The 67,080-nt window shown below is 40.4% G+C and overlaps 2 protein-coding genes across 2 annotated transcripts; one reads left to right on the forward strand and one right to left on the reverse strand.

The window, feature by feature from the left end:
- Positions 1-10,200: 10,200 nt before the first annotated feature.
- On the reverse strand, positions 10,201-22,784 carry LOC124138358 (surfeit locus protein 4-like). The gene is made up of 4 exons (XM_046504963.2): positions 22,548-22,784; positions 18,417-18,680; positions 17,696-17,739; positions 10,201-16,340 (listed from the first exon to the last, which is right to left on the reverse strand). The coding sequence occupies exons 1-4, from the start codon at positions 22,596-22,598 to the stop codon at positions 15,887-15,889; spliced, it is 813 nt and encodes a 270-aa protein (XP_046360919.1). The 5' UTR covers positions 22,599-22,784; the 3' UTR covers positions 10,201-15,886.
- Positions 22,785-22,920: 136 nt separating this feature from the next.
- LOC124138357 (transcriptional adapter 1-like) lies at positions 22,921-49,756 on the forward strand. The gene is made up of 10 exons (XM_046504961.2): positions 22,921-23,065; positions 40,531-40,567; positions 41,604-41,658; positions 41,981-42,046; positions 42,234-42,334; positions 42,900-42,981; positions 44,125-44,255; positions 45,336-45,484; positions 46,294-46,453; positions 47,571-49,756. The coding sequence occupies exons 1-10, from the start codon at positions 22,995-22,997 to the stop codon at positions 47,736-47,738; spliced, it is 1,020 nt and encodes a 339-aa protein (XP_046360917.2). The 5' UTR covers positions 22,921-22,994; the 3' UTR covers positions 47,739-49,756.
- The last annotated feature ends 17,324 nt before the right edge of the window (positions 49,757-67,080 follow it).

A 67,080-nucleotide genomic window follows, 5' to 3' on the forward strand; every position in this document is an offset into this window, starting at 1 on the left:
ATGAATTGTGGGAGATGGTCTCTCCATCGCAGATTGGTGCATGTGCAGCATCGATCAGGCATCAGAGATCCAAACCCCAGATGTCAAGCATACAAGATTTCATGCTCTCCAAGAACTAGATATAACCATTGCAAGAATCTATCAAAACGCACGTTTAATATACTGTACAAGGCTTTGAGTAACGACACGGACACATCCAGAAAAAGAAGATCGGCAAAAAAGTCGAAAATACCTTCTACGACTAAATACTGGGTGAAGGATAAAGTGACCCTCTGGTTCTAAAATATCTGCTCTGACACTTAGCTGACAATTCCGTATCACAAGGGGACGGGATCTCCCCAAATCTTGCCAACTTGCCCGTATTATTTAAAGAGCAAACATCTTTCTGGTCAGGGAAAATTGTGACAGAAACAGAGCCCCACCTACGTAAGCCCACACGTTCCCTTTAACATAAATGCGTCCTCATCCATGTAACATCTAAGAGATCAACATTTGGGATCTGTAACGAGATTATACATTTCAAAAACTCTGTTTCTCAGTTAAGAGGCTGGATCTAAATGATTATCTGTAAATGGAGCAGATCGCAGAATACCTAGATCAACACAATGACAACCCTGGGCCCAGTCGGGGGTCGTCTGATGCAATTCACCCAAAATTAGAAGTTGATCATGGACGACACTTGGCTGCTTGAAGTTACATACACCCAGTAGGGCGCTATTTTCATCTGACAGGACAAACTAGCCGCATGGTCATTCACAAGCTTCAAGACAAGGAGACATCAGCGCTTTAGAAGGGCCAGACACCATTCAAGGGTTCTCTTCACCAGTTTCACATCGATTTGAACCTACTCCACAAAGATTATCTAGTTTGTGACCAGGAAATTAAGGAACGCCCTCGGACGAGGAGATTGGATGATAAGTTTAGATTTACAGGACATCTATCTTCACATCTCCGTCTGCAAGTCTCTAGCTACTTTTTGTATCCTTGTGCCTCCACGAGGAGAAACATGCAAGAGAAACAGATATGACCTTAAACCCATTCAACCAGCCCATCAGGTCATGCCTAGGTGTGCTAGACCATCCCTCAAGGAACTTACCCACAGAGGCAGGTTGCAGTTACAAAACTTGCAGAGAGCTAGATTTAGACGAACAAACTCAACCTCTACCAGCTCCACAGTAAAGAGTGAGTGAGTGAGTGAGTTGGGTTTAACGCCGCTTTTAACAGTATTCAAGCTATATCGCGGCGTGTCAGCTTAATGTGGGAAGAAAGCCCGAAGTGGTGGTGGTGGTGGAATGGGGTTTAACGTCGCGTCCAAGATTATTGCACTTATATAGCGACATGCATGTACGTGTAAAGCCCGAAGTGATGCAGGTCTCAGACGTTTACCACTTCGGTGAAACCCACGAGCACGGGTATGGTGCTGACAAACCTAGAAACATAATCGGGGCGAACCGGGATTCGAACCCACAATCATAGGTTTCTGGCGTGTCCAAGGGACGCAACTCTGCACAGCTAATCGTGGCGCCTTAGACGACTGGGCAGATTGCCTGTTCAAGGAAACAGATCGTGCCTACTAAGTTGTCCTTCCATCCAGAGATATTCAAGCAGATAACTGCAACCTGGGATACTCCACATGTGGATCTATTCGGCCCCTGCCTCAACAACAAGCTTCCTGTGCACATAGGCAGCATGGCCCAACAGGACATGGTTCCCGAGATAACTGCCTCTCCCAATGGAAGAACCTCTCCAACCACCTGAGCGTTGCAGTGAGTGAGTGAGTTGGGTTTAACGCCGCTTTTAACAGTATTACAGTTATATCGCGGCGTGTCAGCTTAATGTGGGAGGAAAGCCCGAAGTGATGCAGGTTGCAGACGTTTACCACTTCGGTGAAACCCTCGAGCACGGGTATGGTGCTGACAAACCTAGAAACATAATCGGGGCGAACTGGGATTCGAACCCACAATCATAGGTTTCTGGCGTGCCCAAGGGACGCAACTCTGCACAGCGAATCGCGGCGCCTTAGACGACTGGGCCACCCGTGCCCCCCCTGAGCGTTGCAATTTTCTGCGCCAGCCAAGATCCGACATGTTTTACGGCAGCCTCAACAACCTCAATTTTCACGTCTGGAAATTATTTCAACAAAGATGCAAGCCGCTGGGTACTCTAAATCAGTGGCAAGTTCATAAGGACCAGTACCTGCTGCCATCTACACGATAAAAGTTCATGTAGAGGCGAAGGGTAAGAGGCTTACTGTATGTGGATATAACGATACCTATAGTTGCTGGTTGTTTGCTACATCTCAGAAACGACAAGAATTTCAGACATGGCACCACTGAAGGCAACAGATCACTCTTGCCTCTGTACTGCAACAGTATTGCCTCTTTACAAGTACTCACCAAGGACTAAATCGGATCATGAAATCCTTTGCCCTGAAATCAAAAGAACCCACACATTCCCAAATTGGAATTTATCACTGTTGGCAGCATTAATGGAGCCTCCATATGAACCATGACCAATGCTACACTACTAATAGCTTCAAGGAAAACAGCAGCCAGTGTATCAGAGCTACACGCCATTGATATTTCCTCAAAAACGCCGACGTAAGCGCAATATCGTTCTGATCCCTATCGGATCGGGCACAGGCAATACCTGCCTTAGGTAGAAGTGTGGATTCAACGGACAGGACTTGTCATCATCCGTGGCAACCTCCACGGCCAGATATTAAAAGGATGACATTCTTCAACCCGTGGTGTTACCATTCCTTCGCAAACAGCAACGGGAACACTCCTACAGCATGAAATCTTCAGGCCGCTCACTGCAAGGATCGTCCAGACTGTGCACAACGTCTCCCTTCTTCCATGGTCAGCTCACTCACCGGACTCCATTGAACACCTGTAGGATCACGTGGATCGTCAAATCAATAGGCCTCCACCCACCACAGAACCGTCAACAGTTGGAAGCCGCACCGAAGGACGAGTGGCAACGGATTCCCAATGACGCCATCAGATAATACGGCGAATCTGGGCGTTCATAAGTGCTCGTGGTGGTCATATTCGCTATTGCGAGTGTCTGGTATATGTGAACCAACCCAAACTGATCATAACAACGCCTGCTTCACTCTGCTTATTACTGTGTAGACCCATAAAGATCCGGGGTAGAATAGGTCTTCAGCAGCCCATGCTTGCCGTAAAAGGCGACTATGCTTGTCGTAAGAGGCGACTATAACGGGATCGGGTAGTCAGGCTCGCTGTCTTGGTTGATGCATGTCATCGTATCCTTAATTGCGTGGATTTGACGCGCATGTCAATCACTTGTCTGGTTCAGACTCAATTGTTCACAGACCCCTGTCATTTAGCTGGAATATTGCTGAGTGCGGCGTTAAGCAACAAACATACAAACAAACATTACTGTGTACTGTGAAATTGCAATCCCCATGTTCATTAAGGCGTCATGGGTACGTCACCTGTTATGAGATACTGGTTGATATGATGCATGGAATGTCGCCTACGATACCCGTATTAAATAGACAGACAGACAGACAGATAGACATATATTTTGTATATGTGGCCATGAGGCCAATAGTACAATGGCAGATTGTTGTAAGACAATTTGCGATGGAGCACCATTTGTATTTTGAATCGGAATAGATGTACACATTTGAGTTTTATTATCCCCCGCCGCGAAGTGGGAGGGGGGTATAGGAATGGATTCTGTCCGTCCGTCCGTCCTTCCGTTCGTTCATCTATCCGTCACGTTTTGTTTCGTGAGCATAACTCGGAAACCATTTAGGAAACCGACATTTTGCACATTTTGAATGCTGAACTGGTGCCTTTTGGTGTTTTGATCTTTTTAAGAAAATGTTTTTGGAGTTTCCATGGCAACAAACTGGACTTAAACTCAAACACGTTTCCAGAGCAAAACTCGGAAACCGTTTATTATTTAATATGGAGCTTTGCATAACGCTAAACTGATGTCTTTGGATGTTTTAGTATTTAAAAAAAATTAAATTAAATTCCTTGGCAACATACCCGACTTAGACTCAAATACGCGTAGCATTCCTTTCCGGGGCATAACTCGGAAACCGTTTAATATTTTATTATGAAATTTTGCATATGTATCAAACACATGATGAACTGGTGCCATTGCTGTTTCCTTGGCAACAAGTTGGACCTAACACAAATACAGATTACTTTCATAACCAGAGCGTAACTTAAAACCAGATGGGTTGTCCTGTTAATTTCAGGATCATATATCCGTAATTGTTTTCGTACATTATTTTTAAGTGCTTGCAATTAGGCCATTCACAGAAAGACTGATGACGTGATATATTTGTTCAGGAGGTACCCTCCCTTTACCGTGTATATTCACTACTATGTGAACAAACAAAATTCTAAATTGTCCCACTGGCGGATGATACTGATAACGCTGTTTTCTTGTTAGTAGTTTATGCATCATCTTCTTTCAATTGTTATTGACAAAAATGCAAGTCTGAGAAGAATGTGTCTCTTTTTGTTGTTCATTAACTGTAGTAATTGTTTGATACCTATAATAATACTTTGTTAGGTATTTGATTCTTATATCTTCATATACTGGACATATAAATAACAGATGCTGTTCATCATCTTTGTAATAGGGGAGGTCGGGTAGCCTAGTGGTTAAAGCGTTCGCTCGTCACGCCGAAGACCCGGGTTCGATTCCCGACATGGGTACAGTGTGTGAAGCCCATTTCTGGTGTCCCCCGCCGTGATATTGCTGGAATATTGCTAAAAGCGGCGTAAAACCATACTCACTCACTCTTTGTAATATTTGCAGTAAGGACAAACCTATGTTAAACTTTCGTTATCTTTGGAATGTCTGTATAACTGTATATTACGGGAATGTACTCCACATCTAAACGTCGATAAACATCTCCGTATATATATAGACTCTATAGTTGTTAAATACATTTCAGGTATTATGTTCATCTTAAACATGGCATAGACATGTAGCGATTTTCAACATCTGATATCAACTGACCAGTCTTGGCAATACACATCTTTACATCGTTGCTGAAACATTTCCAAAAACATAATCTTACTTCCAGTATCCTGGCATAACTATGCTTATGCAAATCCATGGGAAAAGGCATTCCAACAGGTGAGGTATAGTTTATATTACTAGAGTCATCAAAGGTTTGTTTGAGCATGTATTAGCATCGTCTAGAGTATGTGGTTGTCCATGTTAAGTTTTGAAAACTTATATTGTGAGAAATAAAGATATGAAAATTTTGGTTTGTTTTTCTTTGTCTAATATGAGAAATCCAGATTGTTCCATCAACATAATTTGTACTGATACATATATTTTATCTTGGCTTGATTACCAATTGAAGTTGATTCCTTTTTATCTTTTGTTATTTTATCTGTACTCATATCTGATCAAGGCATTTTCAAACTATTCAGGATAAATGTATTAGTAGCTTCCTTTTGATATACAATTACCTATCATCATACAGGATTAGGTGAGGGTGTTCAAGAAGTTGGTAGTTGTATCAATTCTTATATTTCTTCAATTTCATGCATTATTTATATTTATCAATTTTTAGTTTCCTTTTAACTTATTTTAAACAGTTCACACATTATTACTTTTGTAGTGCACGGTGCAATCTCAATCGGCAATAATCAGTTAAGTAAGTGATGTTTGAAGAACAAGTAAAGTATCATCTGTCATTGTACACACTGAATAGGGTTATCGCCCCTTCTGAATATTTATTTTGACACACGAATTATTTTCATAATTAACATTGTAATATGTTAAAATGAAAATCATAGCAGAAAAAGTGTCTTTTGTCAACTGGACTCATGGCAAAACGATAGTGCGTTGTGCAGCAAACACCACTATGAAACGTGAAATAAACATGATCTCAATCTTGATCTAGAGTTCGCCAAGCCACGCATTGACTGAGCAATTTTGCAAAAGTACACTGACGTGTTTCATGTTATGCGGTTTATTTACGATACAAAACTTCTGTCATTGAATGTACTGTCACATTGTACCTATATGCCGACGAGGTTATGATAAAACAATCTATTTCTGAAATACCTATCTCGAAATGCACCTATCGATTCACTTCCGGGATCCTGACAGCAAAATGCTAATTCCAGTGTATAACAGGCATATTTTAGTTGGACCTCATGATTTAATGTGAAATATCTTCTGTATTATATACAGAGGATACCATTTTTTGTTTGTTTGAAATGTCCATCGGTGAAATGCAAAACATGCTGTCTATTCCCTATGAGCTGATGCGACTCTCACTGCATGGAGCTATGCTCTCCAAGCCTCGTTTTCGATCCAAGATGGCGAAAGTGTGAAAAAGGTCAATAGCATCGTCTAGAGTATCGAGTATGTGGTTGTCTGAGCAAACTTATCCATTATGAGACAACACCGCATTGATAGTTTACTAACATCGGGTAGGCTTAGGCAGTCTGCTAAAATAGCCATGTTCGGTGACTGGGAGCTGACGCCAAGAACACATTTGCAGAATTCGGTATGGATTTTTTCAATAATACTGTGGCGATATAGGGTTCCACAAAGTTTCGAGTCGTCAAATCAAACATCTTAAACAGTGTTTCAACAGGTGGATAGCAAAATGTACTAATTGACTGCTCAGTTGAATACTTAAGAATTGACATTCACTTTGTGTGAGTTCATTGGAGTATGAACCTTCATAGAGTGAGGGCCAAACTGTTTGAACGTCGGTGCTTGCGACGACGTTCATACAATGTTTGGCCCTCCCTCTATGAAGGTTCATACTCCAATGAACTCACAGAAAGTGAAAGTCAATTCTTATAAAAAAAATTATCATAATTTCTTACCTCAAAGGATGTAGGCCAAGATCTAAACACAATTTTATTTAGGCCTAGTACGTGTGACTTCGTGTTTACACTGACAGCCATACAACAACCAGCTATATCGCGGAGTAAAATAGTTCCTCAAAAAGAGAGGTGACATGGGCGTATGGATGCACAACTTGCTCTTCAGAAACATCTAACGCAGCACATGTGTTCAAATCATATCCTCATTAGATGAGAAAGCTCTGTAAAGAACTACCTCATTAAGTCAGTCACAATGACAGCGCGTCGTATAACATTTACATCAAGTACAAGACGTCAAAATGGCCGACACGAAAAACGTGACGGGAGAGATTTCCGAAGTTGTTAATGAACCTGTGGCGGTTACATGTGTTAGTCATCGCTGATCAACTGGCCGATAATTGAAAGGTGAATAAAGATGCGTCAAACAGACACTAAGGTAAATTCATAGATTGCTGGAGACGGTCAACGTCAGCCTAGGCACGGATTGAGTCGATACTACGATAGTTTAGATGTGCATTTCTTCGTTTGTTCATTAGAGTCAGGTCTCCGAATATCGTACAGGCTCCTAAGTTCCGTACACTTTGATGTTTCCTTGATTGCTTTCAATGCTTTCATGCGGCGTCAAACTACTTTCGTTGGTTGAAATGTGGTAATCTCCAACTCAATTTTCAGCTATCACGTGTATTTGTCATGCGTTTTCTCTAACGAGATATGATTGGTATGTTTTCGTGCTAGGGAATTCCCAGGGGTTTCCCCAGGAATGTGGAAGTTGTCCGTCAGTGTTTACGTCATTTCAAGAACACGATCTCGTGAAAAACGTATGAACGTCAAATTGTGTCGTTCATACACTTATGAGCGTCAATTTCGCGGTCATGTGACCGACCTCTCGTCCAATGGAAAAGCCGTATATCGTGTAAACATCAAATTAAAAAATTATGTTAAGATGTCTTTCCACATTTCTTGAAAACACCAACTTTAGTTTTGTTTTTGTTAGTATTCACAGATACTTTTCACTTAGCACAAGGGGCGGTCGGGTAGCCTAGTGGTTAAAGCGTTCGCTCGTCACGCCGAAGACCCGGGTTCGATTCCCATTTCTGGTGTCCCCCGCCGTGATGTTGCTGGAATATTGCTAAAAACGGCGTAAAACCATACTCACTCACTCACTCACTTAGCACAATATCTATATAGAATATTATAGATCTTTTTCTGTTCATTTAGAACAAAAATTGCAACGTCATCCGCAGACAGTATAATCGACTATGCCTGTACAACTTCGTCATCAATGTTCAAGATAAAAAGAAGAGTATGCATCCCTGTCTTACACCTGCACGTGCATTGCATACATCAGGACTCCATATTATTTTCACTTCTTCTTACACATGCTTTTACGTTTTCATATATAGTTCTTAATAGTATACTTATCTTTAATTTTCTTACCATGTCTACCTTTATCGAGCAAGTATAAAGACGTTATTTCGATCAAATGATTTTTTGAAGTCAACAAACATTCAGTAATATTCCCTATGCATCTCTTGGATGTAGTTTTGTGTCAGTGAATATAAATTCTTTGTTTCTTTGTTTGTTGTGTAACGCCGCTCTCAGCAATATTAAAGCTATATGACGGCGGTCAGTAAATAATCGAGTCTGGACCAGATAATCCAGTGATTGACATCATGAGCATCAATCCACACAATTGGGATACGATGACATGCATCAACCAAATCAGCGAGCCTGACGACCCGATCCCGTTAGTCGCCTCTTATGCCAAGCATAGGCGCCCTTTACGGCAAGCATGGGTTGCTGAAGACCTATTCTACCCCGGATCTTCACGGGTCAGTGAATATAAAAGCAAAATTCAATAATTGATATGAATATTTAACTAATTATATTTTGCGATGGCAATCCCTATCTACTTATTTGCATCAGCCTTCGAAACAGATTTATGTAATGGGTTGGTTGGTTTGTTGTTTTACGCCGCACTCAGCAATATTCCAGCTGTTTGACGGCGGTCTGTAATATTCGAGTCTGGACCGGCCAGTTCAGAATATCGTTGACACTATTGGGATCAGATTTGGTGAGTAAAATTTTCACTGAAAACACGTCAAGGAGGTACGGAAAATGTTGACACCGGATCACAAGCTGACCCGACTGAACATATGCATGGACCTTTCGAGTGAATGAATGAGTATGATTTTACGCGGCTTTTAGCAATATTCCAGCAATATCACGGCGGGGGACACCAGAAATGGCCTTCACACATTGTACTCATGTCGGGAATCGAACCCGGGTCTTCGGCGTAACGAGCGAACGCTTTAACCACTAGGCTTCCCGACTGCCCCTGGACCTTTTGACCAATTGTCAGTAGAATCCTGTTTTGATCCGAATTGAAGCTGGGTTAAGGTGTGCTACTGCTTCAGGATATTGTGCCTGTGCACACGTGGAAGTAGCAGTGGCTGTATGTTGTGGTTTTCGGCTTACCTCCCCATGCTCCTAATCTGACAATGAGTGAGTATAGTTTTACGCCGCTTTTAGCAATATTCCAGCAACATCAAGGCGGAGGACACCAGAATATCTCCTGAAAAGCTCCCTCTGACATATCCTTTCCTACAACTTTTTCTCTAAAATTTTCGATTCACACTTGAATGTTTTTTAAACAACTAAATACTGAACGAGCATCTACGGGAAGTGACAGGTAGGAGCAGTCAGGTGGTCAAGACATCAAATCTAACCAGCTGTATTTGACTTTCATAATGAAAGGCATGGTGGTCATATAAGTTTCTCTCAAATACTGATAATTTTAAAATCATGAGAGCAAGTGAATGTCAATTCCTACACTGCTGTGGGATGAGAAACACCCCACATCACTGGTGCATCATGAGAAACGACCCATTTGCTGTTGTATGACAAATGTCAAAAACCACTGTTGGATGATGAGAAATGCCCCACATCACTGTTGAATAATGAGAATTGTCCAAAAGTGCTGTTGGATAATGAAAAACACCATACACCAGTGTTGGATAAGGATAAACACAACACAATGCTTTTGCATAATCTGAAATGTCCAAAAGTACTACTGGATAATGAGAAATGTCCAAAACAGCTGTTAGATAAAGAATAATGCTCCACATCGATAATTGGCAGCATTGTGTTTGTAACACTGCTTTTAACAGTATTCCAGTAATATCACGGCCTGTCAGCTTAATGTGGGAGGAAAGCCTGAAGTGATGCAGGTCTCACACGTTTACCACTTTGGTGAAATCCACGAGCACAGGTGCTGAGAAACAATCGGTGCAAACCCTGAGGGACGCAATTCTTCACCGCACATTTACAAAAGTGGCAACACCGATTCTTGAACCAACACAGTTTATTTACAAACATTCATTCATGTAAACTGACAGTTACACATCATGGTAACAACACTCACCAATGCATGAGGAAAGAAATATAACAACATGCGTCTTAAGGCTCAACAGTACACGTAACAATAGGTAATCAATACTAGGGTTGCAATAAAGAAACTTCAGTTTAAGCATAACGACACCAATCATAACACGTTTAGCCAGACTAAACCTATGTACAATACCTGCACTTAAATATCAAAGAAAAAACTCTGGTTTATCAATCATAAATGCATGTTTTTTAAAAAAATGCTGAATTATGAAACATGCAGTCTTTCTTATAAATTCGCCCTAAGCATTGTGGTGATTTTATTATGTAACTGTAGCATCTGACCTCAAACTAGAGATACTCAACAAAATAGAAAGGTTACAGTGTCATGTTGCCCTAAACATAGCTGTTTGAATTGCACATAACCACAGCAGGCATTGACGCTTGAACAGACTGTATGAATCATGTAAATATACTACTGGGTATGAAAAAGCTTTGGCAAAAGATGGGTTTACATGATTAAAATTAAATATAAAATTGAACCGTCTTAAGTAAACATGGTAAATCATAATAAATATGTGCAATATTTGAACAATTCCATAGAAATTAAAGAGAACAATGACAGCGTATGTTCAGTAAATGCCTGTGAGGAAAGAAAAGAGATACGTTTTCAGTATTATCCGCTATGTACAGTATATTGATAGGGTGTTATATTCTAGAACTATACATCCATCACTGGGTCTGTCTGAAGGCAGACTGGACTGTCACCATGGCAACAGTACACCTTGTCAACAGCAGCTATTATCTTAAAGCAAGGTGACAATACACTGATTATCACACAAGGAAGGTAGCCATACTGAGAGTATAAGGTGACAATATGATAATTGTAGTAATATAACTTGATACTCTGACTGTAATGGTGTGGATCATGTACTTATAGTAAAGTAACAATACAACACTAATTCTGAGCATAAAGTGGCAATACATGACTTATCCTATACAGTAAAGTTCTATCCAGCAGGTGATGTGAACTCATTTCCAACAGAATGTCAACCCATAAATAACGTTTAGCTTCACTTCAATGTAGCTGTCACTGCTTAATAAGTCTGACCTTTAGGGTGTCCTCCACGTATGAAAGCTTGTAAGCAGGTAGGTGTACCAGAAAAGAATAAACTAAATCGGTAGATATATATGATCAATTATCAGCAATATGTCTTTCCTGTTGTACAATAATCTGATGGGAGCTAATTTGATGTCACTGTCATCACTAGGCAGCAGGGCTGGGACGATACACAAACTGAGCGATTCGATACGTATCGCGATACCTTGCTCAAGATATGATACGCATCATGATACTTGCATGTGCTCTTTTTCGTGATCTAAGCCATCTTTTTCATAGAGAGGATGGCCAAATACCTGGCACACAGATGATTTACTACACTTCTCATTTTCACTAGTAAATAGTGTAACATTTATAAAAGAAGTCAATTAAGGTAAGAATCAATACTTTTTACTTAGTATGCGATTATGATCGCTAAGTAAAAAATCGTGATCCATCAATGCATCGGTGTATCGTCCCACTACTGCTAGGCAGTTATAGACGTCAACACGTTCACTGTCGTTTTCCTGCACATTCATAGTCAACCAGAACACACCCAGCCATGTATTGTGTAACTTGGAAATAATTCCCAAAGGTCGTAATTCATCTGTGCAATGTGATCCTGGTATCCAAATCAGGTGTATCACATTCCACTTGGTGAAAAACAAAACGGTAATTTTTCTCTCTAAATCTACTTTTTTCAAATGACAGAATATTCCGAATATGGTCTATATATGGCAATGCTAGTATGTCAAATAGCATCAGTTCACAAACCATCTGACTCACACACACAATCACATAAAATTGCAAAATATTGATTTTGAATGATTCATACTGTTTTGAGTTTCGAACTATGGTGCACCAGTGTCTCATTTTAAGTTTAGTAACAGTTGGGTGTATGTGCTCAAATCTCGGTGATAATACACAAGTAAATGATATACAAGAACTGGGACAGTTACTGGATTACTGACTAGACTAGTCTGCAAAAGGCTGTACAATTTGGCATAGGGATAGTCTGGAAAAAATAAATTCACCAACAATACAAATGATGGTTATGAGTAGCAAGACACATTATCCTCAATTGTCCATGACATTATATTTCCATTTCCATAATAAACAGTGTGAAAATACAGTTTCTCAAGACACGCCACCCATAATATATTATTATCAAGCACTGCCAACTTCATGACACCCATTTGTTACCGTTATTCCGGAAGACGTCTCTATCTTATCGTCAGTATCCATTATTAGCATCACGTCCTTTGAATCCGGCTCATGATTAACATGTCCAAGGTACCGGTAGAATGAAGATATAATACACTGTGTAACAACAGATGGACACACCCAGCTCCACATCACTACATACAGGCAGAAGACAAGACACTGGAAGGGCCTCACACCCCACTTCACTGGAGCCATGGTGTCAAGGGAACCCAGCACTAAGGCTAGCTGTCTCAGGAGAACCCACTGTGCAACCTCATTAAAATCAGATCTTTTACCTTCACAGGATACCTCTCTGCAAGTGAGCAAAGCATTCAGATCAGCATATCTTACTTCTGAAACTTGAAAATGAAGTTAAACGTCCAATTGCAAGTGAACATAAAAGACCACTCAATTATAATGGGGATAATTTTACTCCACGTCATTTACAACCAAAAGAAACTCATAGAAGACATATTTGTGTTTTGTTGTTAAAAGGGAAATTTCAGGTTCTAATTGGTATATCAATGAAGTGAAATTGTTTCAGAAAGCTGGCAGCTGAATCCACAGATCAGTCATTCAGATTGTGAGGTCAAAATTTCCTGATGGGACCTTCAATGGTGGGATTATCAGACCTTCAGGTACCGTCTTGGAGTGATAGATCTGATTCTAATGAGACTGGCAAAACCATGCTCCCTCACGATCATGTGTAGGATATTGTACGTTTGAGGCTGGCTGACTATTGAATAATTATGCTATTTCAGCAGGGTAAGTCTACTGCAACCCATCACCCAGTCACCATGGCAATGCTCACAAATTTACGATCAGCTCAGAAGCTTTTAACAAGACCCCTTAGAGATCACCACACACTCATCGACTTCTAAAATAACAAACACACAAGCAACTTCCAATGATACTCAACATGCTTAATGAAAGAATACATAAATAACGATGACACATAAATAGTTCTTTGATTATCTCCCCTTGGCCACAGTCTGGTATATTGGCACACATGTGCAGGTGGTGTTGCGGTACTGAGTTTGCAACCAGCAGTCAACAATGGCCGACAATGCCCAAAACAACACCAATCATACCCCAGCAATTCTGTTCTTGTCAACTTTGTTAGAATACCAAAACGTTTAACCTGTAAATATTTCAATCAAAAGTGCATCTGGAAATACGTACATGTATGTACTACTGAAAAGAAGTTAAAGTACAGCTGATTTTTTGACCTGACAGATTAACTCTAGTAATGTAGCAGGGCTTGATTTAGGTATACAAAACATGCACCAGTCCAACCTATTCTTGAAAAGTGCAACCTACGGTAATATTCATGTCTACTTGCACTAAGTGCAAGTGAAAAGCTGCAAATTTGTGTCAAACTAACCCTTACTTGTCAACACAACGATCTTTGAACACAATATCTCTAAGCTATATTTACCACACATCACAAATCACCGTGTAATTCATGATAGTCATCACAGACCTGGGATTGTACTTTTTTAAACTAGTTTATGCATCTGTTTCAACTTTGATAAATTTATGGGACGAGGGTGCAACCTGGTTTAGTCTGGTGCAACCTGGTTTGGTCTGGAGCAACTAGATTTCCCGACAACATGCACCAGGTGCAGGTATATAAAGTTCCTTAAATCGAACCCTGTGGTGCTTAACTTCACTTAAGGTGACAATATGAAAGGAAGAGGCCTTAACATCTGTGGTAATACATGGCGTCCCTGGGACAACTACATGTACTAGTTTCCTTACTCTATAACATTCCTGAGCTGGCACATACAACTAAGTATTCTTCAATACACAAAACACATCCTTCTAGACAGCAGTACTAGCATCACTGATTCACCAAAGTTACAATACAGATTGGAGTTTATTCAATATTATTATGAGCCAAATCATATTTATCAAGCAGAGACTGGCAGTGTTCGGATTCATTGGGCTTCCTGCTGTAACATAACAGCTTGTTATCTGGAAGATACACACTACAATACATGGAAACTCAGCACTTGATAGGTCAAGACGCTGAATCATCGATCAGAACGTCTAGTTACCATGGTTACCAAACCAAAATATATTCCGTAAATTGGAATCCATTGGAGGAGAAATAAGTCTGGGAACGATGGAATATACCAAAAATAGTAGCATTATTAAATTAGTAATATCAAAAATCATGTGCTCATCATATATACATGTATCATGCTGTATAGATACACAACCTCACTGCCTGGCACTCATATTGTAGGGAGTCAAGTTAGACAAGTCGTTACGGCGCTAACTTGGTATTCCAAACTAATGCCCCAAACTAATGGAAATATTAACTAATGGCAAGAGCTAGCCCATTGGGCTACTACCATCCAGATTTAACTTCCGACCATTCCACCTGCTGGACCACTACACCATCCCATACCTACATCCAGAGTAACTGTTTCAACATTTACAAAGTTGACAAGGTATATGTGTCAAGATAGCACCTTCCCCTGTCTGTGCCACATTCACACACTACAAATATAATCAGAGAATAAAAATGAACTGGTAGATAGTTTTCAATGACGCACTACATACAACAGCTTCTATTTGTTTAATACACATGTTGGTAGCCATGAATGAGATACTATGGAAGTCTAGACCAATTATTTCCTTGTTTTGACAAATGACTTTATTCTCAATTATACACATAATAAGATCGTGAGTTTGCTTTAAAGTAAGCTTATTTCGATCTGCTTTTAGCAAGTGTTTTAACTTTAAGATCTTATAACAAATAATCAACTAACTTTAAAGTAAGCTTATTTCGATCTGCTTTTAGCAAGTGTTTTAACTTTAAGATCTTATATAACAAATAATCAACTAACTTTATAACATGTATAATGGACATCATGTCACTAACTTTACATTGACTTTCCTTCTCATATTAATATCTAGAAAACTAGTAAAAAAAGAAAGAATTGGTCTGGCTAAATTGACAAAATATGAAGACTAGAAAATGCAGCCATGTCTGAGGGCTTTAAGCACTGTAAATGTCAAGTGTGCAACATCTATGACAATCCTTCTGATAAGGTTACAAAATACTACATGCAGTACTCCGTGCTGGTATAACAGCAGGTTTAAATGGAATCATTCATATCATCCCTTTCATACAGATGCATACGGCACACAATACCAGGAATCAACATCGGACATCTTTCGTTTGGTTACATTATAGTAATGTGACAAGAGTGAGTAATCATGATAATGAGTTTATGACAACTGGCAAATGTCGCATGCATTTTGGACAGTTTCAGTTACATCATACTGTGTACACTCCACTTAACACATGCCTAGACTTGATTTGTTTTATCTACCATTTCTTTTTATGTTCATCCATGCTAACCCCTCCAGGTCCGTAGGCAACAACTAGCAACAAACCCCCTATGACTGATAATGTCTGGAAGAAATCGTACTTGAGAAAGTCACGCATAGGTTTATAATCGGGAATGTTCCACCAGGCATTGAAATACATATTAAGACCTGTCAGCCAAACAACTAGGACAAGGGCAGATAACTTTGTCTTGAATCCGATGGCTATGAGAACGATGAGTGCAGTGCCCACAAGGTTCTGGACGAGCAACAGGAAGTCGACCTCGAAACGGAGCAGTGTGAGGAACATGAGGACGAGGAGGATACGGCCGCTGAGCTGCATGTACTGTTTTGGGTTGTTCTCGCCAAGGGATGGGAGGCCGGCAAACAGGCTCCTGCCCTCTGTACGATCCTCAGCCAGCAGCAGCAAGACGCCCCCAGCAAGGGCAAGGTTCCTGCAAATAGTCATTCGTTTCAATAACTGCAGTGGTATCTGGACATAAAAATGACAATAACATATGCTTTGCATGTAGGTGAGTTGAAATGGGGTTTAACATCGCGTTCAAGATTATTGCACTAATATAGTGACATGCATCCGTGTGTGTTTGGCTGCTTGTCCTAGTCCTGACTAATGCCAAGTTTATAGATACATAAATATTCCACCTAGACACAGTATACTGACTCCAAGCCAACCAGTCCTTGTTTTAGCCCCTTAATGCTGAACAGCAGGCAGGGTAACAACAAGTACCATCGTATAACATCTTTTGGAATGATGCAGCCAGGGATCGAAACCCTGACCGTCTCCTCTCAGGGCAGATGCTCTACCACTAGACCATGTAGGCAGGCCCATGCATGTGGGACTCAGTGAGTATGATTGGTTCACTGCCGCTTTCAACAGTATTTCAGTTACATCACAGCATGTCAGCTTGATGTGGGAACAAAACCAGGACTGATGGGGAGACCCACAAGCACAGACATGGTTCTGATGAAACAAGAAACAACATCAGGCCAAATCGGGAATCATCCCCACAAACATAGCGTCAGGCATACAAAAGGGAAGCAACCCTGTACAGTGAATTGTGGCACATGAGATGACTGGGCCACTCGTGTCACTGTAGGACCCAGGTCTACAGAGAGTCTCTATGACACACAGTCATTGTCTAATCACACCAGTACAATGCCATCATCATGTGCCATCTGCTGCAGCCTCAGAAATTATGTGTAAAGATAATTACACTGGTCCCTAGATTCTGTGGCTGGTCCTGCTTGAACAGGACCAAAAAGTTTACATTTTCTGTCAGTTTTATTCAGTTCCAATTTCTAGCAAAATTGAAGCATTGAGAACTGGTTCACCATTATCGCATTCAAACGCTCCTCATAAATGAGCACTACCATTCTTACTTGTCCGCAGCACAGTTGTCTCAGGCTAGTGGACAAGCGTGAGAGCAAAAATTTTTGAAGGCTGTGATTAGAGTGAGTGAGTATGGTTTTACCCCGCTTTTAGCAATATTCCAGCAATATCACGGTGGGGTACACCAGAAATGGCCTTCACACATTGTACCCATGTCAGGAATCGAACCCGGGTCTTCGGCGTGATGAGCGAATGCTTTAACCACTAGGCTTCCCGACCGACCCTGGACCCTTTGACCAATTGTCAGTAGAATCCTGTTTTGATCCGAATTGAAGCTTGGTTTAGGTGTGCTACTGCTTCAGGATATTGTGCCTGTGCACCACCCCTCTGTGATTAGACACACTTGTTTATCTACCATCATATTGATATGATGTCAACAGACAAACTAGTACAACATACCTCAGCAGGAACCGGAGATCCCACAAAATACTGTAGGCTATCGTCTGAAATAGAAATAGAAGCCATGAAATATGTGGGCAAACAATACTTTGCATGGACGCTCTTGTCATTAATTGTTACAATACCTTCTTCAAAACATTGTTAAACTTCTGTTTACTACACCCGACATTACCATCGACTTTAACTAAATACATCATTTGGTGTCAGCAGCAACTGGATTTCCTACCAATCCTGCATTGTCATTGGCTAATAATAACTCCTTCATATTCTTTCTTCTTGGTTATGTTTACCTAAGTCTGACATGAAAAACCTATTGTACGACACCGGGTCTTTAAATATGTTAAATGATGCTGGCGCAATATCATACCAGTACTCGTCAATTCTACAAACAAGCAGTACGGTACTTATAAGTTTGAAAAAATATGTCTGGTACTCTACAGTTCTGATAATGACCAGTACGGTTCTCCTATGATTGAAAAATTATCTGGAGCACTGAATGATGATAATGCTAGGTGACAGGGATGCAGTCTAGCTCTAGCCTGCTAGTAAGAGACAGTTTTAGGGCTGGTAGAATTTCAGGTCTTATAATTTTAGGGATATCAGTATAAACATGTTGTCACTATTTCGGTTGCTAAACAATTTTGGTTAATTTGCACTGCTGCAGATGGTCTAAAACGTTTCTGAAAATGGAATATTCCATTCAAAGCAGGGCGTCTCTCACCTGTAGAGCAATGATAAAGAACAGGAGGCCACAGGCGATGGGTACTTTCTGTCGACTGAGCACCATGACACACCCCACCAGCTGGCCCAGGAGGTTGACAAGCACAAACAATGACGCCAGGAAGTAGCCACAGCCCCATGATGCATTCATATAGTCTCGCTGTTCTCCCCACTGGGAATACATTCGCAGCCCATCTTCAAGGAAAGTGCTGATGAGGCAGAATCGGGCTAAGTGAGGCAGCACATGCTTTGACTTTCGTAAAATCTGTAACAGAGAGTGAGTGTTGAGTCCAACAATAATTCAATCACATCACAGTGTAAATAAGCCTGCTAAATAGACATACATCGACAGAGCACGTTGTGACACCTAGCGTTTGACATGCTGGAGTGAGTGAGTGAGTTGGGTTTAATGCAGCTTTTAACAGTATTCCAGTTATATCGTGGAGTGTCAGCTTAATGTGGGAGGAAAGCCCGAAGTGATACTGGTCTCGGACGTTTACCACTTCGGTGAAACCCACGAGCACAGGTATGGTGCTGACAAACCTAGAAACATAATTGGGGCGAACAGGGATTCGAACCCACAATCATAGGTTTCTGGCGTGGCCAAGGGACGCAACTCTACACAGCGAATTGCAGCGCCTTTGACGACTGGGCCACCCGTGCTCCCCTTGACACAATGGATGATCGGATCACCTAATGTTAAGTGTGCTGCCACCGTTTTTACCACCAGAACCCCATTACACAAAGATGCTAGTAACTCTTACACTTTAGCACTGACATGAGAAACTCCTTGTTCTAAGATCACTTCGAGGAACATAGTCCAGATCCTCATTTCAGCTGGCCCCTAAAGTGAATATAGGGCTCTGGGGATCCATGATCAATTTGTTTTACAAAAGTTGTCAAATCTTTCATGATAATTTGAAGCTGGATTGACACGGATACAGAATGCCTTTTAGGGCAGATAACAACTTCATTGATATGTTGAAATATGTAGGATTATTATACAAAGATAACACAAAGAGGAAGCCAAGTCCTCATTGTACTTTAATCATTGCTTGTGTAAACATGTCGGCATGAAAATCATGGCACATATACATAAACTCAAAATGCTTACTCAGTATTCAAAGGGACAAGTAGTAGCCAAGAAACATCATTACAAAGAATTGTTAAAGGAGTTACAAAAAAGCCCCATGTATTCAAAATCATGCTGATCGACATACCAACTGTTCAGTTGTCTAAATCACAAGTGTACTGATTGACAAAAGCAGCAGCAATATCTTGTACATTGTCCAAACATGATAATAATGAGAATATGCTGTTTTCTGGCAAAGAAAAACTTAAACTCTTCACTGATGTTCACCAGTTGTTACATCTTACATTCCTGTTACCATGCTAACACATGTATGACAGTGTATGATTTCTTCTCTTTTCGTAAGATGTGGTTGTATCATGTTGAGTTTAAATGATTAACTGATCCTAGTTCTCAAAAACAATTGATCTCATTATCATTGACATTGGATGTAAAATCATCTCGTGTTAATCCCAGTTAAGCCAATGTTGATCAGACTGTTTCATGGTATGGGAACATGTAACTATAAAGACTAGATTAGCATTTCTATACACATGATCGAGTAACAGTTTAGAGTGGCAATACTTTGCAATCAGGTTGTTTCAAAACTTTTTCACCACTGTCACCCATTATGATCATAATTAATCAATAGATAACTGTCTGTTGTATGTATTAAATAAACATGAAAAAGTAGGATAAACATACTACATAGCAATACGGATTGTAGATTATGAAAAGTCATTTTGTACCTTGATCAACATGTGACTCTAAACACACTTTACTATCTTCATTAGCTTGGTTAGTGAGAATGTTCACATAGATGAGATTGATAATTACTGTCAAAACATTATAATATTTTCAGATTCATAACTGAACATAACAATTTTCTTTGATAATTATTTTAAATAATATAATTCCCTTTTAGTTAAGATGAAAGGATTCGAGAACCAACCAATTACAATGAGTTATACCACAAGTATGAAGCATACCATCCCCATTCAACTAGTTTAGATCATATTATCCCAACATCAAACTCTCACAGAAACTGTCTGACACCTGAGCAGTACAACTGACTACAGTTAAATGTTTGAAATTACTAAAGTATTTGTGCGAATGGCATGTGGCATTTAATTATGGTGTCAATGCAATCTGTTTCCCCCTGGTAACAGACGTGTGATATATTACAACTATTACATCTATGAGCCTGGTCACACGTGTTACTTAATGTTTACTACACGACCAGCAGTAGAAACTAACATTTTTCGCCCACTAGTCCTTTTATTGATAACATATAGCAAAACCCTAAATTTCTACTAGTCTTTATGATACCTTAACTACTGGGCAGTTTGGCAAGGACTACAGGTATAGTGCCAATTCCTAAAGCTGATGACTATCATATTAAACAGCTTATGCCAAAAATGTTTGTCTACAATGTCAACTAGCTCCAGCGTCAGCCCTCAAAGTTTAAATTTTTACAAAGTAGCTGTGGGGTTACAAGTGTTTTTTACCCAGATAGCCAGTGGTAAAATCAAGAAGTCACTTATTAGTTTTTTACAGCATTAGATGAACTTAGTTGATACTAAGTGTTAGTTGATTTATCTACATGGGCCTGCTCAGACGTCAGAGGCCGATATTTGGCACCAAGCATGTGGCAAATGTCAGTTATTATTTCCCAACTCATGTTAAGTAGTACTAACTAATTCACTAACCAATTTGGCCAAAATTACACTTTACCTCCACCCTCCATGATCTTAAACATGAAAAATCCCTGAATGTCTTTTTTACTAGTTAATTTCTTTTAAAATTTACCTTCAGCCATGTCAAATTCATCAAAGGATATTTTGTGATAAATTTGAAAAATGGTTACAATGGTTAAAACTTCTGCAAAATCTGATTAATAATCCGGATGCATTTATGATTTTTACCTAACTTCTACATGTTCTCATCCTCCAGAGGCAAGGGAGTTAACAGTATGCAACAGTCCAGTTTCCACCCTTGTTGAACAAAGCTCGAATTTCTGGACTCGATCATAGTGCCACAAGTGGCTATAACAAATTATGTCCCTTCTATTGACCAATCAGATTCCACCTCTCATATCACTTGCATTTGCTTCAATTAAAATGACAGTTTATGAACCGGTTGTCCATTTTGTTATGCAATTTTGATTGGACTATGCATAGACTCTTTAGTCTAGCCAAATATAACTCCATAATTCAAGCCTTGTTCGGCAAGGGTGGAAACTGGACTTTTATAGTCAGCTAACTCCCTTGTCTCATGAAGGAGACATGTTCTAAACATAAAACATGCTCAGCGACAAGTTGGTTGCTACCATGTTTTGACAAGTGTTGGTAGTTGACCAGATAGGTGATAAACCTAAATGTTTCAGATAATTTGACAATACATAACTTGTGTCCACAAGACACAAACATAACCCAAATTTAACTAACATAACCACGTAACACTTTTAGCAATGACAGTACGTTATTAGACCAAACTTGATTAGCAAGAAATTGTGAAAGAATCAAACAATTATTGCGGTCACCATATTGTGACTGTAAATCATGTTTACACAATTAATACACCTGTTTCCTCTTGGTTTACTGTAAGTGTAACATTCAACATGCAGAAGGATTAAACCCCTACCATTTAGACCCTGCAAATAAGACAGGTAACTTTTTTAAACACACAAGCTGGCTGCTGAAACACTCAAGCGTAAAACACTATTATCGCCCTGATCGTACATACCAGCTGTGAATATTCACTGAATTAAATGCACATGGGAAAGGATGACGTGTTACTGATATAATGCGTATTTGTATAACGAATCTTCATATCATACACACTATATCTACTATACAATGTACTTAAAAAAATCTATACGAAAACATTTGTATATAATAGAAAAAAAATAAGCAAAACACTGGCATCAGCTGAGAAGCATGTTGACACTGACAGGTACCCCTAATGATCTGTCTTTTGAGCCGGTTTCAAACATGCCTGATATATTAAGCAATTAATGGCGACCTTAGCCACACCAATACTTAGACACACTGGCAATATTACCTGGTCAGCAACATCTTCTGCTTTATCCATCAATTCACTTTGCTGCGGCATATTGGTTTAAGGTTATCACCGAGTTTGTCGGCAGCTTTAGCCACGTAAAAGTCGTCAGCCACACTGACCGGAAGTAGAGGACGCGCTGGTTGAGATGATTGCGCCGGTTGTTTAACCTCCCTAGGAAAACTGAATATGATCGTTTTCTGAATCGTAAAGGAAGTCTGTTGTGATGAGAGAGTCCACTAATATATATCTTTGTTAAGGACAACTGAACAGCAAGAGAAGGACACATGCAAATGATCGCATTTGATCAAGGCATATCATCTGAATAATAAATGACGGGGAGTAAAACTGATAAATGGCACCGCTGCCACGTCCGCAATCACGTCGGAAGAGCCCAGTTCGAGAGTTTCCGTTAATTTACGTGAATTTACGGAAGCTCTCATCACAAATATGGCAGCCCCCTTAGATCTCAATGTTGCAAGAAAAAATTTGTCAGACGCACTCGGAGATTCAATGAAATTGTACGTGTGGTATGATGATTTGGGTAGCAGAGTGACTATTCAATCTTTCTACAAGTTGAATATGAACTTTTATTTATTGTGAGCAGTGAAATGATTCTCATATCCTACTCAGTTAGAGCCTAGATATATCAGGTTATAAATATACATTCACAAGTCAGATAGACGGTTGTCATTTTATATTTAGATTTTTGCTTAAAGTTGTGAATGCTATTAATCTATAGATACATAATCTGGCATTTGAAAATGTGAAGACATTGTGTTATAAAGGAAAAGGGTAATTGTTTTGGTTAACATGAATCTATGTTAGTGGGTATTGCTTTTGTTGGATATAACATTCATTCTCCACTAACAGGCGCCAATCCACTTTCGTTAACTTTTAAAAATATACTTTAATGTTTTCTTTCAAAATATGTCTTAAATCAAAGTTGGATAGTGCCTAGATATGATGGTAAAACGGCTTCCCTCTGGCAGTTCTAGATATTTTGATACTGACACTCACAAACAGACCAATGATTTTGTCAGATGACAGATACGTTACATTTAGTATGTCAGATTGATGTCAAGTTTGTATGTTTTACATTTCTCTTGCAATTGGAAATGTATTCATTACGAACATTGGTATCAAGCCTTAGTTTTGAGCAAAACATACATTAACTGAATGATTTTCAACTTTAGTGTCACACAGTAACATATTTTCTTATTTCCTGACATTGTCCAAAATAATTTTTCATCCGAGTGCAGATGAACTAGTTTTTTAGTTGTAAGAGTAAACATGTCCTTTGTTATTCTAGAGAAAACTGTTTTATTTATTCTCACGGTTTGTAAGACATAGTTTTCAAAATATGTTGCCTGGGATGCAAGAAATATGTTTCTTGATAGAGTTGCAGAAAGTAACGTATCTGTCAAATTTTCAAAGCAACAAAAAACAACGTATATTTTGAAGAACACAAACATTTATTTTCAACGAAGAGTCATGACTTTTCCTTCAAATGATGCCCTTCAGATGTCAATGTTTCATAACAAATATAAACTTTTGAATATTTTTGCAAAAGAAATATACTTTCATAGTAACATATCAGTTGCTAGTTTGGTTCCTTCTTATCAAATATACTATTCAAACACTAAATGTTGTTGTCAACTAAAAGAACAAATAATATTTTCCATTATCACAAATAAAATTATTATGAGTCTCTCTTTGCTGAGGAATCATGTGCGGTAACGTATCTGTTAAGAAAACGATGAACAATTTTAGGGCTAACAATGAAATCCAACTTCAAAGTATTGGATAACAATTGGACAAGCTTGACATGTTTGTTACTTTGTACGTGAAAAGAACATTGCCAAACTGTCCTGAACTTTCATGTTATCCTCACTGGATAACCTGTAGGACCTTCTGGAGCGACCGACTGGAATTGGGTTCACTAAACAGAGGATGTCCTCAAATGGAACCAAAATCTCATCAGGTTCATCAGGCCATTTGAACTGTTTCTGACCTTTCGTTGCTGGACTGACCATGAAGGAAACAAAAGCTTCTCCATCTATTTCATCGACTTCAAGAACCTGTCCAACGTACCACTTGTCATCATACATTGCAGCAATGAAAGACTCAACATCTGGTACCTGTCTTGGACTATCAGCATCCAGAACAGTGCGGTCCTGTGGTGACCCAGGAACTGGAAGATCCTCATCTGCAGTTGCTTCTTTCTCCTGTGAAGAACCAGTCATAAGAACCTCATTATGGTTTTGAGTGTTACCAACACAGATGACATGTCTTGTCCAGCCATCACAAAGCTGAGTTTCCTCAAGACAACCGCTACAGTAGCAAGAGGTATCCCGGACAGTGATCTCCCCAGCTGCTTGACTCAGTACAGCATGCACTTTCATTGTACCACTGACTGGTTTCACTGTTTGGCTTGACTGGTAGTTGGCTGCTGCGTCATAATCTTCCCTTGAATAAAAGAAATATCTGATTGACTTCTGGTTCTTTTCAGCCCATGAAAAGAGATCTTTTGCATCCTGAATGATACATTTTCCCTGCTTTACAGCTTCCGATGCCATACGCTTGACAGTTCCACCAATTCCATCACATGGGCCCTTCCCATGTCCACTCTCAAAATAATTCCATTGAGCGGAAACGCCAAAGAGCTTTTGGTGGTTGGTGATTACATTAAAAATGTACCGATTTCTGTATTGTGAAGAAGGACTGTCAGTCCAGTAATGTATTTTCTTCAGATCGGTGACATCTTGTTTCAGAATGGGGACCAGCTTCTCTATGATGGCAAAAACAGCATTTGCATTGTGACTGTTGACATCTGAAATAAACACATAGTTGTTGTGTTCCATGGTGTCATTCTTCATGTAGTATGCTACAACTGGATGAAGTGTAGCACTTGTAGCATTCCAGTATGCAGATTGTATCTCGTCCATTGTCTGACATGTAAAATTTTCGGCAAAATCCATCTGGACAATCATTTCCCCACCAGGAAGCCGTGCCTTTAGGTCGCAAAGTGCTTTGTACTGAGTTCGGACTCTGATGACATGTTCTAGAAACCTTGAATATTCTTCTGACATCATAACAGTAAAATCAGGTTTGGACAAAGATTTTTTCACCACACGCATGACCTTTTTTCCTTCAACCTCAATCCGGCTCCATTCGTTATATTCAATCTCTCCATCAGGAACCTGAGATAGCTTCTCCTTCATTTGTTCTAGTGATACATTTCTACTGACTACTTCTGGGTGTGAAGAGATCTGAATGCCAACACATGTCAGAGCCTTCAGTTTAAGAGCCATGTTCTGGTGTTTTGTGCAAAGGCATGTGTTTCTAGACAAAGCACATGTCAGTTTGATATTTCGCGGACGCAGCTTACAAAAAGCAGAAAATGAAAGTTTGATTGTCGGATTTTCAGCTGTGTACCGATCATGGAGATTTGACAGGTAGTCATTGAGTATCCGAGTCTGGCGTTTCACTCCATCTACTTTCAAGGCATCTTGTTTCCCAGGCATACACCGGCTGACATCATCTCTCTCAAGAAAGCTGACAACTTTATTTCTAATTAGTGATTTGATATGAGTCTGCCGTGATCGTTTTGTAATGGCAATAGCCTTGGTTGCGACATTGGTCAGCCCACGCCGGCACAAGCCAGTAGCTCTATTGAGGAATCGCCCTTACTTGTACCGCTTCACAATTTTGCCACCGACAACAGAATTTAGAACACCTTTAATGGTGTCACTGTTGTTTGCATGACGGGCGTCCTTTATTTCATCCAGGAGACAGTTACTTACTACCAGTTTCCTCACGACACCTCTTGGAAGATCTCTCGGACTGACTCCATTCTGCCTTAGATCATCGACCGTTCTAGATCGAGGAGTGTTGTTGATATCATGAGCATTCCTGACTTCTGTTTCATTTCTCATTTTGTTTTTGAGACGCTCATATCGTTTCTGCCATCGTTTAGCACTCCGGCGATAAGAAACAGAAGCTTGTTCCAATCTTCCAACTTCATCACGTGCTTTCTTCAAGGCTTTGGATCTTCTTTTGGGAGGTCCTGACTTTGGCCTAAAAGGAATCCGTACCAGTAGTTTGCCTCCTTGAGGTGATGTTAAGCGAGTTTTTCTTGAGGTACCAGGCAGAGAATCAGTCTTGAGATCACCAGAACTGGATACTGCCTCACTCTGTACTGGCTGAGGTAGAATTTCTTCTGAGTTAGAAGTGGTCTCTGTTGCGTCATCCTGACGATTAGCTTGTGATTTCTTTAATTTCTTTAATCTATACATAGCACAGTATATCTTGTTTTTGTTTCTCCTGTTCTTCAATTTTGTCCGAGAGAGTTGTGCAGCAGGGACTCGATTTGATGCAGTTCTAAGTCGTTCACGATGAAGATACTGGGGGTCGTTTTGCTTTTTTCTTTGACGATAAGATTTCTGTATCTCAGCCCTGGATCGTGCCATTTTCTGGAGAAACAAGACGATATTTATAACAATCTGAATGTATGATAACCGCCTGTAAAACGTCAGATCACTTGCAGCAATTATAGTTCAGTACAGATTGAGTTTTCAAAAGAGACCTGTATTTGCAACAGATACGTTACCAAACCAACAGATACGTTACCACTGTATTTATGACTTTAAACACAAGAGTATATTGATGAATAATTTGGATGTTGCTTTACACTTGCTTGTATGATCATATCATCAAATTTAGACCATTTCTTTCATATTGTTGGATTGAAAAGCCTTAGCAAGATACGTGACCTCAATAAACAGATACGTTACTTTGAAAACAGGTACGTTACCATCAAAATGATCAGAAGTGCAGTTTCATTAAAACTACAAACATCCATGCTAAACAACAAGTCAAAGAGCATCTAAAAAGGCGGAAAGTAACAATGGTTGGCTACATATGTTATTACTTACCTATGTTCATTGGAGAACCTCCACAAAAGTCTGGATGAGGTTTCAAAATCCCTTTCGACTATACTTCTCTGCCGGAAACGTGTCAAATGACAAAACTCACGTCAACTATGCAAATAACGCGTGATTTAGTTGTCATTTCAGCGGGAAATTTGAAATTTGTACCAGTACAGATGACCAGTAACGTATCTGTTGGTAACATATCTGTTTGGCAAAAACGTTTCTGGTTTCTTTTTGTACACGTATGAAATGTAGTGAGCAATTTTCTGTACATATGAACTAAGTAACGTGTGACTGATGCATGTGTGTTTGTTATGGGGCAATGGAGAAGTTAAGTTTCGATTAATTCTAGGTTCTCTGGTAACGTATCTGTTCAACATCTCGCGTACCTTCACAATCCAAGTGAACAACATTGGAATTGTATATTTTTACGCAATGTTGGTAAAGCAAAACCTTATGTTATGGTACTCTGCAGGCCTTCAGCGTCTTTGCTAAATAGTTTTCTTTCACAATAATCAATTACACCTAAACACCCAACATGTTTAAGAACAGTAACGTATCTGTTCAGCTGTGTGGAGACAGTATCATTTGCTGTCACCAGAAGATATTCTTCGGAAGAAAAACATATTTTGGGCTTTTATCCCTTTCCCAGTGGCAAGCGGCAGCATATAGGGCAATAAACGGATTCCTAGTGATTAAAGATAAGATTTTAGACAGGCCAAATTAACCATAGGGTACTCTGGCGACAGCATAATTTGTTACATTTGGCCTACTGTAGACAACTGTAAGTTCTAAAATTGTGGCAACATTGCAATTTTGTTTCTATTTACAAAAAGATCTCCCTCTGCTACATGACAAATAACTATTACTGGTAGTTTAAATCGCTAATTTAATGTTCAAACAACATAGCGACACAAAATTATGGTATTGGTACCTGTTAGTGGAGAATGAATGATAAAAGGGACAGGAAGTCGACCGTTCTGAAGGTTTGTTTGTAAACAGTAACCGATAACCCCCGATCTTACTCAGCACTGCTCACCATATTCTGCTACAGTGACCAAACTGTGGGTGTAGGCTTATCACATGACCAGACTTTTCTCTTGTTAGTAAAGAAACTCACTTATTTGGAAATAAGAACAGACAGGCCTAATGCAAGTGTTTTGGTGCGCTTTACATATTGTTTTGCATGATTATAGATACATTTACTACTTCAACTGTGACAGTGACCAGTGAAGGTCCGGTGTAGAATAGGTCTTCAGCAACCCATGCATGCTGTAACAGGCGACTATGCTTGTCGTAAGAGGCGACTGACACATGAATGGATGTGTGAGATGTGATGCTGTGACAGAGGTACTCAGCTGGCTGCAAGGTATTCTGGGTAGGAGAGTGATTGGCGTCTTAAGACTGAGGCATATTTAAATTGTAATCAAGGCTTTGATAAGCACTGACTTCAAATCTACATGATCTAATCAGTCCATAAGAAGAACACACAAGCTTTCTCTTCAATTTGCCTCAAATAAGAAACATGACTGAAGTCAGTTAACTCTGCACAGCACTTGCATTGTCAGCCTTGCTGTGCAGAGCTCTATTGTTTTGGTTTGAGAATTGTATCAGGCATGTGACGTCGCACTCAGAATTTATTTCATGCATCATTTAAAAACACATAGAACTGTCAACATACTGTCCCTTTACATACCAACCAGTAAGAACACACATATTTTATGTAGAATGACAATGTTATTGATGTAGCACGGGTTGTATGGGGATAGATTCATACCTATTCATCAAATAGCAGGGTTTGAATATTATGGTTTCAGCACAAAGACTGCCCTATTTAGGCTACATGGTGTGTAAGAATCACAAGTGAAAAGTCATTCTACCAGTCCACTATCAGTTTCACTAATGTGTAACCCAACAGTTTGTTTATTTATATAACAATGATGTACGATTGGTAGGAATCATGTGTATCAATAACGAGACATCTCCTAGTCCTAATCCCATGTGCACCATTCAATAATGTATCTCTATTGTGATAGTATTTGCAATCAATATCGACTTTTAACCTTTCATGTTTATTAACTGTAAGTTTGTTATGATGTCATATCACAATGTAAGCTATGCATGTAACATGTAAGAGGCCAGATTAATTATGAATAAGCCAACCTTAAATTTTGCAAAATATATTTGATTAAGATAATGCTTGTTTTAGTCTGTTTTCAGTCGTACAAATGGGTATCTCTCATACCCTCACGTCTAGTCGCACGTTTAAGAGGAAGCCAGAAGCTGGAATGTAAACATTAAACTTGTGTCCGTCCGGTTGCGCACGCACCTCCCTATGACATGTCACAAATCTCTCAGCGCGCCTCTGAGCTGGTCGCTCGAGAAAGTCTTTCGCGGTAGACTGCTAGTTTGTATTCTACTAGTACTTATCGCTTATCTACAGTTGTTCTAATAAAGTAATAATATGTCTTACCTGTAGACTCCTGGAATGTAATCCTTGGTAATCCATTGTTTGTGTTCAACGCGTGTTTCGCTGTTTGACAGTGATTCTACACGTGGCAATATGTCGGGCATTTGTGCCTCGTGTCAACGAAAACTGTCTAAAGTAGACCCTCACAAGCATTGTCCTTCCTGCATCATTAAGGACGGGTTTTCAACGTGTTCGTGGAATAAACGTTGTAAAGAATGTGAGAACTTGTCTTCAATAAACTTTAGCTGACCAGCGCTACAAGCAGAGAAGGTCATCGGTTGGATCCTTGGACTCTGCACCCTCCAAACCAGTGGGCGGTCCTCCCGATTGGAATTTCTACGGCCCCGTGCTTTTTCACACGGATCACGAAGACGGTCGTAGAATGGCTCCATCGGCAGGCGATCAGGGTCGCCTTCTACCTAGACAACGGGCTCCAAGCTCACCAGTTTACAGAAGCCCTTCAAGGTGAGTTGGCGACCACCCTGAGTCTACTACGGTACCTCGGGTGGATCGTCAACTTTCAAAAGTCGGACTTGGTACCAACTCGGGTTCTACAGTACATAAGGATACGCTTCCAGACGGGAGTCAATCTGGTCCAGGTACCTCAAGACCGTTGGGACAAGATTGTCAGCAGCTTTCCGAGACTTCTACATGCCTCGGCGTCGGTGCACACGTGGCAGGAAGTCCTCGGTCTGTTGACATCGGCCCAAGACTTGACTCGTCGAGGTCGTCTTCAACTTCGTCCGCTGCAGAGATTGCTGTACCCCCACCTGGAGTTTCCCAATCTCCTGGTTCCACTTCCGGCGCAGCTACGTTGTCAACTGGAGTGGTGGCTCCAGCTGTCGAACGTTTGCGAAGGCGTCTTTATGAGCGAGCCTCCGTTCATACTACACCTATTCGTAGACGCGTCATTGGAAGGCTGGGGAGCGCACTTCGGGGATGACCAAGCGGCCGGGCTGTGGTCGCCAGTAGAAAAGGTCCTCCAAATCAACTGCCTCGAGATGGAAGCAGTGATTCGGGCGGTCGAGTTTTGGAAACTTCGACTCCGTCAGAAACGGCTGATGATACAGTCGGACAACTCCACAGTCGTCCACTGCGTCAACAAACAGGGAACAACTCAGTCGGCGGCCCTTCTGGACCGGACATTCAGGTTCTTCGCCCTCGTCGACGACTTGGACATGGGCGTACGCGCCCGTCACATCCCGGGGGCCAAGAATGTGATTGCCGACGCCCTGTCGAGACCATCGAGTCCGTCTCCCACGGAGTGGATGATCCATCCGACAGTCTTTCATCTGCTGACAGATCGACTCTGGTTGCCTCAAGTAGATCTCTTTGCAGCCCCGTACAACAACCGCCTCCCTCGATTCGTGTCGCCGGTTCCAGACCCACGGGCATGGGACCACGACGCTCTAGCGATATCGTGGGAGGGTCTAGACGCTTACGCGATTCCACCAACGGTGCTGTTACCATCGCAACTGGTGAAAGTTCGTCAAACGGCCAACCTACGTCTGCTTTTGGTCGCTCCTTATTGGCCGGCCAGAACATGGTTCCCGGAACTTCTTCAGATCATCGATCAACCACCGTTCCCGTTGCCAGATCGAGACGACCTCCTTCTTCATCCTCACACCGACGACTTGCATCCGGGGATAAAGAACTTCCAGCTTCACGCCTGGGTTTGCTTAAGACCTTGTTAATGAAGAAAGGCTATTCGGCTAAAGCGGCAGCGCTTGTCTCATCGGCACATCGAGTTACGACTCGTAAGCTGTAAGATGACAAGTGGACCACTTTCTCCATTTTCGCCATGTCTCATGGCTTCAACCCGGCGGTAGCGACCCCACCACAGGTGGCGGAGTTCCTAGTCTCTCTCTGGTCATCTCGGCGTCTGAAAGGGTCGACGATCTCGACATATCTGGCAGCTTTGGCTTCAGTAGTGCCGTCTCCTACGGGCCACAAGCTCACTAACGTACCGGAGTTGCAGAAGATTCTACGTGCCTTCATGGTTGAAGATCAGTCACGTAAATTCCGACCGCCGGCCTGGGACCTCGATGTCGTTCTGCGCAACCTGTCTAGTCAGGCTTACGAGCCTCTCAATCAGGTCGCGTTCGACTTATTGTCTCAGAAAACGGTTTTCCTTCTCTCGCTGGCTACGGCTGCGAGAATTACGGAAATAGATGCCATTGACGTCGGTCGGATTACGTTCGATCAGCGTAACCATGGCAACGTCCATCTTGGTCTCAGATTGGATTTTTTTTCGAAAAATCAACTTCCTGGCCAAGATCCGAGAATGTTCCACATTCCTTCCTTGTCTGCCATTATGGGCCCTCATGATCACGCTGATCTCACCTTGTGCCCAGTTCGTGCGCTTCGTATTTACCTGCAGCGTTCTGAACAGCGACGACAACATTTTTGACGGCTGTTCATACCGCTCTCAACCAATGCAAAGAAAGAGATTACACGTAATACTCTCTCATTTTGGTTGAGAGCAGTAATTCTCAGAGCTTACGAGGCGCAAGGACTCGCACCTCCCACCTCCTCTCATCCGCACAAAGTTCGAGCCATCGCTTCAACATTAGCACTCCACAGTAATTGTTCGCTACAAGTTATTATGGAGGGCTGCTTTTGGAGATCTACTTCAGTGTTTGCTTCGCATTATCTTAGAGATATCTCCACAGAAGATGTTGAAGGACTCAAACAGTTTGGTCCACTCGTGGTGGCACAACAGATCTCTCAGAAAAGACAGTGAATTTGTGTTTTATTCACTTTGGAGTTTTTGCTCGACACTTCGTGACATACTACAGGTTACAATAAAAGCTGTTGGTGAATGTACGCATTCTTATGGTTTTTTGTTGCGTGCAGTACTTCTGCTTTTTATTATGGTTATTCGGTGTATGCATCGTCTTCCCATACATTATAGTACTGCTCGTATTTTTTAGTTACTTTGTATACTGCGAGTTGCTCTGTAACTAAATTATGCGCCGACCTCACTTCGATCCGGGTTCAACTGACGTGTGCAGTTGTACTGTCGCATCGATAATTAGTTGTGTGTCGAAGAGCATTAACCATGCTATTTTAGTTACCTTGTCTACGGCGAGTTGTTCTGTAACTAAATTATACGCCGACCACATTTCGATCGCAATTCAACTGACGTGTGCAGTTGTCCTGTCGCTTTGATAATTCGTTGTGAGTCGAAGAGCATTAAACATGCTGTTTTAGTTACCTTGTATACTGCGAGTTGCTCTGTAACTAAACTATTCGTCGACCACACTTCGATCGCAGTTCAACTGATGCGTGCAGTTGGCCTGTTGCATCGATAATTAGTTGTGTGTCGAAGAGCATTAACCATGCTGTGCGTTCGTGATAAACAACTTGTCTCGTCCGTGCATCTGGTCGAATGTTCTATTGTCACTACAGGGGTGAGGAACTTGGTACATTCGACGTGAAAGTGGTCACTGCCTGATTACTTTCCCGACTCTCCTTCCAGTGTTCCGTCGAATTCTACCCATTTGTACGACTGAAAACAGACTAAAACATGGGTTTTTCAGATTAAAAACGATGTTTTATTGGTCTGTTTTCAGTCGTACGTTCCCACCCAGCCATCCCCACAGGGAAGTAATCCAGTCCAGTCCTGCTTGATGGCTTATTCTTCGAGATTTGTGACATGTCATAGGGAGGTGCGTGCGCAACCAGACGGAAACAAGTTTAATGTTTACATTCCAGCTTCTGGCTTCCTCTTAAACGTGCGACTAGACGTGAGGGTATGAGAGATACCCATTTGTACGACTGAAAACAGACCAGTAAAACATCGTTTTTAATCTGAAAAACCCATTTTTTTTTAAATACTGTTATTTTTAGACTTTTCTTTCAAGAGCCTTATTGAGTAATGTGTAAGAATATGACAAACAATATTTAAAAATGGTGGGAAATATCTAATCTTAATATTTCTGATATTGATGACAATCAGTTTAAGCTTTCAAGAAATTAAATGTTAAGTTACCTATTTTCATCATGATTTGAAATTCATAAGCCAAGTGATAAGTGTTATTCATAATATAAATGAAAATGTCTGAACTGGTTGCATACTCATCAACGGTTAACAATCAGTACATTTGTATAATTCTGCATTGGTACCGAACAAAAGATCAGTCATCAATAATATCTGACCATCATGTTTGTAAATGATCAAAGATCTTATTTGAGTAGTGTGTAGGTGACTGAGTGCTGTTTTGTGCTTGTGTTGTCAATATTCCAGCTGTATCACAGCGGCCTTGAATCACTGAGTATCATAAACAACTGGTTTACAGCTAGAGCAACCATCCAGGACAAAGGCAGCGCTCCATGTTGTTAGGAACAATGACTCACAATCAACAAGGTTATACATTGTAACCATCCAATTCTCATTACTTGGCGACCCGGGAAGATTCCGGGGTAGAATAGGTCTTCAGCAACCCATGCTTCCCGTAAAAGGTGACTATGCTTGTCGTAAAAGGCGACTAACGGGATCGGGTGGTCAGGCTCGCTGACTTGGTTTATACATGTCATCGATCCCAATTGCGTGGATCGTTGCTCATGATATTAATCACTGGATTGTCTGGTCCAGACTCGATTATTTACACACCGCCGTCATATAGCTGGAATAATGCTGAGTGCGGCGTTAAATAACAAACCAACCAACCAATCATTACTTGGCTCTTTTAACGCTTTGAATGGCATTTGAAGTGATACACATAAGAGAGAGAATTTTGTTTTTAATCAATTACCCCTGCCTTCCGTTTGTCCATTTCTTACTACCAATCAGTGCTAAATGAGCTCATGGCTTTATTTTGTCCTTTTCTAATCACCAATCAGTGCTAATTGAACTCCTGGCTTCCTTTTGTCCTTTTCTAATCACCAATCAGCGCTAATTAACTGTTGGCTTCCCTTGTTGAGTTTCCACCTTTGTTATCTTATTTCTTTTGTTCTTACAGGAACATATATGTGCTCTCTGCATCCTAGCATTCTTTCACCTGATGAAGGAGAAAGCATATACTCCGAAATGTTGTCGTCCTCATAATAAAGACGTTGATATCCATAAATTCTCTATTTTTCAACACTATTCACATGGTCACCTGTTTCAATCATCAAGGTTCTGTAAATTGATGTATGTTATGGTTGACCTAAACTAAATTTTCCATACAAATAAGTAAAAGCATTTTTGTCATAGTTGACATTATGTTAAGGTAGGAAGATGGACATTTGTTATTGGTGTTTTCATACAGATATAATAAAGAAATACCCTATGGGTGAATTGACATCATCTCGTCAGACACGCCCCAGTGCTTTGTGGCAGGTGTTATAAATAATGAAGCTGTTGTAGTCATGATCTGTCAGCCATAACTGCAATATGTCACTTGTGTCAAGCTTGCGTCATTGTTTGAATTATTTGGATAACAAGTTGTATTGTGTCAAGGAGCAGACATTGAAGCATCCAGTCATGGATGTAACATGGGGTTTGTTAGATGTACTGAACTGAATGTCATATTGTAAATTGTCATTCAGACCATTGTTTTGTTTGTTTTAAACATATTTTATTGACATATATGGTCTACGGGATTGGGCAAAAGTTATCCAACTTAGGTGGCCCTTTCCCTACTCTATATGTACAGACATTGATTATACATATATATACACATATACATACACACATACATATACATACGTATACAGAAATACAAACATATACACATAATCATACATACTCATACATGCACACACATACTCATATACATATGCACATATTACATTTATAGTAACAAAGAGAAAGGTATTTACACAAGAACATAACATTGTCTTTGTACTGTTTATGTCAACTATGGATATCTTGTGTGGCCTGACCAATCTGTTTTCTTGTATTAATACAGTTCTTGGCATATCACTGTCTGTACACTATTACAGTAACCATGGTAACAAGTATTCACTTATTGTCTTTGTGTTAGAGATTAATGGACAGAGAATAGAGAGAATATACATTATTTGACCAGTTAACATGGTTAACCATTTGTTAACAACAGCTGTTGTACGTTCCCGGGGCGGTGGGGTAGAGTAGTGTTCAAGTGTTGGCTCATCACACCGAGATCTTGCTTTAATTCCCCACATGGCGCTACTTTGTGTAAAGCCCATTCCTGGTGTCCCCTGCCGTCGTATTGCTGGAATATTGCTAAAAGCAGGGTAAAACCATACCCACTCACTATTACCTTTGTACAGTTTTCTGTTTCTGATTAAAAGAAACACTGTGGCTGTATAGTTAAAGTAAATTTGAATTATCTTCATTTAACTTTGGAAGTTGGAAGCTTATGACTGAATATTCTAGAAATGTGTCCTTTGTGCAAAAAGCTTATCTTTCCAGTTAGTAGAAGATCTGTAAGGCTAGGACATCTTCATGTTTATAGTATTCATATTTATTTCATGCAATTCATAATACTCAACAATTTAATACCCTCGCATGAACAGATTAATAAAAAAACAATAATAGGATGTACTTCTTTTAACATGTTATCAAATTATTTGCCATTACTCAGTTTACTTTGAGGTGCTTGTATATATATAATCTAGTTTTGTTAATGTTAAAGGGGGGTGGTTGGGTAGCTCGCTGGTCACGCCGAAGCGCCGGGTTTGATTCCGGACATGGGTACAATATGTGAAGCCCATTTGTGGTGTCTTCTGCCATGATATTGCTGGAATATTGCTAAAAGCGGCGTAAAACCTCACTCACTCACTCGCTCACTAATGATAAAGGTATCCTGAGGGCTGGTAGAATTTCGAACATTTTGGGGATGTTCCTTTATGTTATCACTATTCTGGCTAGTAGACTTACTGGGTTAATTTCTATCCCTGACAATATGTTAAGTCCATTGTGGTGTCCCCTGCCGTGGAATATTGCTAAAAGCACCACATTACCCAACTCTCTCTCTCTCTCTCTCTCTCTCTCTCTCTCTCTCTCTCTCTCTCTCTCTCTCTCTCTCACTCTCTCTCTCTCTCTCTCTCTCTCTCACTCTCTCTCTCTCTCTCTCTCTCAACCTCTCTCAACCGTTGCCTACTCCAGACTCTGACTGCAGGAAAAATGCTCATTCTTCATTGTTATAGAGTATGTGTCATATCTCTACATAGACTGTCTAGTCAATACGAAGATCTTATAGCCTGAAGGGGAGATCATTCAATGTGAATTAGGGGAAGTTAATCCTGGGCAATATTAATGCCAGCCCGTGGGCAGCTGACATACAGTGACAAGACTATGAGGAGGCTGGCAAGTCGGTATTTTCTTGAAAAAAGAAAACATGTGTTGGTAATGATTTTCTGGAGGTAATAAACAGTTGTTAAAGGAAATCAATAGTGTCTACAAAAATATTTGATTGATATATATTTACTTTGGGATTGGACTTACTGTTTTACTGCCATCTGGTCAGGTTACCTCAGGTCTGTCTGTGTGTACATGACTTGGTGATCCTAGGGTAGGGTCATATATTATAGAGGGGGGGGGGCGCTTGGGGGCAGAGAGATTGAGGTGGGATGGGGGAAAAATGACAGCTGGGTGTTGCCCAAATTTATCACAACTATATTGGAGGAGGCCAGGATGAAATGACACAGTTCTGTTTTAGCAAATAGTTGATTTATTATTTATTTGAACATTATTAAGGGACTGGTAATTCAATAAAACGGGGGTGGTGATGGTTATGAAAAAATGTTAAATTGGTGTGTGTGTGCAGGAAATTTGATACAGTCCTGAGGCCAATCGCACTGGCACACCCACCCCTATAATAAATTACCATTCCCTTAGACACTTGTCGACCTGTGAAGATCTGGGTTAGAATAGGTCTACAGCAACGCATGCTTGCCATAACAGGCGACTATACTTGTCGTAAGAGGCGACTAATGGATCGGGTGGTCAGGCTTGCTGACTTGGTTGATGCATGTCATTGTATCCCAATTGCATAGATCAATGCTCATGATATCAATCAGTGGATTGTCTGGTCCGGACTTGATTATTTACAGACTGCCGTCATGAAGCTGGAACATTGCTGAGTGCGGTGTTAAAAAACAGAAGAAACAAACAAACAAGACACTTGTCTGATGACAGTGTCTAGTAAACTCAGCTAATAATAGTCCATTGACACTTGGATCTTCGGAAACTGATGCTAAGAGCCATGTTACGCCTTGTAGAGTCTATTCACCTGGGTGTATTCAGAGGCAGATAGTTCAGTAGGTCTACAGCAAATGTCAGGTTAGAATTCTCAACTTGGAATAAGAGATGTCCTAATGTTTTCCTAAGTAACGGTGACTTGTATTTCACTGATAAGGCAAGATAACTTGGATCCAGAGGATCAACACGACGCAAAGACATTTTGTAGCCTACCTGCCTATTGATGCAAGTACCTATCCTGTCATAAAGTGCACATGTATATCCCAGAAGGTACAATATATTGTTATTTGCATGTGGTACCTTTGGAATCAGGAATGAGAATATGGCACATTTCAGTTTAAATATTGATGTAATTTAGAAGTAGAAAACAAACATATTATGAAAACAAAACTAGTAATGTTTCCACAACAATGACTTCCTGAAACATTTGTTATTGTTTTCAAGGAACATGGGGTATTAAGTTGACACATTCATGGCAGTATGTGTGATACTGTTGACATTGGTATATCTTCAGTGGCAAAATTATTAATAATTTTTTATAATTAATCTTTGCGAAGTAATAGCTACATTGTTGTAATGTTATTTTATGATAAACGAGATCGGTGGAGAAGTGCAAATATTGTAAACTTGAAACCCACAATGTTCTGAGTGCAAGTTTTTTTATAACCATAAGCAAAAACAAATATAGCAGGGCACCTGGCGCTGTGCAATAAAGGCTTTAATGCCCAGTTTTACATTATTGCATTGTATGCTTGTACGGTGGCCCATAAGGGACATGGAGTCTGTTTTTCAATATTTTGATGTTTCACTTACTTTTATCGTTACCTTTTGCAAATTAACACAATTTTTCATACAAATATGTTATAAATCATGTATAAAAACAACCGAAACATGGAAAATGTACTTTCAAGTAGCTATTGAGTTGCTGAAATGTGAAGCGAAAATGTCCAAAACTAAATGGAAATGTCAAAAACTAAAATGGAAATGTCAAAAACCAAAACGAAAAGGTCAAAATCTAAAATGAAAATGTCAAAAACAAAAGCGAAAATGTCAAAAACTAAAATTAAACCACAGAAAACCATTTCCACCGCGGTGATAATATTTCCACTGCGGTGGAAATATTATCACTGCGGTGGGAATATTATCACTGCGGTGGAAATAGTTTTCTGTATATTCATTTTAGTTTTTGACATTTTCACTTTTGTTTTTGACATTTCCATTTTAGTTTTTGACATTTTCGTTTTTGTTTTTGACATTTTCGTTTCACTTTTCAGCGATTCAATATCTTCTTTATACATGATTTATCACATATTTGTATGACAGATCGTGTTAATTTGCAAAAGGTTTCGATAAAAGTACGTGAAATATCAAAATATTGAAAAACAGACTCCATGTCCCTTATGGGCCACCGTATGCTTGTGATAATACCATTGAATTTTACAAAGTCCCAATTTTGTACAACAAAGTTCCTTTTTTCCAACTTGACTGTCACTCACTTTAAGCTCCTCAATATACTGTGTAGATCCCCCTTGCTATTGGATATCCAGATGAGGTGTCAATATTCAGCTCGTTACTGTAATGATCAGTTGTGTGAGAAGACCAGATAAACCTCCCACACCTGTTACTGGATATCACCTTATCTTAGAATTGTGTATGAAGTTGTCAGTGGACAAGGAAATACTTCCGATTTCTATACACCACTGATAGCTCGTTCACCTGTTTTTACACCTGTCTGAATCAAGCATGGTTTAAACATTCACAGCTGTTCCCCCAGGTGTGAAAGGATGTTGGTTTCAGCCTCTCATGATTTGATATGAACTCACCATTTACTATTCTTGGGGAATGGTGACTTGGATTTTAATTAGATTTGTTTGTTTATTTGTTGTTTAACGCCGCACCCAGCAATATCCCAGCTATATGACTGTGGTCTCTAGATAATTGAGTTGGGACCAGACAATCCAGTGATTGACATCATGAACATTGATCCCAGCAATTGGGATACGATGACATGCATCAACCAAGTCAGCGAGCCTGACCACCCTATCCCGTTAGTCGTCTCCTAAGATAAGCATAGTCGCCTTTTACCGTAAGCATGGGTTTTCATGGGTCGATTTTAATTAGACACAGAATATGTTTTTGGTCACTGCTTCGAAGGACACATACTTATTCCTGTGAAAGGAGAAATCCTCATTAAAAGAATAAACTCACATTTATTTATTATTTATTCACAGGATGTTCAACCTGTCCAGCTAATACATTTTTCCTGCTTTGGACAAGTGACTGTTTGTTCTGTTTCAAGATCCATGGGACCTGTAGACATTCCCATTGAATAATAACTTGCTTAATTCCCTTTCCTTGTTTAATTCGTTCCTTTTGTATCTTCATGCAATTAATTTTTTGTCTTTTCAGGTATTTGCATAATTTGAAGTCCTGGTTTAAACAGAAGGTAAGCATGTCAGTTTTAAGTGTCTTTTCAGAAAATATTCAGGGTGATAACTGGAAACATGGTAATTAAGAATTAATCTAGTTTTTCAAAATGCAGTAGCCGGTTTAGTCAAACTTGAGTAGGCTCCATGTATGGAGTACTTTCTATCAGAAATCAGAGTTTGAAATTAAGCATGAAAGTCAACGGGTACTTGTCATGACCCAAATGTTGAATATTTGAGATTCAGGGGGTTCTTAGATTGACAGGGGCGGTCGGGTAGCCTAGTGGTTAAAGCGTTCGCTCGTCACGCCGAAGACCCGGGTTCGATTCCCGACATGGGTACAATGTGTGAAGCCCATTTCTGGTGTCCCCCGCCGTGATATTGCTGGAATATCGCTAAAAGCGGCGTAAAACCTTGTCACTCACTCTTAGATTGACATATGATGGACACAAATCTCAATTAATCGCCCCTTAATTTAGTACACGGTTGAGCATACTTTCCTTACTTACGTTTGATCGATTCTCTGTGTATCCGTGTCAGTGGGGTAGCCTAGTGGTTTAAGCTTCCGATCGTCACGCAGAAGACCTTGGTTTCGATTCGCCACATGGGTACATTGTGTGAAGCCCATTTCGGGTTTCCCTTGCTGTAATATTGTTGGAATACTCCTAAAAGCAGTGTATAACCATACTGTCACTCCACTCACTTTGTTTATCCCTGGGAAGTTTCAATCAAGTGAAGCCCTGCTTTTGTGTCTTGTACTAATTATGGGGCAGTCAGGTAGCCTAGTGTTTAAAGCTTTTGCTCGTCACGCCGAAGACCTGGGTTCGATTCCCGGCATGGGTACAATGTATGAAGCCCATTTCTGGTGTCCCCCGCCGTGATATTGCTGGAATATTGCTAAAAGTGGCGTAAAATCAAACTCACTCACTCACTGTACTATTTAACCTACATATAAGGAGGAGCCTATAAGCAGGGATTCAGTTGTATCATGGTTGTAAAATTATTGTAATCTGATTGTATACAGTCATATCATGATTGTTACATGTTATTTTCCAGATCAGCAAGGAGGATTTTGACCTGGAAGCAAGGAATTTGTTGAGAGAAGACGCAGGTAAGCTGTTGACAAGAAACAAGTCCCAAATCATTTTGATGAGAATGTTGGAGATTTTATGAATGCTTCAGCTGGAACAAATTTGACACCCAAATTGTCCTATGCTGTGAAGTCTAGAATCATGAGAATAAAAACATTAATACTCGGAAATGCTTGTTTTCACAATCTCTGTAAGATTTTCTGATGCTGCAATATAGGCCCTGCTCTTTCAGTTGAATGGTTAGGAAAAATTTTGTGTTCTTAACCTATTAGAGATCCCACATATCATCTCACGGGTCAGTTGTGAGCTGAGAATCCATGAGTCTCTCTTTGTCTGTTGCAGTGCACCTACACAATGAGTTTCTCCTGGCCATCATTGCCCGGTGTCAAATCAGCAGTGCTACCACAGGTAAGGGGAGGTCACTCTCCAGATATTTCTCTGTCAGTCACAGCCAAGAACTCAGGTTCATGATTTAAGCTTTCTAAGTGCATGTTTTGTCTGAACAGATGCTCAGATGTTGTTGGTCACTCTAGGAGTGAAAGATCTGGAATATTTGCTGTCAATGTATTATGTATGGTATATGTTTATGCTTCAGTATCAAAAGAAAAGTCACAGTCAAGCTCGACTTCAACTCCCACCAAACTCAAGAAGGGCAAGATCAGAAGAAAAATACCTGGAGGCCGTGCAAATCTTCAGGTGAGCAGTATATACAACATAATAATAACTTGACAAATACAATCAAAGTATGTTCTACCTCCAAACATTAACCCCTTCAATGTATCCCCTCAATCGCTTATTATTAACTAGACCGCCTCCGTGGTCTAGTGGTAGAGCACCCGAACACCCAGCAGGTCTGGGGTTCGATCCCTAAAAGCGACATACCAAAAGATGTTAAAAGATGGTACTTGTTGTTACCCTGTCTGGCGCCTGGCATTAAGGGACTAAAACAAGGACTGGTAGGCTCATGAATCGAATCAGTCCGGACTAGTGCATGCACTATGCTATATAAGTGCAATAATGTTGGACGCAACATTAAGCCCCATTTCACCTCGCCTCATTATTAACTACCAGCAATGTTAAAATACCTTTGAATTTAAAAAAAAATTAAGAACTTAAAAAAATCCCATTTTTTCTCCATTTGTCTGTGGCACTTAGTTTGTAATCCCGGATCAATCTCTGATTTCTTATCAGTTTAATTCGGAAGGTTTTTATTGCAGCCATTATTGTGTTGTTTTTTATTTTACCATTTACATTCTTCCAGCAACGCTTTGTCCCAGTCAACCCAACAAGTCATGCTCACAAGGTGACCACGCGATCTGTTGATGACGGAGTAACACCCTTAGGTAAGAATGTCAATTTTCCTTTCACCAATACCTGTACACATTTATCAAATAAAACACGAGCACTTAAGTAACATTTATAAACATAAGTTCTATAAGTAAATCCTTATGTATATATAGATATGTAAGATAGCTATGCGATAAATAGCAAAGAACAATGAAGAACGAACTGTGGTTTATTTCGTGATAAAACATCATTTCTCCAGATTTGAATATGTGCTCACAACTTGATGATGTCATATATTGGGCGACGTTATTTTTGAGAGGGATGTGTCGAGTGAGTAGTTCCCCATAGCCTAGCAGCGTAGATAAACACAATGGTCAAATGATCGCATCCAAAAGTGTGACAAATATGATAATCAGTATAAGGATCAGATAATCGACGTCAGAATTGTGAGAATAGGCGGGAAATACCAATACCAAACTCACCTGTTCATAAAATGGACTTGTCCAACATTGCCGAGCTCAGATTCCATTCAGGGAGTCGAGTAATACGAGTAAATATTTTTGAGGCTTGTACATTTTATTAACATTCTTAAAGAGGCTATACATTATGTTGAGATTTCATGTAAGAAATAAACAACTCGTGGTCAATGTTTATCTAACAATAAAACACTGCAGGGAGAATAAACCACTTGGGGCTGCGCTCCTCATGGTTTATTCTCCCTGCAGTGTTTTATTCTACGATATATACAATTCCCATTTGCCATTTATTTCTTAAGTAAAGATGGCGAGGCCTGTGTTTGATTTTCCACTATGTACAATGTGTGACAGGTCATGTCTGGTATCCACCGCCATGAATTGCCATGAAACATACTCTATCACTGTCACTCTGTTGTGTGTGATCCACACCCAGATTTTCAGTGGATTAGTGATTGTTGTGTTAAACTGGAGTGAGTGATTAGGATTTTATGCCACTTTCAGCAATATTACAGCAATATCACGGCATGGGGCACCAGAAATGGGCTTTACACATTGTACCCATGTGGGGAATTGACAAGCGAATGCTTTAACCACTAGGCTATCCCACCGTTCCTGTTAAACTGGACCAAAGTTTTTGTGTATTGGCGAGTGTTGTGTTAAACTGGCCACATTTCAGTGGATTAGTGAGTGTTGTGTTAAACTGGACCACGTTTTATTTGCCAGGCTTCATGTCCCGGGACTGCCTGCTGCCGGACATATCGCTGATGCATGGTCGGATGTTGGTGTGTGCATGGGAGTCCGACCTCCAGGACGTTTCCTCCATCACTGTCAAGATACTCATCCAGGCGGTCGAGGTAGGGACAGTCCCAACCCTTACCATGTTTATACCTGTGGGCAGGACAGGCACCTCACAGCCTTTGCTTGCCACAAGGGGCACCTGTGTGGCTCCCTGTCGGGATTCTGTGACACAATATATCCTAAGTACCCCGTGCTTGGTTAGAGGCAACTGATGATGATTGGGGGGTTGCCATTGTTACGATGTGTGACCATGCAGGTTTTGTTTCATTGTATCACCTCTGTGGTCTTGTGGATGGTGCATCTGCTCGGAGAGACGGGTGTCGGTGGTTTGATTTCCGAGACCAGTGAACAAAGAGACATAAAAGATAGTCTCCTGTCCATTCCCACTTAAAGATTGAAATAGATATTGCCATTAGTATCAAGAGACAAGGTAGAGACAATTTTATGGATAACAACTTCTTGAATACTGTAAAAAGCTTGATGGTATCAAGTGTGAAATAATTATATCTATTTAGAATTAGATACTTCCTCTGTGGGATTGGGACATACAAATCTGTTTAGACTGCCTCCATGGGCTAGTGGATGGATTGTCTGCCCGAAGAGCGTTAGATTGGTGGTTCAATCACCTGGCTGCATCACCCTGCCTGGTGCTTTACATTAAGGGACTAAAACAAGGACTGGTCGGGTCAGAGTCTCTATACTGTGTCTGAATGGGGTATTCATGTTAAACTGCAGCATGGTATCACAGTGGGCTAGCACTATAAACCAGCAATCGTCTGGACTAGTACAAGCAGCCACACACTCGCAGACAAACACATGCATGCATGTCCCTATGTAAGTCCAATAGTCTTGAATGCAACTTTAAACCTCATTTCAACTCGCCTTTATTGTACCCTGATGGCGTGGATCTCTGCAAACCTTGCTTTTTTTGGTCCCAGATTGCAGAGTTGTCTGACATTCACTCTATCTTTCTTTCCATAACCTGTGGGATTTTTGGGGCAAATCAGTCACCCCAATCATCTATAGTGCTGACAGACTCATTTCCTCAATCACATTAAACCTGTTGTAATCACATTTATTTTTATCAAATTCTGATGGTAAAGATCTATTGCTGATTATCCATTGCCTACTTTCAGACTCAGCTTAAGAATATTATTTCTCTGGTACTGGCGCGGCGAAGTGGGTTCAAGTTACGAGAAAAGAAGTTCCGCTACGGCCTGGGCGCCCAGATACCAAACCCATACTTGCGTCAGACCCAGCTCATGGATCAGACAACTTCAGAGAGGTACTTCAGTTTGACTTATTTCACTATAAATAAATTGCAAGCGATTGTGTGACATTTGATGGACTAACCAAACAATTCTCTTTGCGTTTCCATAACCAGAAAACAAGTTTTACCTTACCTGACGTTACACCTATAGACTGTGTAGCGTCAGGTAAGTATAAAAATATTGCATTTAATCAGAAATGCTCATATTTAGGCCATGCCCACTAACAGACTACTGTTTCCTGATTGGCTGATAATAGATAATGGGCGGGATTTGTGTTGAGTTATTTGAGGTTGACTTATTTCACAGCAGTCCGTAGGGATTTCTGGTATGGAATATAGGTCCCAGCAATCTCACCCAAGTGTCTTTTGACATAAAATATATCAACACTTGTTGATGTAAGTTTAAAACTCCTTGGCAAGTTTCAGAGTATTAAACTTTTATTGACTTGGGTTGATATATTTGATATCAAAAGACAATCAGTTTAATTCTCTATTTTGAAAATATTTGGTTTCCATTGACTGTAACATAACATAAAATATCTTACTCTTCGTTAAAGTAGTTTTATGGGTCGGGTGGTCAGAGTGTGATTTGATTGATGGCATGTCATTGTACTCAGACGGCATGGATCGATGCTCACAACATCAATCACTGGATTGTGATCAGGCCACCATCATATAGATAGAATATTTGCTGAGTATAACGTTAAACAACAAACACAGACTCATGCATGAAATATATTCAAGTTGTAAATAAGTCCATTGCTCGATATGGCCTGTCCCTTAATGATATGACCTGTTTCCATTGATGACTTGTGTCCCCACAGCTACGCCACTGCTGTAACTCTGACGGGCCACCACGCTCCCAGCATCAAGTCCTCCATGGATGTCGGGGAGGAGGTGGCCATGCACCACCTAGCCACTTCCCACCAGCCAGCCGAAGACATGGGCCCCATCAACCTGTATGATCTGCTGGACGCTCTGAAGGTGAGCTGGAGGGCAGGACTCTCCGAGTCTGAGGGAGTACAGTGAGTGAGTGAGTGAGTATGGTTTTACGCCGCTTTTAGCAATATTCCAGCAATATCACGGCGGGGGACACCAGAAATGGGCTTCACACATTGTATCCATGTCGGGAATCGAACCCGGGTCTTCGGCGTGACGAGCCAACGCTTTAACCACTAGGCTACCCAACCGCCCCCTGAGGGAGTACAAGTCTCCAGTCCATTCCCACTTAAAGTTTAAAGTAGATTTGGTTATTACATTAAATGGAGAATCTCACCTAAGTGTCTTTTGATATCAAATATATCTACACGAGTCTATAAATGTTTTTAATTTTTATTGAAGGGTGTTGATATATTTGATATCAAATGACACAAGGGTGAGATTCAATTTATCATCCAACATCATTCTTGCAACTTTTTCAACTTTTAGACAGTAATAAGCAGTGCCTTAAGTGTAAAACGTACTGCTAACAGCTTCAGTAGCAGAGCCATTAGAGCAGATGTAATTTGATTGTGACATCATGGTAACCAATGGTAACAATGGTCTGCAAAGCATTGTGATGCAATTTTAATGCAGCGATATCTACAATGAAGATATCACTTGATCTCACCTAAGCCATATCTCCTGTGAGAGCCAGGTTTGGATAATAAACTATGGTTATAACAAACTGACAGGAACCAGTAATTATAGTTTGTAATGACTGTAGTTTGTTAATCGCATATATACAGCATATAAACAGCGAATGGACGGAGCCAAATTACAGTTTGTTATAACTGTCAGTTCGTTATAAGCATGTTTGTTATGAACATAGTTTACTGTAGTATTAAGTGTGAAATAATTATATTTATGTAGATATTGCCTCTGTGGGATGGGAATATACAAATCTTTCCACTTGGTTTCACACATGCACACTCAAATATGTGTACACATGTCGCTATATAAGTGCAATAATCTTGAAAGCGATGTTAAACACCATTTCACCTCACCTCATTAGGTTTATTTCAGGACTGGGGTTTTAGGGTTTTCAAATTTTATACATGTACTGTTTAAACCATAGTTAACATTATTAATTTTATAGAGAGTTTTCTCCCGTGCATTTCAGCTGTATCGCAGCAGCATCCCATCCCATTCGGTGTACGCCCCCGCAGTGGAGCGCATCCTGCATCGTCTTTGGCATCCCAGCATAGAGGAGGTGGAGCAGGAGAGCATCCACCAGCAGGAAGTCTACCTCAAGCAGCAGCTAGCCAATCAGCAGTTACCTGTCCGATAAACAGCCAATCAGCAGTTACCTGTCCGATGAACAGCCAGTCAGCTGTTACCTGTGCAATAAACAGCCTATCAGCAGTTTGTTTATTAGCTCACCTGACCTGAAAGGCATATATCATGTCGTCCGTTGTTTGCGTTGGCGTCCATAATCCATTTACATGAGATCTGTGTGGATGCTTCTTACTCTTGTTCAAGGCATCAAACTTGGAATTTTAATAAATATTGAAAATCTTTTCAAAAGGGTCAGAGGCCTGAAACTTGGTGGGTTAGATGGTCACCTTGTGTAAGACACAGGCTTTTGTAAGACATCTTGATTCTAAATCAAATATGGCTGCCAATAGCCATATTGGAAAATACAGAAAATAATTATAGGTTGCAAACACCTCAGAAAACACTGGACCTATGAAGCTGAACTTCAGATGCTTGTTCCCACCAAGGATGGCACCTAAATTTGTTCAAGAGGTTCGAATCCAATCTTTGCAATACTGCATGCATGGCCAGTTGTGGGGCTTGTATTTTGCAATATTTTGAACACTGGCCTTGGTTTGACTGTGCACTTCACCATAATGAAAGCTGTGGTTGTAAGTGAATTTTTTCAAGAGGTTTGAATCTGATTTTCAATATGATTGCCACGGCAGCTATGTTGAAAGGCCTAATTATGTTAGTAAATCTTTTTAGTGGCTGTCTTTGTTGACATTTTAAACTGTTGACTACATGTCCAGGTGAGCTGTGGCACTATTTTTAGTTGACATCTAAATTCATGGTATTTGCTTACAGACTGCTAAACTTTAAGGGTGACTTTTTGCTCGTTGGTCAATGGTAGGTCTAGATGTGGTATTAAGTCTCATGTGTTAGATAGAGACAGTGCTATTAGGGAGTTGATTAACTGTTACATTGATACTGTCTATCTTGGAAAAAACGCGGTCGTGAATTAAATGCGAACATTCTTTGCTCGCATTAATTAACTTCGCATTGATGTCTCCAAATGACTATAAACAATAAGACGGCCTCACTTTGGATAGCGGAAATACCAACTTGAATATAAACACAAACACGGTTTATTGAGCAGCAGTTGTAACAAGTATATAACAATGTCATTCAAAGAATAGGAATTACACAATGGGCAACCAGAGAGTTATCACTGCTCGGATCAAGAGTTCTACCCACTCGTCTTGACACCTTCTCGGCATACCAACCAGTGAACTGTGGTTGATTCAATTATTTTATTGCCTTTGAACTTCCTTAATGCCAGTCAGCAGAGTAAACATATAAACTGTGTGATGTTTAAAGGAAAACAGTTTATAGTTTTTACAGAAGTGCTCCACTCAGTGCTAATAAGCAGTGCTATTTGCTGTTTGATTGGATTAAGGTAAGGATATGTATCATTCCACTGGGGATGGGGTGGGGGGAGTCGCATTGATATTGAGTCACATTTTTGGCTAGGGGTCAGCAGTCGTATTATTTTGGAGACGCATTAATTTCCAGATATACAGTATACGTCAGTAACATAGCAGACAGACATGGAAAGTTTTGAAAGACAAACCTTGCTGGGACTGCAAGCTGATCTATGCCTAATCATTCTTTAAGCAGAACTCTGCACATGCCCTTCTCAGTACTATTCAATGGGACTGTTATTTCATCACGTAATTAAAATGACTGAATAATAGTCAAGGTGGTTTTTATTTCAATATGTCTGCCTTTGTGGCCATATTGAAAATCGGATTAAAAACTCTTGAACAAAGTGGAGTGTTACACATGCTTTTCTGCAAATATGGAGTTTTGTACAATGAAGCTGTGGTCCCATAATATTGATGTGCAGAAAGACAATTCATTTCACACGATGGACAGCTCGATAGTAATGAAGTGAAGTATCTGAATACTTGAGTCAGTAATATTCAAGCTACCTGGGTGATACAGGTATTCCTACTCACTATTTCTGTCCATCTGCTCTGGTATTTGCTGGCTTGTCTGGTGAAGAATTGTATTGTGTACATAGATGTCAATAAATGTGTTTCATACTTACGTCAGAATCTTAATTCTTTTTTAATTTTTAGTTGTTACAAATTCAGACCATCAAGCAATCTTGGTGTTACAACTGTCATTAGTGGATGTGAGCTATGATCATCTTTTTGCCACAACCATTGTATGTCTACATTAGTGTATGAGAGTTACGATCATCTTAGTGCTACAACTAACCTAAGTCTTTGTATATTGGGGGTGGTCGCGTAGCCTAGTGGTTAAAGCATTCGCTTGTCACGCCAAAGACCCGGGTTCGATTCCTGACATGGGTACGATATGTGAGGCCCATTTCTGGTGTCCCCCGCCATGATATTGCTGAAATATTGCTAGGAGCTTTGTAAAATCAAACTCACTCACTGTATATTATTGGAGTTAAGGGTTCTTTGTGGAATGGGTCTCTGATGCATTGTTTCCCTGTTGTACAGAAGTGCGATGCAATCACTGGTTGATGCTGGTCTCACCTTCTTGGAGAATGTGGGCGCTATTATTTGGTACCCCATGATTGGGAGAATCCATGAACATGGTCGCCAAATGTACAGGTGATATGGCTGTATACTGACAACACAGTATGTTCATCTCTTTGGTGTTAAGGGGCAGTCGGGTAGCCTAGTGGTTAAAGCGTTTGCTCGTCACGCCAAAGACCTGGGTTCGATTCCTGACATGGGTACAATGTGTGAGGCTCATTTCTGGTGTCCTCCGCCATGATGTTGCTGGAATATTGCTAAGAGCTTTGTAAAATCAAACTCACTCACTGTGTATATTATTGGAGTTACGGGTTCTTTGTGGAATGGGTCTCTGATGCATTGTTTCCATGTTGTACAGAAGTGCGATGCAATCACTGGTTGATGCTGGTCTCACCTTCTTGGAGAATGTGGGCGCTATTATTTGGTACCACATGATTGGGAGAGGCCATGAACATGGTCGCCAAATGTACCGGTGATATTTCTCTATACTGACAACACGGTATGTTCATCTCTTTGGTGTTAAGGGGCGGTCGGGTAGCCTAGTGGTTAAAGCGTTTGCTCGTCATGCCAAAGACCTGGGTTCGATTCCTGACATGGGTACAATGTGTGAAGCCCATTTCTGGTGTCCCCTGCCGTGATAATGCTGGAGTATTGCTAAAAGCGGCGTAAAACCATACTCACTCACTCTTTGGTGTTGGTGAAGACAAGACTGACGTGTTGTGTGACATGGCTGATGTGTCGTGTGACATTGCTGATGGAATTAGAGACTCACTGATGATCACCTTTAAACAAATAATGTTTGCTCTATATTCATTTTGTTTTTTTATCAATACTAATATGCACAACTGAGTGTTTATTTGAGTATTTGATAAAGGATTACGGCAGAGTGATTGTTCAGTGCCAGATTTTCTGTGCAAATTTCTAACGTAGACTGAGGAAGTGCGAGAATCTGGAATAGACAAAAGCGGGATTACACAGATTATTTAATGACATCACTTCAATCTGCCCGGACTAAATTATGATGTATTGCCACATATTTTTATCATTCTTCAACTCGTACCTTTTTTAATATCAATTTGTCTACCATTCACAATTGAGAGAGAAGTCCTTTCCTGTAAATTCTAGTTTCCTTCAAATCAGCAGCTTCAATCAGAGGTATGCTAATATGATCATAACCTCTGATCAGACTGGACGGTCGGGTAGCCTAGTGGTTAAAGCGTTCGCTCGTCATGCCGAAGACCCAGGTTTGATTCCCGACATGGGTACAATGTGTCAAGCCCATTTCTGGTGTTCCCAACCGTGATATTGCTGGAATATTGCTAAAAGCGGCATAAAACCATACTCACTCACTTACTCTGATCAGACTGGTTATGTTACTGGGGTGGTTACCAAAGGTCTGGGTTCGATTCCCCACATGGGTGCACCAGTAAAGCTGATTTCTGGTGTCCTGCTTTTGCTGGAATATACTAAAAGCGGTAGAAAACCCAACTCACTCACTCACTCACTAGTTATGTTACTCTTGTGGCCATACAGTTCCGTGATGGAATTCAAACCTTGGACCTTCTGATCCGAGTGAGTGAGTATTATTTTACGCCGCTTTTAGCAATATTCCAGCAATATCATGGCGGGGGACACCAGAAATGGGCTTCACACATTGTACCCATGTCGGGAATCGAACCCGGGTCTTCGGCGTGACGAGCGAACGCTTTAACCACTAGGCTACCAGACAGCCTCCTGATCCGAGGTCGGATGCCTTGTCAACATGACCGAAGATGTTAACCCTGTTTGCAAGCTGAAAAGGTAAGGGTGTCATATATGGGATGACTCAAAGCCTTGCTGCATACACCTGTCAAAAGAAGGCACATCCCTGGCTGCATAGTAGAGTACTGAGACATATTTTGTTCAAACTGAACTTGACCATGATCAGTCCCACATTGGGCGCCAGTGTAGTGGCCATAGAATTTTCAAGATTTGAACCAAGGACCTGATCTGAGGTCGAAAGACTTGTCCGCATGTCCAGAAGTTCATCCGGTCAGGTAGCTGACAGGGTGAGGATGTCTTCTCTGCGATGACTCCAATCCCTGCTACATTACCGAATCATGCTGGAATTTGGGTTAAAAGCTGCTTTGAACTGTAATTTGGTAAAGTAATGTGATGTCATCTTGATGGAGGAGTAAAAGTCCTGACACAGACAGGTATGGTGCAGACAAACCATGCAAGTACCATAATCTGGGATTCGAACTCACAGCTTAACTTTTCTGGCAGCCAAGGAACAGAACCCTGCACAGCAGGTTAACGTGATATACAATCTCATTAAAATCAGATATAGTTCACGCTGCTGCCAAACAAAGATATGAGGACCTCCCATTACGGGTCACGTCAGAGCAACCTTTCGTGAACTTTGACCGACCACTGAAATGACTAACATGAAGTCGATATCAGCCAATCAGAAAGCAGCTTTCTCGAGCTTTACGGCACTGGTTTCAACCTGGTGACTTCCATTTCAGACTACGCTTGAAAAATATGTTGACACAGTTCTCGGTAAAAAATTTGAAAACTGAACAAACGAACATTCCGGAATGTCTAATATATGGTTGAGATTGTATGGCAGTACTTCCCATGTACTGTGCAATGCCTCCTTCATTTCAAATGTTTATCCCACAGAAGCGAGAGATTGACGATAATTTTGACGGAATCAGTCGTACGGGCCGTAACTGTCGTTCGGAATACCCCGTGTTAACATTTTCGAGGTTGCATGATTAGAAAGCAGATTCCGACTGTAACTTTCATGATCTGGTAAGCGACGCTTTGATTGGTCGGATGAAAGGTCGTTCTGACGTGACCCGTAATGGGATGTCCTCAGATCTTTGTGTAGCGGCAACGAGAACTTAGATCTGATTTTACTGAGACTGACATGGTATGTTTACATGGATTCTTACCATGTTATCAGGCTGGATAACAGAAGATCTACATCGAAACGTCGTGGCCATATGCAATAAACCAGAAGTTGTTATCCATAAAGATGTACGTTTTCTTTAGCCTCGTTCATGGTGGTGTCGTTAAACCCTAGCTCTCCCAGCAGCTCGATATAGTATAAATCTTAACTTGTGGCAGAACAGCGAGGGACAGTCTGACAGCTGGGGACTCGGCATTGACCAACACGACTATAACCATGAGGGAAAGTTAGATTCTAATTTAAGCATATTTCTCCCCGACTCAGTTATTTGACATATGTTTCTGAACGTTATTGACGGGCTGTTGGCAAATCTCACTTCTCATCATTCCGACTGTTATTAGAACAATTTGATATTTTCTTCCTTGCTTAAACAATGGAAAAAGATATTGGAAAAACATAGAATATCTACTAGTATTTAAATATTACACACGTCACGCTTTTCTAGCAGACCGCCTCCGTGGTCTAGTGGTAGAGCGTCCGCCGCGTCATACCAAAAGATGTTAAAAGATGGTACTTGTTGTTAACGTGCCTGGCGCTCGGCATTAAGGGGCTGAAACAAGGACTGGTCGGCTCGGAGTCAGTATACTGTGTCTGAGTGGGATATTTATGTTAAACTGCGGCATGGTATCTCAGCGCTAGCGCTATAAATCGGCATCAGTATGGACTAGTACAAGCAGTCATACAAACACGTCGATATATAAGTACAATAATCTTGGACGCGACGTTAAACCCCATTTCACCTCACCTCACCTTTTCTAGCAAAACGTGTTAAGCAATTTGGTCGTTTTTCAGGAGGCGCTCTGTATGTGCGCAAGACGTTTGTCCAGTACACGACAAGAATCCACAGTGACTGGGATAACTGTGTGTACGTGAGGCTTGAGTCTGACATGGAACCTGGCATCCTGGGTGCATGCACTGTAATGTCTTTATCGCGATCAGAGGTTAGACAACGGCAATGATCAACTTGAGACTATGATATCTTGGACTAAGTCGGAGTATGATAAAGACATTGACATAGTTCTACATGGGGACCTTATACGTGAACTGCATCCCAGGATGATTTCATTTTAGTTTGTTTGTTGTTTTACGCCGCACTCAGCTATATGACGGCGGTCTGTAAATCATTGAATCTGGACCAGACAATCCAGTGATTGACATCATAAGCATCGAATCCACGCAATTAGGATCGATGACATGCATCAACGAAGTCAGGGAGCCTGACCACCTGATCCCGTAAGTCGCTTCTTACGACAAGCAGAGTCGCCTTTACAGCAAGCATGGGTTGCTGAAGACCTATTCTACCCCGGATCTTCACGGGATTTCATTTTAGAGAATGAACGTGATGTTGAATTGTGATGCTGGATCTAGGAGAGATGTAGGAAGAAAATATGTTCTGTGAACTAAGGATATCACAAGATTAGAAAACAGATAAATTTTGTTTGTCATTTTTAAATATATGTAAACAGTGGGGACTTTAATGGTGAATGGAAGGAAACCGGACGTGAAAGGTTGTTTTACGTTCACAGGCCAAAATTTGACAAGTTTGATAAGTATGTGTATTCATGTTTTGCCACAGGAGTTTTACAAGAATGCTTTGCACTTTCTTCTATATATACATCTATTGTTTAATTCTATTTTGGATACAGTTTCCCCAATTCATGGAGTGAGTGAGTGAGTGAGTTTGATTTTACGCCGCTTTTAGCAATATTCCAGACATATCACGGCGGGGGGCCACCAGAAATGGGCTTCACACATTGTACCCATGTCGGGAATCGAACCCGGGTCTTCGGCGTGACGAGCGAACGCTTTAACCACTAGGCTACCCGACCACCACCCCAATTCATGGAATTTTGGCATTGTATTGCCGCTTTTTAAGAAGTGAGACACGTCGCGTCGGATCCAAATAACTACAGGGGCATTTCACTGTAATATGTAATGGGGAAATTGTTTACATCCGTTATTGAAAGTAGACTGGGTCAGTGGTTCGAAACAAACAAGGTTATAAGACGCCCACACTGCTGTGAGTGAGTGAGTGAGTGAGTGAGTGAGTGAGTGAGTGAGTATTGTTTTACGCCGCTTTTAGCAATATTCCAGCAATATCACGGCGGGGGACACCAGAAATGGGCTTCACACATTGTACCCATGTCGGGAATCGAACCCGGGACTTCGGCGTGCCGAGCGAACGCTTTAACCACTAGGCTACCCGACCGCCCCCACGCTGCCTTGAGACACGATCATTCGACTAGCGACAATATCTTTGTTTTACAGTCATTAGCACAAAAATATCTTCGAAATCCAAAGCATAGTTTTTATGCTGCATTTATTGACTTCTGGGAAACTTTTGATTCTGCCGATAGGTCTAAATTATTGTATCTACTGTTACAGAACAGCATACTGTTTAAAGTGTCAATGAATATACATGTATGAACATGTTTATGCATGTGTTCGTCTGGGAACTGTTCGAACTGACAGGGCTGTGTGTTAAGACCACTGTTGTTCACTGTTTTTTTTATAAACAAACAGATTTAGATAAAAGTGTAACAAAAGGATTTTTGTTGATGAGTTTGTTGATGACATTAAATTGTTACTGTTTGCGGATGACATTGTCTAAGTAGCGGACTCTGTAAATGAGTTGCAGAGAAAATTAGATAAATTGGAATCTTTTTGTGATATACGGGGTCAATGTCAATGCGGATAAGTCAAATATGATTGTATTCAGGAATGGTGGTGTTTATTAAACGAGTTGAGAAAAGGTTCTTTAAAACTACTGAAATGAAATTAGTTACATATTATAAATACTTGGGCATTGTCTTTCATCTCGGCTTCTATGGTCTAAGGACTGTGAAACCCTAGCGACAAAGCATGTTTTCCTATTTTTAAGTTGACTAAAATTTATTCTTACCTATGATTTAAGGTAAAGTTTCTATATTTGAAAGTGAAATAGCTCCGAATGTATGTTATAGAAGTAAAATTTGGGGATTTTTTTTAGAAATTATGGAAAAAGTCCAAAGTTTTTTTTCAAGAGATATCTGTTAATCAGTAATGAAGCAGCATCTAATGCTGTTCTTGTTGAGGTTGGCCGTTATCATCTATGTGTTAAATATTTCAACCGATGTATAAGGTATTAGTGTAGACAAATACGCATAAATTCGAATAGCCTTCCACATCGTTGTTATAAAATGCTTAAAGTACAAGATCATACAAGGTTGGATTAATTGGGCATCTCATGTGATAATGCTTGTGTTTAAGTCAGGTTTTGATTATGCTTGGATATCACAGGATTGTTGAGATAGGCATTATTTTATGGGACTATTCAAGAGAAGATGTATTGACATTGATGCACAAAACTGGAGTCACAAGATTAGGGATTCTGTGTTCTTAAATCATTATGCGTCTTATAAATCACTAATGGAGAGTAAACTCTATGTAAGCTCATGCTTTGATATACGTCTTGTACGAGAATTAGGGGCGGTCGGGTAGCCCAGTGGTTAAAGCGTTCGCTCGTCACGCCGAAGAGCCGGGTTCGATTCCCAACATGTTACAATGTGTGAAGCCAATTTCTGGTGTCCCCCGCCGTAATATTGCTGGAATATTGCTAAAAGCGGCGTAAAACCATACTCACTCAATCACTGTACGAGAATTGGAGAAATTTCGATGTTTAACATGTTTAAAATTACAAAAGCAGCGTTTTAGCAAAAAGTTTATGAAACCTGAATTAATCTTTTGTGATTTAATAGAATTAGAAGATGAATATCATTTTGCACTAATTTGCCCATATTACAAGAAAAGAAGGGATAGTTTAATTCATCGGTATCCATCACGACAGACATTTCTCTCCCTTATGTCCCAAAAGGATGTTAATGGTATAAGCGATTTTGCTATTTATTTAAGAATACATCTGCCAGTTTCTCGTTAAGTGAGTGAGTGAGTGAGTTGGGTTTGACGCCGCTTTTAACATTATTCCAGTTATATCGTGGCGTGTCAGCTTAATGTGGGAGGAAAGCCCGAAATGATGCAGGTCTCAGACGTTTACCACTTTGGTGAAACCCACGAGCACGGGTATGGTGCTGACAAACCTAGAAACATAATTGGGGCGAACCGGGATTCGAACCCACAATCATAGGTTTCTGGCGTGTCCAAGGGACGCAACTCTGCACAGCGAATCTTGGCGCCTTAGACGACTGGGCCACCCGTGCCCCCGTTTCTCGTTAAGCAGAAATACGAATCTGTATTACAGATTTAGATGTATTTATAGATATATATTGTGGCAAGATCATAAACGCAGCATATTATGCTGCACTTGTCAGACAATTGCAGGATGGCATTATGAACTATAAGAGACGTGGAAACCTGAGAAACGGTGTGGCCTTCCATTAGCACAATGCGCCAGTGCACACTTCAGTCATTGCCATCAAAACATGGCTACAATCAGTGAGTGGGGCTTTGAAGTCCTGAAGCATCCATCATAATCGCCTACTCTTGCTCCGTCAGACTTCCACACCAACATGAAAAAAACTCCACCCGCAACCCATTCAGACTCAAAAGATGGCGTCAATGTAGATGGGGAAAGAACAGAGGACTTCTAAGACAATGTGACAAAACCCCTCCAACCTAGTTGGTAAAAGTGTGTCCATGTGGAATGGTTTGTTTGTTTGTTGTTTAACGCCGCACTCAGCAATATTCCAGCTATATGACGGCGGTCTGTAAAGAATCGAGTCTGGACCAGACAATCCAGTGATTGACAACATGAGCATCGATCCACGCAATTGGGATCGATGATATGCATCAACCAAGTCAGCGAGCCTGACCACCTGATCCCGTTAATCGCCCTTTACGACAAGCATTGTCGCCTTTTACAGCAAGCATGGGTTGCTGAAGACCTATTCTACCCCGGATCTTCACGGTTCTTCTGAACGATACTTCAATCATAACACTGCATGCCAGAATAATGCGTGGAAGAAGCCGATGTCCTACAGCTGTGTGGCTCCATGTGGAATGTGATTTTGTTCGAAAGTAATAATTTTAATGTCTTTAGGTCAAGTCTTTCTATATGAGGTTAAGAGGTAAAAATCTCCATATGGATGAAATAACCCCGATGCGACGTTACATGTTAAGTAAAAATGCTCAAAGGATCTGGTATCATTAGTTCAAGTTTGATTTTCTTCTGAATGAGATTATCTTTCATTGTCGATAAGAGATTTGGTCGTTTGTTGTTTGATGCCGCTTTTAACAGTATTCCAGTTATATCAAGGCGCGTCAGCACAATGTGGGAGGAAAGCCCGAAGTGGTGTTAAATCAGTGTGAAAGAGTGAGTATGGTTTTACGCCATTTTTAGCTTGGTTGGTTGGTTTGTTGATTAACGCCGCACTCAGCAATATTCCACCTATATGACGGCGGTCTGTAAAATAATCGAGTCTCGGCCAGACAATCCAGTGATTAACATCATGAACATCGATCCACGCAATTGGGATCGATGACATGCATCCACCAAGTCAGCGAGCCCGACCACCCGATCCCGTTAGTCCGATTCTACCCTGGAATCTTCACGGTCCCATTTTTTAGCAATAGTCCACCAATACCACGGCTGGGACACCAGAAATGGGCTCCACAACATAGTACCCATGTAGGGAAGCGAAGCCAGTTCCCCAATGTGAAAGAATATTTCATGTCATTATCTGGCCATCATCACTGATTGCTCGGAAGTCAACAACTTTGGCCATATCCCTGACTAAACACAGCCCTCCAGCAGACACCATGGTCAGCAAGTCGGTCCTCATGTCTACGACCTTTCACTAAAGTTTGTTAAATCTTATCAAACTTCTGTGCCATCCTTGATTATCAGGTATATTATATCTCCATTTTTATATTTTATATAACAAATAATATTCTGATAAATACCCAGGACCCATTCTCCACCATAGTTCTTCATGAAGTGACCTCTCACCCCCCATCGCTCCTATGCCTAGATGTTTTTAGAATAATGCTATTCGAATCGAATCGGGTACAAAATGAGGTTATGGTTGTGAAGAGGTCACGGGGTATTAATCACAATGGAGATACCCAGCAAATGAGGTGATTCTGCCCTGGCAGCCATGAAGTCCTTGTTGGGCAACAGTTTCACACACATAATTAGCACAAGGGTGAATGAGTGAGTAGGGTTTTAGCAATATTCCAGCCCAGAAATGGGCTTCACACATTGTACCCATGTGGGGAAGCAAACCTGGGTCTTCAGCGTGACCAGCGAACACTTCAGCCACTAGCCTACCCCACTGCCCCAGCACAAGGAAGAGTGGGAGGGTGAGAAAGGGGCGAGCACCTTATTTAAAATGGATCCTTGTTACCTACAATGCTGAAAAGGTTCTGACAGACCAAAAATCATAATTTGTGCAAATCCAGGAATCACACCCATGATCATAGGATCCTGTTATGCAATAAGGGCCACAACTCTGCACAGGTAATTGTGCCACCTGTGCCCCCTCCAGTCAAAGCAGGACCAACCCATCCATCACATTCGATTGTTCTGTTGGTACAGTGAGTCAAATATGATAAAAAGTTCTGCAACAATGTCACAGTTTCTTTTGGTAAAGCAATTTATTGTTGTAAGACAATTGATGTAAAATAATGAATTCACAAAATCAAATCAAATTTGATGCTCGTTTGGGCCAGTATGTACATTACTGATAAAAGTGAACTAAAATTGTCTTCTCAATGGACTTACTATATCCTCTCCCTCGCAGCTTATTTCCTTAATATGTGACATGTATTTCTCGTAAATAATTTGAAAACTGTTAGAAATCTGAAAAAAAAGTTCACTTCAAATGACAAATCTACATACATCAAAGTCTTATTTACATTTAATAATAGAAAAACAAACTTCTTGACTTAATAGATAATATAATTTTACAAAGAACCCAAACACTAAGCTCATCTTAGAAATTGTATCTAATGGAAAATACTTAAGATCAGACAGGCAAGGAAAAAAAATTAAAACTAAAAGTACATAAAAATATCAAATAAATTGTACAAAATTACAATAAAAAAACATTCAATGGTCTGCAATCAGCATGCGATATCTTTGCACGCACAATGTTGATTGTTTTTGTGACTGGATTGATAACTTCACATACAACAAAGCGGAGCCATATTACCAACGATTCTAATAAAGGACCTACTATTTGTACCTCTAGACCAAAAGTACTGTAAACACTGCATACATGTCTGGAACGTTATTTTTTGTTGTGATTTTTGTCTTGTTTGTGTGAAAAAGAATCTGTATGCTGTATTCATCACAATAAGCGCGCTGACTGCTTAGAAAATTGACAAAGGGGACACTTGTTAAAACCAGAGTGAGATGGGTCATTGCTATTCTGAACGATTGGTTGGTTTGTTGTTTGACGCTGCACTCAGCAATATTCCAGCTATATGACTGTGGTCTGTAAATAATCAAGTCTGGACCAGACAATACAGTGATTAATATTATGAGCATCGATTCACGCAATTGGGATCAATGACATGCATCAACCAAGTCACCGAGTCTGACCACCTGATCCCGTTAGTCGCCTCTTACGACAAGCATAGTCGCCTTTTACGGCAAGCATGGGTTGCTGAAGACCTATTCTACCCCGGATCTTCACGGTTCTTCTGAACGATACTTCAATCATAACATTGCGTGCCAGAGTAATGTGTGGAGGAAGCCGATGTCCTACAGCTATTGACATCTACCACTAATACAATTGTGTACGGAGTAACGTGGCTTTGAACTGTTTTCAGTTATATATACACTGTGTCAGCATCACATGGGAGGAGAGCCCGTTGTGATGCAGGTTCTACATGTGTGCTTTTGTTGGGAACCAATGAGCACTGTCATGGTGCTGACAAACCTAGAAACAACCATAGCTTGTCTGGCATCCCTCTGCACAGCGAATCACTGCATTTCTAGGCATCTAGGCCACCTGGGTCCCCTACTGTGGTGAGTCAGTATGGTTTTACGGTACTTTAAGCAATATTCCAGCAATATCACGGTGGGAGACATACATTGTACCCATTTTGGGAATTGATCCCGAGTCTTCGGCGTGACGAGCGAACGCTTTAACCACTAGGCTACCCGACCGCCCCTTGACCATCAGAGTTTCAGCATAGGCATGGCAGTCGCTAAAGTTTGTCTCAATATGGCTCAGGTCCCTTGCATGTGAAGTATCAGCAGTGTCATCCTTGATTAACCATGGCGTTTAGTTTCATTTCTATAGTGATAAAAACACTGGACCTCTTCGCTACCATAGCTGCTTGAGCCCAAGACTAATGCTTTGTCTCTGATAATATATAATTTTGATAGAAGCAAACAACTCCATTTAAGTTGAAAAGAAGCCCAGGCGAGAAGGAAATTCAGATTCCCGAACCTGAGGAACATCTAGACTTAATTCATTTGGAGTGAGTGAGTGAGTGAGTGAGTGAGTGTTGTTTTACGCCGCTTTTAGCAATATTCCAGCAATATCACGGCGGGGGACACCAGAAATGGGCTTCACACATTGTACCCATGTCGGGAATCGAACCCAGGTCTTCGGCGTGACGAGCGAAAGCTTTAATCGCTAGGCTACCCGACCGCCCCTAATAATTCATTTGGAGATTTTGCATTACAGAAAGGCTTGGTGGAAGTGAAAATAATATGATTCGGGGACTGTGAGACCGACTACTTGAGCAGGAATATTACCTCCTCTATCAGAACTACCCACAGAGTTTCGCATGCAGGTGACAGTAATTTGACCGGATTACTATTTTGAAAGTCCTGTCGTTCGAAACAGACTCGAAACTAAGCCATGGAGGTGAATAGATCCAGTGTAATACTCATCATAGTATGACATAACACATTGAATAATCAAGGACCCAACAACGTATGAGGCAGGACAAGATCTTGCAACTAAACACTTGATCAACGTGACCATTAGCACCAAACACACTGAGATAGTTGGACTGAGATTATACAGTATAAGCACACAATGACCCCAGACTGAGGGAAAAGGAATCAAATTCGAGCCCATATAAATACACTCATGATTAACTCATGCACAACTGAGGCAATTCTTGAGACCATGATAAACATTTTCCTTCTGGCATCTTCAGATCATTATTAGTGGTGATTATTCCCATGTATTCTTTGACCACATCTGACTAAATCTCGTAGTGAAAACCAACAGTCACTGCTGATAGAACAACAATTCGGCTCGGCCAGACCTTTTTTTAAAATTGGTTTACGAATCTGACTCCCAAAAATGTAACAGCACAAAAACATAATAAAATGAAAAGCAGTGTACTTATTATTCCGAAAACCAGAAATAAGCTAATTGTTCAAAACCCCCAACTCATTTACTGTTGCTATCAATATAAAGGAATTATCTAAGATACATGTGCTATAATGAAACCTGCTGAAATCTTTTTTCCCAACTTTCACATCAAATTATGACGAATCACTATTCCTCCCCAATCTGTAAACCACACAAAAAGGAATGTCTGGCCTGACTGAGTCTGTATGTCTGTTCAGTCATTGAGAGATTTTGCTGGAAAGCAACACTTATTTACCACTGGCCGTATAATGGATCTTCTATATATCATTTCCACCCACAATTGTGTGCCCTTACACCCAGGCCTGATGAATCCAAACACAATCAGTGGCTATACACCAGACATGACAATTACTTATAACATAACATATAATATCAGAGAAAAAGAAAGGTGTTGAAGCATTGATTTGCATACATTAGAAAAGGAAACAATGCATTCATGGCAGTCGGTGTGACTAATGTTTGTGAACAAATGCTTGATTCTGTAAAAGGGACAGAAGCACCTTTGATCAGCTGTCACTGCATTATCAGATATACATTCTCATAGTAATGGCATCTAAATCAAACTAAATCAGATTACCTAAGGGTATAATAGTTCATTGTTTCAAGAACTTGAAAAAGCATATACGTCTCCCTGATATAGAGAATCTCACCCGAGTGTCTTTTTATATTAACTACATCAAACTACATTGATAAAAGTGGAAAAACATGCTTGCCAGCATCATTCTTCCAACTTTTTCAGTTTGTAGACAGTAATAAGCAGTGTCTGAAGTGTAAAAGTACTGCTAACAGCTTCAGTAGCAGAGCCATTAGTGATGTCATTTGATTGCGACGTCATGGTAACCAATGACCTCACAATGGTCTGCAAAGCATTGTGATGCAATTTCATTGCAGTAATATCTACACTTAAGGATTGTTTAATCATGTAGAAATATTTTTCAATGCAGATGCAAGCTGTGCTTTCTGTAATAAATTTTCTAGCCCTGTGCAGAAAAAAATAACTTTATGGTGCACAAAGTTATCCCAAAACCTTATAAGATCAAACAAAAAGTAAGACTAATAACCTCAGGTTGATAAAGTCAGTGCACACAGATACTGGAGCTGGAAGTTTCTGTTGAATAACTGTCAGCTAAATTTGGGAGTCGAAGATGTTACTGTATTCGACGTAATAAGCTACCCGCCCTAATAAGCGCCCATGGCGATATTTGTTAATAAATTGGCTTGTGAACAATCCCAGTTAGCACCCCTTCCGATTGATCAATGTACACAAGACTTATTCATTTGTTTATAATACGCACTTTTGTGTTATATGCACCCTTAATTATGGGCAATTAAATTCTGGAAAATATATCTGTCGTTTATAATATGACTTTTCACTGTGAGTATGAGGAAGGCTAGTTGGCCACACCTGCTCAAACATTTGTTACAGAAAAGGAACTGTTTGTACAAGAATAAGTCTAGCCCTTTTTTAAAAACTTAGTTGACGAATTTGTCGACTCCAAAATATTAAAATCTGATTTTTTTCAAAAGCAGAGTTATCTTATTTACTGTCGCTATCAATATAAATAAATTATCTCAAATACTATAATAAACACATTGAAAATTTTCTTAAAATCTTCAAAACAACGAATTATGACAAATCCTTATTTCATATGCCCCTACTGTTTTCGCCCTACCCACATAACATTTGGAGGAAAAAAAATATATATATATTTGAAATTGGATGTTTTTTTTTGTTTTCTTTAACCTACAGACATGAATTGTGGGGCCACAACATACTGGACACAACATCTGGCCAGTGCACATCTTGTGCACAGAGAATAAATCTATCCACTTAATACAAGCTGTTTCCATTGGTTTAAAAAACATCACAAGAAAACAACAGGAATAATCTGAACTTTGATCAATATGTTGTATCTTAAATTCCAAAACATTCACATCGAAATACACATACCGAAAACATACAAACCTGTGAAAGAAGATATGGGCGACCAAGGTAAACGGTGAAATAAACCACTCTCTGGTAAACAATATCTAGTTTATACACTGAGGGAGAAGACCACAATTTCACATTAAATAATGCTGATAGAACAAATGAAAAATGGAACAATCATTAAAATTCAAGAAAAATAATTTCAGTTGCAATATTTTATCTCAAGTTTGACAGGTTTTCTTCTAACTACGTTATGATTAATGATATCTTGTGTAAGTCGTTGCGGCAATTCCTTTACTGAACCATGACAAGAATTTTCTGCAATAATTATCATAATTCATGATCTGTAAACAAGACATTGCAAACAACTTCACAGAGAAAAGTGCATTGCTAATTGAATCCAACCATAAATATTCATATTTCTTATGGCTACGTAATATTAGCAAATATACCCTAAAATGGCAAGCTAGGCTTTATTGGAAAACGGTAGTAAAATGAGAAACACTTGCCAGAGTTACTTCCCTTGACTCAGCTTCAAAATGGCCAGGAGTGATTCAATTTAAATTGTGGTACCTTCATATGACTAAACTTCCCAATAACATAAATTTAATTAATTGTCCATCATACTTCAATGTCATCTCATATCTTTGGAAAAAAACATACAACACAGATATAACAGTTCTGTCGACCACATACTGGATATGGCCTGAGAACTGAAGGTGGAAATTTGTGCAAACCCATTATTGTTGTCATCTCTCTCCTGTGGGCAGATAACAAGACATAAACAAGTACATTATAGATAATGTAGCTATCACTTCGTAGGAACAGATTAAACACTCCATCTTGACATTCATTATTGTGTTTTTAACACTGTATTTAACATATTAAGCACCCTTAACTTTATTGTCTTCCAAGAGAGTTCTCATAGAGTGAGTGAGTGAGTGAGTTGGGGTTAACGCCGCTTTTAACAGTATTCCAGTCATATCATGGCGTGTCAGCTTAATGTGGGAGGAAAGCCCGAAGTGATGCAGGTCTTAGACGTTTACCACTTCGGTGAAACCCACGAGCATGGGTATGGTGCTGACAAACCTAGAAACATAATCGGGGTGAACCGGGATTCGAACCCACAATCATAGGTTTCTGGCGTGCCCAAGGGACGCAACTCTGCACAGTGAATTGCGGCGCCTTAGACGGCTGGGCCACCCGTGCCCCCGAGTTCTCATAGAGATCAGACAGTTCATAACAATGTGGTAAGGAGGTCAGTTGGATTGCTTTCAATAGTATTTCAGCTGTGTCCCCATAGGAAGAAGTCCAAAGTGATGCAGGTCTCAGACGTTTACCACTTTGGCGAAACCTACAAGCACGGGTATGGTGCTGACAAACCTAGAAACCAGGGAAATCTGGGATTCAACCCCAGATTAAAGGTTTCTGGTGTCGAGGAGATGCTACTCTGCATAACGAATTGCGGCGCCTTAGATGTTTGGGATTCCACCCATGTCCCTTGGTGTGACTGTAATGTTTGTGTTGTTTCGCCCTCTGGAGGAAATCCTGCCCTTCAAACAACCCAATACAACATTTTGTGAATACCAAGGGAACTAAATAAGTTAAATACAGCACTACTTTTGGACTATTGTACACTATTATACACAAGGACAACAAGGGAGGAAATAATGCTGGGCAGCATATAAAGAAGACATTGATAAGCCCGCCATGCCTGTTTCAGTGTAATGCCCGACAGAATGTGAAACAAGCCTTCGACACGACAGTTATGGACCTCTAGGCTTGCTCAACATCTCTCCTTCTCTTACAATCCATCATAGCAGGAAATACAATGACACCATGAACCTCAACGTTATTCCTGGTGGGGAAAATAATTTTAAGCCAACAAATTTTCACAAGGACCCAATTCAAAATGAAAAACAATTGTACATCAGGCTTCAAATTCCTGCTTCAATTCGTACAAGTGACATTATTTCCGGTTCAGATATCAAATCATTGCTGTGTTTTGAAACAAAAGTCCAAAAATGTCGAAACACTTTGAAAATGCGTAGCGGATGGCGACTCTTCACATGTTACTGGAAGTGTAAGTGAGTGAGTGAGTGAGTGAGTGAGTGAGTGAGTGAGTGAGTGAGTGAGAGTGAGTGAGTGAGTGAGTGAGTGAGTGAGTGAGTGAGTGAGTGAGTGAGTATGGTTTCAGACTGCTTTTAGCAATATTTCAGCAATATCCCGGGGGTGAGTGAGTGAGTGAGACAGTGAATGAGTGAGTGAGTGAGAGTGAGTGAGTATGGTTTCAGACTGCTTTTAGCAATATTCCAGCAATATCTCGGGGGAGACACCAGAAATGGGCTCACATATTGTACCCATGTCGGGAATCGAACCCGGGTCTTTGGCGCTTTAACCACTAGGCTACCCGATCGCCCCAGGTTCAAATGAAGACACTATTGCAATGTTGCATGCCTTCAGGTTAAACTACCACACACCTTTATCTTTTTTTCAGGCAGTTCGCTGAAAATTATTTCCGAATTTCCACTATACCTTTTCAGAGAGCGTAAGTATATATAAAATCACAAAATTTTGACAAGAGGTAGTCACTAGGTGATATCATGATGAATCAAGGTTACAAAAGATACTATTTAGTT

This window comes from Haliotis rufescens, unplaced genomic scaffold (assembly GCF_023055435.1).
Source record: "Haliotis rufescens isolate VD_foot unplaced genomic scaffold, xgHalRufe1.0.p SCAF_8, whole genome shotgun sequence".
Classification (NCBI taxonomy): Eukaryota; Metazoa; Mollusca; class Gastropoda; order Lepetellida; family Haliotidae; genus Haliotis; species Haliotis rufescens.

Excerpts from the sequence above, each read along its gene's own strand:
- LOC124138358 (XM_046504963.2), bottom strand. The coding sequence starts at position 22,598 with ATGCCGCAGCAAAGTGAATTGATGGATAAAGCAGAAGATGTTGCTGAC. Across the intron at positions 17,740-18,416 it reads TCTTTATCATTGCTCTACAG|ACGATAGCCTACAGTATTTT; the intron begins GTGAGAGACGCC and ends TTTCTATTTCAG. Across the intron at positions 16,341-17,695 it reads GATCTCCGGTTCCTGCTGAG|GAACCTTGCCCTTGCTGGGG; the intron begins GTATGTTGTACT and ends GACTATTTGCAG.
- LOC124138357 (XM_046504961.2), top strand. The coding sequence starts at position 22,995 with ATGGCAGCCCCCTTAGATCTCAATGTTGCAAGAAAAAATTTGTCAGAC. Across the intron at positions 40,568-41,603 it reads AGTCCTGGTTTAAACAGAAG|ATCAGCAAGGAGGATTTTGA; the intron begins GTAAGCATGTCA and ends GTTATTTTCCAG. Across the intron at positions 42,047-42,233 it reads AATCAGCAGTGCTACCACAG|TATCAAAAGAAAAGTCACAG; the intron begins GTAAGGGGAGGT and ends TTTATGCTTCAG.